The sequence below is a fragment of the Acinonyx jubatus genome, chromosome E3 (genome assembly GCF_027475565.1).
Source record: "Acinonyx jubatus isolate Ajub_Pintada_27869175 chromosome E3, VMU_Ajub_asm_v1.0, whole genome shotgun sequence".
Taxonomy (NCBI): Eukaryota; Metazoa; Chordata; class Mammalia; order Carnivora; family Felidae; genus Acinonyx; species Acinonyx jubatus.
In genome coordinates this window covers 33,562,081-33,634,169 of record NC_069398.1, presented here as the reverse complement: position 1 = coordinate 33,634,169, position 72,089 = coordinate 33,562,081, and positions in this window count along the sequence as shown.

The window sequence follows — 72,089 nt, the reverse complement described above, 5'->3', positions numbered from 1 at the left end:
TTTAGGGGACAGGTGGAATAGATTTAGCATAATTCCCAAGGGCCCTCAGATTTTCAGAATGGTCAATGTGCATTGGCTTCAACTTACAGTTACTAGCTGTAGCAGCCCCTAACAAGAGAGTCAGCCTGTCCTTTGAAACTTAAACCAGGTGTTGGCCTCTCTGTAGCTAGCCTTCTGATAGGCTATTTCATCTACACTGAAAATGTGTTGTTTGGTGTCGCCACCTTCCTTAATGATCTTAGCTAGATCTTCCGGATAATTTGCTGCTGCTTCTATATCAGTATTTACGGCTTCATCTTGTACTTTTATGTTCTGGAGATGGCTTCTTTCCTTAAACCTCATGAACCAGCCTCTTGTAGTTTCAAACTTAGGATCTTCATTTTCCTCACCTCTCTCAGCCTTCATGGAATTGAGAGTTAGGGTCTTTCTCTGGATTAGGCTTTGACTTAAGGGAACATTAGGGCTAGTTTGATTTTCTGTCCTGACCACTAAAGCTTTCTCCATATCAGCAATAAGGCTGTTTGGCTTTTTTATCATTGATGTATTCATTGGAGTAGCATTTGTATTTAAAATGTTTATTTACTTATTTTGAGAGAGAGGAATGGGCAGAGAGAGAGGGAGAGAGAGAATCCTAAGTAGAGGCTCTGCGCTGTCAGCACGGAGCCCAGCGCGGGGCTCCATCTCACAAATCCTGAGGCCATGACCTGAGCCCAGATCAAGAGTCAGAAGCTTAACCAACTGAGCCACCCAGGTGCCCCTGGAGTAGCACTTTTGATTTCCTTCAAGAACTTTTTCTTTTGCATCCACTACTTGGCTGTTTGGTGCCAGAGGCCTAGCTTTTGGCCTATCTCAGCTCTTGACATGCCTTCTCCACTGAGCATAATTATTTGTAACTTTAGATTTAAAGTGAGAGATGTGATACTCTTACTTTGACACTTAAAGGCTATTATAGAATTATTAGCCTAATTTAAATATTGTTGTGTCTCTGGGAATAGGGAGGCCCAGAGAGGGGCGGGGGAGATGGGGGAATGGTTGGTCAGTGGGGTAGTCAGAACACAAAACATTTATTAAGTGCACTGTCTTAAATGGAGGTGGTTTGTGGTGTCCCACCAAATGACAATATTACTATCAAATATCACTGACCACAGATCACCATAGTAAATATAATAATAGTGAAAAGGTTAGAAATATTGTGGTAATTACCAAGATGTGACACAGAGACACAAAGTGAGCAAATGCTATTAGAAAAATGGTGCCAATAGACTTCCTCAGTGTAGGGTTACCACAGACCTTCAGTTTGTAAAAAAAAATATATATATATATATATGTGTATATATATATATATATATATACACACATATATATATGTGTATATATATATAGTATCTTCAACACGTAGTCAAGGTATGCTTGTATTTGTGACCTGTGAAGAAAATTTTAGAAAGTGAACAGAAATGAAGGTAGACTTCCCTTTACACATAATGAACTTATGATGAAGTTGTAAATTATTAAATCATTGGAATAGTGGCCCAGAAATAGACAGGGGAATGAAATAAAGTCTGGAAGTAATCCCAAGCATATATGGAGATTTAGTATATGTCCAATATTTTTTATTTTAAATTAGTGGAAAAAAGATAGGTGGTAACCAGCCTTTAAGATGGCCTCCAATGATCCTGGCCTCCTAGTTCACCCTTTTTGGACCTTTCTCACAGTTGGATAGGACTGATTTGTGTAACCTAAAGGATGTTTTGAAAATGTTGGTGTGCATCTAACACAGGTTGTAAAAGACATTGTGACCTCCGTCTTGTGCTCCCTTGGATCATTTGGTCTGGGGGAAGCCAGCTACTATGTCTTGAGGACACTCAAACATCCCTATGGAGTGGTTCATGTCAGGAGGAATTGAGGCCTTAGTCAACAGCCAACATCAACTTAGCAGCCATGAGAGTGTGCCCTGTTGGAAGTAGGTCCCTCAGCCCCAGTCAAGCCTTCAGATAATTGCAGCTGTGGGTGACATCTTGCTTTGAACTTCAAGAGGATCACCAAACCAGAACCATAGAGTTGAGCTGCTTCCAAATTCCTGACCTAGAGAAACTGTGTGAGATGTTTATTGTTATCTTAAGCCACTACGTTTTGGGGTAATTTGTTATATAGCAGTAGGTAACTGATCAAATGGGTTGTTAAGTAAATGGTGTTGGGATAACTAGCCATTATTGGGGGGAAAAGTAAGTTGGATTCTTACTATGCCCCTTTTATCAAGGAAATTCCATATGGGTCAAAGATTTGAATACAAAATGGAAGCATTAATGTATTTAGGAGAAAGTAAAGCTGAACATTTTCATACTTTTGGGGTAGCAAAGGACTTCCTAATTATGAATGTGAAATCTCCATACCATAAAGTAAAATTCAGAACTTCTTTATGACCAGGAAATGGTATGAGCAAGGATGAAAGAAAAGACACCAATGGGGAAAACATGTTAGCAGCCTGTATTTTAAAAGGCAGTATGTCTTCAAGAACTCTTTATAAATGGAATGGCCAAGGACATGAGGAGGCAATTCATAACAGAAATGCAGATAAAAGAATGAACAGTAGTTATCCAACAAATATGATGAAGAACAATCAAAGATCAGATTGTACCTGTCAGATTGGCAAAGGTGAAAATGGCTGATGAGGTAAAAAAAGATGGCTTGATCTGGAGGAAGGTTAGAAAATGTGGGTGGGGATGTAGATGGGTCTCCCTTTTCTGGAAGGCCATCTGACAACATTTGCAGGTACAAAGTGAGTGCTCACTGTGATTTAGCTGTTCTACTTGTATAAATTTATTCTGTGGTACTGGTAGATGTATATATTATTATGAACCCCCCAAAATGGGATTCTTTGGGCTAGTCAGATTTCCTCTGCTTCCCCTTCCCCCCCTCCATTTTCCGCTTCTGTTATTTCTTTTTTTCCGTTCAGAAATTCCTGTTGGATCCTCCTGGATCTCTTCTTTACTTACCAACATTTTGATCTTACTATTCAATCTTTGTTTCTTCTGTATATCCTATATAAGTAATATCCTTAACTTCCATTTCCGTGTTGCCTACTGTCCCTTGTTTTGTGTCTAGTCTAACATTTAACTCCACTTCAAAAAGTTTGTTTTGCCAGTTAATCGCAGCTTCTAAAAATACCTTATTGTTTCTGATAAATTCTTTTCCAGGAATCTGTTGCGTAATGTGTATAATAGCTCTTGAATCTTTCTGATTAGAATTTTTTTTTTTTTTAACTTCACATTCCTTGATTGTGACTTTCTTCCAGGGTTAACTGTTAATGTCATTTTATCTTCTTCCCTCTCATTCTGTTAGATTGTCTCCAAGGCCTGATGATCCTTGGCTAACTGTTGATAGTTTTGAATCAGGGCCTGGGTTAATGAGTGGTGGTAGCTGTCACGGGTTTGGTCTCCAGGCGTACAGGTCCATTTCTGCAGCCTGGAGTTGGGAGGGTTGACCGAAGGCTCCAGGTAGTGTGTGGAGCGGGTTGCTTGGCAGGCTTCCCTGTTGGGTGCTGCCGGGATGGGAAATGGGCCAGCAAGTTGGGTTGAGAAGGAGATTTTGTCCTGGAGTGCTTCAGTGTCTAGTGTTCCCAGGCAGAGTTGCTGCTTCCTCTTGCTCCCTTCACTCCTACGATTTTTTGTGTCCCAGTGTTCTTCAGCTTTACTTAAATACAGTTCACAAGGTCTTCGGTGGGAGGGGAGGTCTATAGATACTTGTGTTCGGATGACCTGTTCTTATTTTGTGCGGGTGTTATCTCTATGAATTTTTGAGTGTATTCATTTCAGAGTTTTCCTCTGCTTACTGTATTACCTGTTTCCTCAGGGGTTAGGCGTGTGCACATTACCCTGTTTTATACCTGAGGAAATGCTGAAATCATGGTCAGGATTCAGACTCTAAAAGCCCATCCTTGTATCCCCTAACTCCTTTGCCGTCTTTTCTGGGTGGATGGTGTCTCTCTTTCATGCTATTTTCTTTACCTCAAAGTTTGGTGTTTCTTGTATTTCGGTTCACATCTGTACATAAGGATCTATGATTAGATTTTCTTAGCTCAGTGGGGAGTTTCTCCTCACCTGTTGGCAAATGCAAGTTCAAATACAGGAGCTTGACCTCACGTAACTTTTTAGGGGAAGGCAGGGGGCAGATTGTAGGACAGAGTATTCCCTTAGCTGGCCTGCTGGGTGAGACAGCTCTGCTCCACTTACTTTGTCCCTTTGTGGGCTCACCTGTCCTCTCTTCTAGGACTCTTCTATCAGACATCTGTGCTCCTGGCCACCCACCCCTTTTCTGGAGCAAATTTCCAAGTCAGGCATTTGAAGTAGGGGGACTAACTCAGCTCTGTGCCCTTTAGTTAATTACTTGGCCAGTTATCTGTGGTCAGCTCCCTTTTCTAGCCGGCACTGCACCGATAATGGGATTATTTGGAGGTTCTGTTAGGGAAACTTTTCATCTGTCACAGGTTCTTTGTATTTAGATTTGCCATCATTGTGTCTTGTCCGTTTTAGATTTTTTCCCCCAGAAATTCACTCACCTGTGTCACAAATGTTAGCGTGATGGGTGTTAGGAAATAAGGGTAAACAAGAGGAGAAACAGCCTGTTGTGCTGGACTTGTATAGTCTCATGGGGAAGAGGCGTTAAATGACTGACTCACGAGTGCACATTCTTGGAGGAGAAGCTGCGGAGGCATATGTAAGGGCTGACGTACTGGGAGAGGGATTGCCCTGGAGTTCTGCCTGGAGTAAGTGACAGTTGACCTTCGATAAGAAGGAAGAGAAGAACGTAGATGATGAAGAATGAGGACAGGAGTGTTCCCGGCAGAGGGCACAGGGTGTGAAAAGACATGTAGATGAAGGGGAACGTGGTCCACTGCTGTCAGTCCTGAATATTTACTATTGCTATGGATTTATTTTCATCGTATATTTCCTTTCTCATTCTTGCCATTGGGAAAGATGAAAAAGTTACGTAAATTGTCTTGAACTAGGAAGCCTCAAAGAATAATGTGGGAAAATTATATTAGCAAAAAACAAAAAAGCATAAACTTAAGTATCATGAATCAGAAAGCAATAAATATGCTAGTATCAAAAATGTTATCCTTGGGAGATGGATATGACCTTTTTTATGCTTGTATATTTGATTTTCAAGTTTTCTATGAATGTGGATTGCTTTTATAATAAAAAAAAGGTTCTGAAAAGAAACTGACATTTATTTTATGGTTTGGCTTATAATGATACAGAAAAAATGCAGTGTGTTAATAGGTGAAGGGAGTATTCATTACAGTTTTATGAAGATGTTAATATGTACTTGATGGAAATGGCATACCATTGTAGCTAAACCAACCCATGCACTAGAAGAAAATTACTTTATACTTAAGAATTCTCACTAGCATCTCATGATATAATTGTTTTAAAGCTGTTAAGTGGTTCATAATCTTGAAAGACTTCAAATCTTCGTATCTTGCAAATAGTATTTTAAGAGTTACAGGAAAATGGGAGTTTTGGATACTTTGACACCGAAGTGTCTGCAGAATAGCTTGTAGCTTCAGGCCTAGCCTGTGTGTTTGAGGAGTTGGGGATTTAATTTAGCCAACTTTGGTGTTGTATCATTTAGGCTTGTAACAGATAGGCTGCAAGTAACGAAAACCCAGGGAAACAATTGTGTAAATAATTTAAAGAGAGCAATCTTTAAATTTAATTGTAACTTTTTAAAGTTAGGACATGCATGGTAGTTGAACGTGCCATAAGGGATCCATTCTCTGTCTCGCTGATTGATCATCCTTCTATGGCTTTTGACTTCATGATAACAAGGTGGCTGCTGCATCTCTAGAAATTACAATTGTGATCCAGGCAGGCAAAAGGAGGAAGGATGTTCCAGTTAGGTTTGTCCCCTTTTATCCAAAATAATAGCATTCATAGAAACCTCACCCGTTCATTTTCTGTTTACGTGTCTGTGGCCAGAATTGTATCCCAGAACCATCTTTAATGATAAGGAAACCTGAGAAATCCAGCTTCTGCTTTTTGTTTTCAAAAGGGAGCACATTGCTCTTTAAAGCAAAAGCAGACTTCTATTAATAAAGGAGAGAGTGGACATTGGTTAGGCAACTTGCTGTGTCAGCCACAGGACTTACTTGCTAATGGGGTAATTGAAGTCAGGAGTGATTAAAATTATTCAGAGGAGTATGCAGAATAAGGAGAGAATCAGTAAAAGAACTTCACTGAGGAACGTTGTGTTGAAGGAACTGAGGAATATATATTCTCAAAGGGCACTAAGGAGTAGCCACGAGCGAATGGTGGGAGGGCGAGTCCCTGGATGGTGTGGTGTGTCACAAGCCCACGGAGAGGCAGAGTTTACATTGTCCTATGTGCTGGTTGGGCACTGAGGTATGAACTTGAGGTTTATTTAGCAAAGGAAAGTCATTGGTGACCCTAGAGAAAGGTTATTTTCCAGAGCCCAAGGGGAAGGATAAGGTGGGAGAAAGGAAGGACATACGGATACAGAGGGACTTTTGTAGCTTGGCGACAGGCAGGGAATATGAGAGGTGACCTTTGTCTTCCCTAGGAAATGAGAAGAGGCATCATCCTCTGTGTTAGGACAGAGATGGGAGACCTGGAGTCTGGAGAGGATGGACAAGATCAGTGGTAACATTGTAAAGAATTTGGGAGATTGAAACGTGGGTCCTGGCTCTGTGTTAAGAGCCCAGTCCATCGTTCAAGAAACTGCATTGCATAAAGTGCCATCCTGCCAGTCTGCTCATGCCATTAGCTTACATGGAAAGGATTTAAAAAATTATAGTTGACATTTTTGAATGATACTTAGGAGAGCTTTAGAAATACTGAACAATAAATTTGTACAAAAAGCAGTTAAAACATGTTTTATAGTTTTCTTTGTCTCTAAAAGAATTTATATCAATGACTAACATTTGCTGAGGACCTGCCCTGACCCAGACAAAAAGCTAAACACCTTCTCTGCGTCATCTTTGCTGTCTTTATGAGAAAGACCTGTGAGGCGGGTGTTACTATTGTCTCCACTTTATTTTTTTTTTTTTATTATTTTTTTTAACGTTTATTTATTTTTGAGACCGAGAGACAGAGCATGAACAGGGGAGGGTCAGAGAGAGGGAGACACAGAATCTGAAACAGGCTCCAGGCTCTGAGCTGTCAGCACAGAGCCCGACGCGGGGCTTGAACTCACGGTCTGCGAAATCATGACCTGAGCCAAAGTCGGCCGCTTAACCGACTGAGCCACCCAGGCGCCCCTATTGTCTCCACTTTAAAGATGACAGATACTGGGCTCAGAAAATTGAAATAGCATGTTCTAGGTCACAGGGCTGCTAGGTGGTAACACCAGGATTTGAACTGCATCTTTGGACTCCGGAGTGGTTGTTAACTACTCTTGTGTGTATTTTGAGTCATACAAAATCGCCTGTGAGAAGAGACTGGCAATGTGGTAGTTCATCCTAACATACTTCCCAAAATATTTGCTAAGGTCAGTGGACTCTTTCGTGCCAGGCATTGCCCTAGGTACTTTAATTGCCATAATCTGTTGTAACAGTTTAAAATATTTATAGTCACAATTATTCTGATTTTTAAAATCATCACATTAATGCTAATTTTTGAATCACATACTTAGTTTACCTTAAATTTGAGTATATTTTTATAGTGATGTTACGTTTTCCTGCCTATACTGACAAATCAGAACGGGCATGGGTTGCTGCTGGGAATATTGGCAAAAATATAGAAGAAAGCAAACATAACAAATCTACTTTCTCATAACATGAATAAAACATAAAAACAAACTAAACTGTGGTAGTTGTAAGCCTGCTTATTTAGTATTCATTTTCTTACCTATGTCTGTGTAATCATTATAAGCCAAAGTATAAGATAAACATGAGTTTCTTCAGGAACATTTGTTTCTGATTATAAAAGCAATCTATTATCATAGAAAAGTTGAAAATCAAGTGTGTGTATATATATGTATATATACTTGAATTATTTGGATTCTTCACAACATCTGATTCAGTGAATGGTAACCACTTAAGAAACGTAGACTTATGGGTTCCTGGGTGGTTGAGTTGGTTAAGCGTCTGACTTTAGCTCAGGGTGTGATCTCGTGGTTGATGTGTTCGAGGCCCATGTTGGGCTCTATGTGGACAGCTCAGAGCCTGCAGCCTGCTTCAGGTTCTGTGTCTCCTGCTTTCTCTGACTCTCCCCACCCCCGAACATAAAAATAAACATTAAAAAAACGTAGATTCATTTTTAATGCAGTAGGTTTTTGGCTTATTATGCATTTGTTGACTCATAATCAACCTGATGCTCTGTCATTTCTGAAGCTTGTTTTGGTGGAAGGAAGGAATTTCTTCTCACTTTATCTCCAGGTTGCGAACACCCACAGGTATCAGTCAACGATATTAATTAAAAGTAAGTCACTCACTCTTTCACTTATAAAATATTAGTTCTTAAATTACATTCTCATACTTCCGTTAAAAACTCCCTTTTAAAATCTGAAGTAAGAAATCAGAATTCCTTTTCTAATTAAAAAGTCTTAAAAGGATAAAAAGCTATGCCTTCAGTAGTGTTAGGTTATTCACAAACCTTGTGGAGGGTACTTGGCCATTTTTTGTTTTTGGCCCCCCTCCCCATAGTCATATGGCGTGTGTATGTGAAATACTTGAAAAGTGTCCAGCTAATAGTACAGTCTATTGAAGACCTGATCTTAAACTGTACAATTACGGTATTTTCATGTAACTTTTAGTTCAGGTACAAGAATTCTTTTCTAAAAAGCACAGACAATTAATTATGTGACTGAGAAAAATAATTTCCCCCGAGTTAATTGCACAAATTACCGTAGCCCTAAAAGGTTAATGACTGTCAAACTTCTTTGATGCATAGAGCCCATTATGCCAGTATCATGTGAATAAATAACTACGACAGTCCTTCTGGGACAAATGGTCTTATCCAGAGGACAACAGTACACAGTGCCCTTTTTTATGTTTGAGAGGGAGGAACATTTTTAAAAATTTTTTTTACATTTATTCATTTATTTGAGACAGAGCACAAGTGGGGGAGGGGCAGAGAGAGAGGGAGACACAGAATCTGAAACAGGCTCCAGGCTCTGAGCTGTCAGCACAGAGCCCGACGTGGAGCTCCAACTCACAGACCATGAGATCATGACCTGAGCCGAAGTCGGACGCTTAACCGACTGAGCCATCCAGGTGCCCTTTCCCATCCTTGTTTAAAAACTTCCAGCCTTGGGGCGCCTGGGTGGCTTAGTCGGTTAAGCGTCCGACTTCGGCTCAGGTCATGATCTCGCGGTCTGTGAGTTCGAGCCCCGTGTCGGGCTCTGTGCTGACAGCTCAGCCTGGAGCCTGTTTCAGATTCTGTATCTCCCTTTCTCTCTGACCCTCCCCTGTTCATGCTCTCTGTCTCAAAAATAAATAAATGTTAAAACAACAACAACAACAAAAAAACCCCCCACAAACTTCCAGCCTTTCTCAAAAGCTTCTGAAAACTAAAAATGCCTGAAGAGTAGATTTTTCTTGCTTTTATCCTCAGAGCCTTTGCACTTGGTCTGTCTGCCTGGAATGTTCTTCCACGCATGGTGGTTTGCCGCTTCTCCTCACTTCCTGATCTCGTAAAAACTGTCCCTATATGTATGTCTCTATATTCCTTGACACTGTTTTACTTTTTATTTATAATTCTTATCACTATCTGACATTTTATTACATATATTGTTTACAAGGTGAAATGAAGGTCATACTCTATGGATCTATTAGTAAAGTATTATAATATTTTGTGATTTTGAATCTCAACAAAATTTCTGGGGAGCAGATTTATATTTGCTTGCGTATAGTTTTTCATACGCTTATTTTAGCCCCTTAGAATGATCAAGCTGTTATTTAGTAATGATTCTTCTGTAAAATTCTCTAACAAAATTTGTATCAAAATTCATGTGCTCTCTCTTCCCTTTCTGCATGGATATCTCTTTCCCCACATGAAGGAAGCTGGGATAAAAATATTACATAATTTCACTAACCATTAATATTAAACAGTGGGAAAATATTTCTCTTATTGAGTAGCTAACAGTAGGAAACACTGGAGCTACTTTAAAACTGATAACTTTCAGGGCACCTGGGTGGCTCTGTGGCTTAAGCATCTGACTTTGTCTCAGGTCATGATATCACGGTTTGTGGGTTCGAGCCCAGTGTTGGGCTCTGTACTGATAGCTTGGAGCCTGGAGCCTGCTTTGGATTATGTATCTCCCTCTCTCTCTGCCCCTCCCCGACTCACGGTCGCTCGTGCTCTCTCTCTCTGTCAAAAATAAATCAACATTAAAAACTAAAAAAACTGATAACTTTCAAAGAATACTCTGCGGTAGAAATAAGACTCCTTTATGCATTAGCAGTCGGCCAAATTTTAATAACAGCATTGTATAATGTAAAGTTAATGATATTTGAAAGTGTGGAACATTGAATTTTCATTTGGATCTGTGAGAAGTGTGTTTTTTGTGGTGATACTTTTGTACGATGCAGATTATAATTTTGACTATCAGGAATTTAATACTTTAGGTAAAAAGAATTCTCCATTTTAAAGGGTTAGGGTTAAGGTTTTGTAAGAACATGATTTAGCTTGATGACATAGGCTTTGCAATAATTCTAAGACAAATGCATTTTTTGAGTTCATACTTTCAGCGTTAAAAGCCATCTGGAAGGAGTGTCTGGTTTTTCTTAGGTCCTTCATGATTCTGTTGAGATCTCTCTCTCTTCCTCCAAAGTGAACTCTCTTGAATGTCTGTCAGTATGTTCCTTCAGGAACTATGCCCAGTCCACCGATTCACCATCTGCAGGGAAACACTGCTTTCCTAATGAAAATCAAACTCAGACGTTCCAGTTGGGTTTCTGTATATAACTGGAGTGGGTGGCTTAGAGTTAATCCCAGGGACTCCATTTTTTTCTGGGCTTTCTGCTAATTACAGCTGCTTACCGCCATGTTTAGCTTTTGGGAGAATGGGTGTTGGTCCCTTTTAACGCTTGGTCCCCAAAGTAGACACCATATGTCATAATGAGACAAGGCTGTGTTTTAAAGACTTTTAAAGACGTGTTTAGTGAAAACTAATGAGTAATGCAGGGATGAGTACCCATAGAGAACTACAAATCATGAATTCAAGCATTCCAACACGAGGGCTGTGGCATATTCTTCAGGTAGGTCACACTGCTGATTGGACATACGTGCTTTCTTGCATTTAAAACAGTTCCCCAGTTGAGCATGTGTTTTCCTCTGGGCTGACCAATAACAAAGTGTTGTCCCTCTTAGGCATGTGCCGCCTTCTCCAGGCTGAACCGGCTACAGCTAGTGTGCATGGCACTAGGGCATGATTTCAGCTGCCACTCATCCTCCCAACCTGGGCACCTTTGTGCAGGACACATGCATATGTTGTGGCTCTGCACTGAGGTCACTTAGCTTTTTCCATCTGTCCTTTTGCCTTCACAAAGCACAGATCACCTTTAACAGCTCCCCCTCCACCAACCAAGGTGGCTTTTAGAGGGCCTTAATCTCCTTATAGCAGGTGTGGGCTGATGCTCTCCTTCCATCTCGGCTCAGGGGTTCACCCCAGTGGTGCTGGTTTCTCCTCTGAAGCCCTGTTTTCCTTGTTGGCAGTTTGCACTAGGAATGAGCTTATCTTTCTGCCAGCACTGTCTCCTAACCAAATTAGAATAGAATCTAGCAAACTACATCATCATGTAAGAGATACTGGTGCCAGTCACAGTGCAGATTTGATCTTTTACCAGGTCTCCATATTTTGAAGGTAAATGTTGGTTTCCATTTTTGTTTGCAAAAGTATGTTAGTTTGGGCAGCCATGACAAAATACCATTGCCTGGGTGTCTTAAGCAACAACATTTATTTCTCATATTTCTGGAGCCTGGAAAGTCCAGGATCAAGTAGCTGGAGGATGAGTGTCTGATTAAGGCCCTCTCCTTGGCTTGCAGACTGCATTCCCGTACGGTAGAGAGAGAGAGAATCTCTTTTGTGTCTCTTCTTATAAGGGCACTAATCACATTCACTAGTGGTTCACCCTCATGAGCTAATTACCTCCCAAAGATCTCACCTCCAAATACCATCACAGTGGGAATTAGAGATTTACCTGTAGTCCATAGCAAAAACTAGATTGCTTAATAAAATAATACCTGATAAAGGTCACACATTTTTACTACCTGCCAGAGACTGGTCTGAGAATTTTGCATATTAGAATTAACTGAATCCTTACAACAAGGCTAGAATTATAATCTTTATTGTTCCAGTAAGGAAATTGTGTCACACTGGAGATGACATAACCTGCCCAGGATTGCCTGGCTGTTGCCTGGCAGAGCTGTATTCAAACCCAAGATATTTGGCTCCGTATTTGATGCTATAAGCCGCTACATTCCTACAAATAAATATTGCCCTAATTTGATTCTCTATTTGTATTTTGAGAGGAGGAGGTCGGGGCTGGGAGCCTGGAGACTCTGGCTGTGTGACTAGGCCACACTTGTGACTCTGGCAGTGTTGCTTCTTGGATCCTCCGTGGTCTCAGCTGTAAAACATGGAGACTGTACAATGTTCATGATTAAATTCCTTTCTCATTCTAAATGCTTTGGTTGTGGTATGTTCTTGTACAGGCTCTAAGGCTCAGTGGTCTCTACCAACTACAGAGTCTCATCTCTCAAATGCTGTGTGACTGAAGTAAGAAAAAATAATGTTAGTAAACTTCATTTAAAAAAGTTGTTTGGGGGGCCCCTGGGTGGCTCAGTCAGTTAAGCGTCTGACTTCGGCTCAGGTCATGATCTCACAGTCCGTGAGTTCGAGCCCTGCGTCGGGCTCTGTGCTGTCAGCTCAGAGCCTGGAGCCTGTTTCAGATTCTGTGTCTGTCTGTCTCTCTCTCTCTCTCTCTCTCTCTCTCTCTCTCTCTGTCCCTCCCCTGCTTATGCTCTGTCTCTCTCTGTCTCAAAAATAAATAAAAACATAAAAAAAAATTTTTTTTAAATTGTTTGGGTTTTACAGCTGTTAAATGTGTACTTTCTCTTTATGATACCCACAACACAGGTAATAGTTGAATGGTAGGGTGTAGTTTCAAACATAAGTTTTTTTAGACTTTAGGTAATGTATTGAAAATTGTTTCTTACTAATTTTTTAAAATTTCAAAGAATTTTATAGCATGCTTGCTATATGTGTGTGTATACCACATAACGTGATACATATCTGTCACATGAATATTTCATGTTAAATCTCATTTTAAAGAGATTCCTATCATATTCATTTGACAGATATTTATTGAATAGCTACCAAGTGTCAGGCACTATGCGTGATGCTGAAGGATAGAGAGGATAAAGAGAAGATAGCTTGCCCAAATGGAGTTGGCATTCCAGTGGTGAAGGCAGCAGATGATCAAGTAAACAAATCAGTGAATAAAATCAACAGAAGGTGTGTTGCCTGCTGGGAAACAAATAGCAGAATGCTGTGATAGGGAGTCATGGTTGTGATAGAGATGGGATCAGCTTTTAGGGCAGTTTGGGAAGGCCTCTTAGAGGAAGTGGCATTTTCGAAGGTGACAGGAACAAGAAGGAGCCAGCTCTGGGAGGATTGTGGGCAGAGGCTAAGGAAGGGGTGGTGGGGGGAGAGGGAAGAATAGTGCTGTAGGTGAGTTTGGAAGGTTGAATAATGGCTCCCAAAGATACACAGGCCCTAATTCCTGGACCCTTCAAACACTGCCTTTCATGTGGTTGGGGATTGTCGTAGACTGTTAGTTTGGAGTTCTCTCTTGTCCAGTCCAGCAAGAGAGCTGACACAGAATTGAATATGAAATAGGCTAATGTCTGGGGGGAGACAAGAGCCCTGAACAGGGGTTCCATCTCCATATTTTTTGAATTCACAAGATCTTACCCACGCGGTGAGCGTGAAGAAAACACTATCTTACACATGTGAACGTTGAGAAAGCAATCAGACAGTAGTGATTAACATGTGTATGTAAGAAGCAAATGGTCCGGGGGCAAGTGGAGTTTGTTATCAAAGTACGATAGTATATTGGCACTAGATGGAAAGTAATTTCCTGCAGCTGATATAACAAATTACTCCTGAGCACGTTACAATTATCTCGTGTTGAAACGGTGAGATTATCCTGGATTACCTGGTTGGTCTGTAACTATAAGTGTCCTTATAAGAGGGAGGTCCTGTAACAGAAACAGAGTTATACAAGATGCTACTCCCCTTGCTTGGAAGGTGGGTGAAGGGGCAGCGAACCAAGGAATGCAAAGGATGTGGATCTAGATGCCGGAAAAGGCAAGCATTCTCCTCTTGAGCTTCCAGAGGGAGTGCAGCTCTGCCAACACTTTGACTTTCCCCCTTTATGCTCGTGTTTTGGACTTCTGGCCTCTAGGACTGTCAGGAGAACAAATTTCTGTTTTAAGCCATGGATTTGCAGTAGTTACGGCAACAACGGAAAAGTCATACAGATTTTGGTACCTGGAAGTGAGGCGCTGCTGTAACATGTAGCTAAAAGTGTGGAAGGGGCTTCAGAAATGGTCGATGAGTAGAGATTGAACTTGGAGGTGCAAGATTGAAGAAACCTAGGCTGCCTTGGGTGGAAATAAGGAGGTTCATGGCTCAGAAGGATATGAGGAACCTGTGTTTGGAAACTGGGTGAAGCAGATTGTTGTTACATTGGCAGAAAGCTTAGCTGAATTATGTGCTGCAGCTTTATGGAAAGCAGAATGTGTAAGCGATGAATATTTAATGGCTGAGGACATTTGTTTCAGGTGTAGAATATAGCAATTCAGCAATTCTGTACCTTTCTCAGTGCTCATCAAGATAAATGTGCTCTTAATCCCCTTTAACTATTTCACCCATCCCTGCCACCTGCCGCCCCTCTGGCAACTACCAGTTTGTTCTCTGGACTTGAGTCTGTTTTTTTTTGTTGTTGTTTATGTTTGTCTTTTTGTTTCTTAAATTGCACATAAGAGTGCAACATGGTATTTGTCTTTCTCTGACCTATTTCACTTAGCATTATATTCTTTTGGTTCATCTGTGTTGTTGCAAATGGCAAGATTTCATTCTTTAATGTGGCTGAGTAATACTCCATTGCGTATCTGTATACCAAATCTTCTTTATCCATTCATCTATAGATGGACACTTGGGCTGCTTCCATATCCTGGCTATTGTAAGTAATGCTACAATAAATATGAGGTGTATATATCTTTTTGAATTAGTGTTTGTGTTTCTTTGGGTAAATACCCAGTAGTGCAACTGCTGGATATTAAGGTAATTCTATTTTTAGTTTTTGAGGAACCTCCATACTGTTTTCCACAGTGGCTACACAAATTTATATTCCCACCAACAGAGCAGGAGGGTTCCTTTTTCTCCACAAACTTGCCAACACTAGCTATTTCTTTTGGTTTTTATTTTAGCCATTCTGAAGGGTATAAAGTTGTATTGCATTGTGGCTTTAATTTGCATTTCTCTGATAATTGGTAATGCTGAACATCTTTTAATGTGTCTGGTCATCTGAATGTCATTTTTGGGAAAATATTTAGGTCCTCTGCCCATTTTTAACTAGATTATTATTTTTTTGAGTTCTTTGTATATTTTAGACATTAACCCTTTATCAGGTATGTCATTTGTACATAGCTTTCATTTAGTAGGTTGTCTTCTTGTTTTGTTGATGGTTTCCTTCACTGTACAAAAGCTTTGTACTTGGATGAAATAGTGAAAATTTTACTTCTTCCTTGCCAATTTAGATGCATTTTATTTCTTTCTGATGTCTGATTGCTGTGGCTAGGACTTCCAGTACTGTGATGAATAAAAGTGGTGAGAGTGGGCATCCTTGTGTTGTTCCTGACTTTAGGGGAAAGCTCTCAGTTTTTCCCTAATGAGTATGATGTTACCTGTGGGTTTTTCATATATGGCCTGTATTATGTTGAGGTATGTTCCTTCTAAATCGACTTTATTGAGGGCTTTTATTGTGAATGGGTGTTGTACTTGGTCAAATCCTTTTTCTGTGTCTATTGAAATGATCCTATGGTTTTTATCCTTTCTCTTAATGATGTGATGTATCACATTGATTGATTTGAGAATATTGAACCACACTTACATCCCAGGAATAAATCCCATTTTATTGTGGTGAATGATTTTTTTAAATGTGTTGTTGGATGTGGTTTGCTAGTATTTTGTTGAAAGCTTTGCATTTATGTTAATCAGAGATATTGACTTGTAGTTTTGTTTTTTTATAGTGTTTTTATCTGGTTTTGGTATCAGGGTAATGCTGGCCTTACAGAATGAACTGGGAAAATGTCTTTTTTTTTTCATATATATATATATTATATAAAATATACAATATAAACATACAAAAATATATATGTATATATATAGCAATAGTTTGAGAAGAATAGGTATTAATCCTGTAAAGTTTGGTAGAATTCACCTGTGAAGCCATCGGACTTGCACTTCTGTTTCTTGTTGCTGCTTATGGGAAAATGCAGGAAGAAATTCTATCTGTGGAGTGCAGCCTCAGTGCATGCCTGAGAGACCAATGTGCCTTTGCTGACAGCACGCCCTACAGAGCGTACTTTGAATAGCAAGATTGTATTTATAGTGTTAAACGCGTGTCATATGTACAAGAGTTTGAGTTTGCTCACCAGCTTTCACATGTTTACCACTGATTTAATTAAACATGTGTAAGCAGTATGGAAGAATTGTGTATTCTCTCATTATTTTAGAAATTTTATTTGGCCTGCCTCCTGTATGGAGTTAAATAGTATTCCTCCAAATTTATGTTTACCTGGAACCTGTGAATGTGACCATATTTGGAAACAGGATCTTTGCAGATGGAATCAAGTTGAGATAAGGTCATACAAGATGAGGCGGTCTGTGATCCAAAGACAGGTATCCTTATGTGATGAGAGGAGTTTGGACACCACGACACACGGGGGGAATGCCATGTGAAGGTGGAAGCAGAAATCGACGTTATGCTGCCACAAGCTAAGGAACGCCAAGTTGGTAGCCACCAGAAGGTAGGAGAGAAGCACGGAACAGATTCTTCTTCCAGGCCCCTAGAAGGAACCAGCCCTACTGCCATCTTGACCTTGGCGTTCGTGTCTCCGGAATTCTGAGAGAACGTATTTCTGCTATTTTAAGCCACCCAATTTGTGGTATTTTGCTATGGCAGCCCTAGGAAATGAATACATCTTCTAACAAGTAAAAGTTATGTAATGGACTCTATTTAGCAAATTAATTTTAAAAAAGATAGAAAATGTCACTTTTTCACAGAGCCAGTGTTTACTATGGTTGTTCTCCAGATTCAGAATTCTGGAAGTTTGTTCGCCACCATAGCTCCTTGAGTAATTCCTAACCTTTTGTACCAGGTGAGATTTAAAGGGGAGTAAAAAGTCCTTGAACACAGAATCAACATTAGTATCAAACTGAGAAGGGACAAGAAAGAACTAGAATGAAGGTTGCATAAAGTGGTGCCAGGTCTTCGGCAATTTGTTTCTTTACTGGTAATTTTTGACCTGGATTGGCCAGGGAAATAATAGATATAGTCTACGGAAGTCAGCTCTTAAAAATGATTTTTCTATCATTGTTTTTCTCTGTCCTGTCAACCCCACATGAACTTCTGTTCCCCTGTGCAGGACTTAGAAATGCACCTTGAATGTAAGCAGTTGCCTATAGCAATGCCAGAAGTAAAAGGATGCCTCATTTTGTGGAATAGAGTTTTCTCTGGAAATTTTGCTTTCAAGTACATTCAGAAGTTATTTTTTCCTTTTAGTTTTTCTAGTGTAGAATAAAAGATTTCTTCCTACCAAAAAATAATAGAACCTGAAATGTATTTAAAAAACTGTTCAAGAGTAGATATATGTATCTTATTCTCAAACAATAGAAATATTTTAAAAATCATACTTAGCATATATTCATGATAGCAGAATATACTGTAGTTAAAAAAATGCAAATCTTTTACAGAGGTATAAAAGGAGACACAGATAAATACATTGATGTTCCATATTTACAAGGCAAAGTATCAATACAATACAGGTGGTGGTTGTCCCCGCATTATTTCACACATTTGGTTCCAGTCAGTAACTGAATACTTCAACATTTTTCATCACAGACATTTTCAAATTTCACAAAAGTAAAGAGACTAGTGTAATGAACTCCATGTGCCCAGCATCCACCTTTGACACTCACTAGCATTTTAGCAGTCTTGTTATAATGCCAGTGATTTGAGGGGGCGAGTGTGTGGTTTTATTTTCTTGGAGTATTTTAAAACAGGTCCAGAGGTTGTCAGGCCATTTTTACCTGTAAGTGCTTCAGGATGCATCTGTAACTAAGTGCTTGTTTTTTAAAAACAACTACTCGTCCATTATCATACCTAGAGAAATGAATACTAATTCCTTAATATCATTTAATTTTCCATCCGTACGCACATTTCTCAGGTTGTCTCCACAAAGGCTTTTTACAGTTATTTTATTTGAATCAGCATGTAAACATGGTCCTTACATTGTATTTGATTTTTATGCCCTTAAGCCTCTTTTATTTTATAATGGCCTCTCTTGTTTTTATTTTATGCAGGGGATTTACTGTGTGTGTGTGTGTGTGTGTGTGTGTGTGTGTGTGTGTGTGTTGCCGGGGGTATGAGCCTGATGCCTGTCTGATACACTTCCATCTGAGGCTTTAGCGTCCACTGATGGTTATTGCCTGAAATCATTAATTCCTTGGGGGTTGAAAAACAGCGCATTTCTAATTATATCATTACTTATGCTTTTATGAGATAGAATTCTTTATAGATCTTATCCCCCATCAGCCATGTAGTTACCCTGAAATAGTTTATACTAGAAAGGCAGGGTAGATGATTGATTTTTTTTTCCTCTTACCAAAAACTCAAGGGGCATAAAACAACTATTGTATTAGGCATCATGATTTGATAGGTCAGACATTTTGGAAGGCTTGGCGGGAAGTTTTATTCTCTGCCAGAAAGGTAGTTAGCTGGTGGATGGGCAGGTCTGGAGGGTCCTGGGTTCACTCACATCTCTGGCACCTTGATGGGGATAGTTAGAAGGGTGAGCTCACCTGGGACTTTTGATCAGAGAGTCTATACATGTCCTCTCAGGCAATGTGATTCCAGAGTAGTTGGACTTTTTCCATGGCAGAATTCCCGGAGAAGTAGAGAGTTTTCAGCCATCTTTAATCTGCCATGATATCCTAGCAAATTTTACTGATGACCAATGATTTTAAAAACTTTAGTATCATTGATCTATGTACTTTTGTATGTTTGGGGTGTTTAATCTATTTTACTCAGTAATTTTATTGATACTCAGATTGTCACATTGTTGGTCACTTGGGGCCCCTTTTAGGTTGGATCTTGTGACCTTCTGACAGAACTTTGTTGTTATTTTAATTGTGGTTAAAAAAGTATATAAAGTAAAATTTGTCATCTGGACCATTTTGAAGTATACGGTGTTGTGCAACCATCACGACTATTTCCAAACTTCATTCCCAACAGAAAGTCTGTAGCCATCAAGCAATAACTCTGCATTCCCTCCTCCACCAACCTCTAATTTAATTTCTGTCTTTATGAATTTGCCTATTCAAGATATTTTATATAAGTAGAATTATACAATATTTGCCCCTTTGTGATTGGCTTATTTTAGCTGGCATGTTTTCAAGGTTCATCCATCTTGTAGAATCTATCAGAATTTCATTCCTTTTTTGGCCGAATATTCCTTCGAATACTACATTTTCTGTATCCACTCCTTTGTGGAAGGACACATGGGTTATTTGTACCTTCTGGCTGTTAGGAGTGATGCTGTGATCTGAGCAGGCCAATGTCCCCTTTTTAAATTTGTGGTATATTCTTAGGAGTGAAATTGCTCAGCCATAGGGTAATTTTATGTTTAATTCTATGACGAATTGCCAAACTGTTCTCCACCGAGGCTGCGCCATTTTATATTCTGTTATCAATATATGAGGGTTCCAGTTTCTCTATATCCTTGCCAACACCTCTTATTTTCCTTTTGTTAAAAAAGAAAAACTATAGTCATTCCAGTAGGTGTGAAGTGATACACAATGTGGTTTTTTTGTTTGTTTTTGAGGGAGAAAGAGCCTGTGCATGTGTGCATGTGCGACAAAGGGAGAGGGTGAGAGAGAATCTTAAGCAGGCCCCATGCTCAGCCTGGAGCCAAACTTGGGGCTCAGTCTCATGAACCATGAGGTCATGACCCGGCCGAAATCAAGAGTCGTATGCTTAACCAACTGAGTCACCCAGGCGTCCCTACAGTGTAGCTCTCATTGGCATTTCCCTAATGACTATGATATTGAGCATCTTTTCATGTGCTTCTCAGCAGTTTGCCTGTCTACTTGGGAGAAATAACTATTCAGGTCCTTTGCTCTTTCTAAAATTGGTCTGTCTTTATTGTTGAGTTTAGGAGTTCTTTAGATACTTCTGGTATTAAACTGTAATCAGATACATTACTTGCAAATATACTCTCCCATTCTCTAGTTGACCTTTTCACTTCCTTGATCATATCCTTCGATGGAGTAAAGTTGAAAACACTTTTTTAAACGTTTCCTTAGCAATACTTTTTCCCCCGTTTTTACTATTTTGACAGAGTGCATTTTGACAAATCCATTTTGATCAAATCCAATTTATATTTTCTTTTCTTTCTCATGCTTTTGTTGTCATATCTAATAATCCATTGCGAAATCCAAAGTCATGAGGACTTACCCTTGTTTTCTTCTCATGATGTAATGGTTTTAGCTCCTATATTCAGATTGTTGAATTTTGAGTTAATTTTTGTATGTTAGATGACAGAATGTTTTAGCTTGATTACCTTGCATACAGAAATCCAGTTGTGCCAGAACTGTTTGTTGAAGACACAATTCTTTCCCCACTGAATGGACACGGCACCCTTGTCAATATTCATTTGGCCATAGATGGATGGGTTTCTTTCTGGACTCTCAGTTCTATTCCATTGGTTGTATGTCTGTCCTCATGCCAGTACTATACTGTTGCATTTGCTGTGGCTTTATAGTAACTTTAAAATTCAGAAGTGAGTGCTCCAACTTTGCTTTTCTTTTTCAAGATTGTTTGGATTATTTGGGACCCCTTGCAATTCCATATTAATTTGAGGATTGGCTTTTCCATTTCTATGAAAACGGCTCTTGTCATTTGCTAGAGATTGCATTGAATCTGCAGATCACTTTCGGTAGTACTGGCATCTTAATAATACTGAGTTTTTTGATCTGTGAACGTAAGCGGTCTTTCCTATTATTTAGGACTTAATTCATTTCTTTCAGTGTTACTTGTAGTTTTCAGTATATGATTCTTTCATCTCCTTGATTAAACTTATACTTAGGTATTATATTTATTTTTATTTTTCATTTTTTCTACTTATCAAAAAATTTTTAAAAATTTTTGAATTATTTTTGAACTTACTTTTTAATTTACATCCAAGTTAGTTAGCATTTAGTGCAATAATGATTTCAGGAGTAGATTGTGGTGATTCATCCACTATGTATAACACCCAATGCTCATCCCAACAAGTATCATACTTAATGCCCCTTACCCATTTAGCCCATGCCCTCACCCACAATCCCTCCAGCACCCATCAGTTCTCTATATTTAAGACTGCCTTATGTTTTGTTCCCCTCCCTGTTTTTATATTATTTTTGCTTCCCTTCCCATATGTTCATCTATTTTGTATCTTAAATTCCACATATGAGTGAAGTCATATGGGTATTCTTTTAGATGCTGTTGTAAATTGTTAATTTCATTGTCAGATTATTTATTGCAGGTGTATGGAAATGCAACTGACTTTTTCACGTTGATTTTGTATTCCGCAGCTTTGCTAAATTCAGTTATTAAGCTCTAATATCTTAGGGATTTGGGGAATTGTTTATCAGTAGGATCATGTCATCTTTGAATTGAGATCTTTTTTTTCCAGTTTGGATACCTTTTATTTGTTTTCCTTGGCGAAGTGCAAAGGCTAGAACTTTCAGGACAACGTTGAACAACAGGTGAAATTGGTCATCCTTGTCTTACTACTGATTGTAAGGGGGAAGCTTTCAGTCTTCCGCCTTTGAGAATGATGTTAGCTGTGGGTTTTTTGTAAAGGCACTTCATCATTTTGTGGAATTTGCTTTCTATTTCTCCTCCTTGTTTGGTATTTTTACCACCAAAGGATATGGGATTTTGCCAGTGCTTTTTCTTGTCAGTTGTGATCATCATGTGGTTTTATTCCTTTGTTCTATTAATGTGGTGTTTACACTGATTTTTTAAAGTTGTTTACTTATTTATATTTTGAGAGAGGGCACAATTGAGCGAGGGGCAGAGAGAGAGAGAGAGAGAGAGAGCCCCATGAGAGGCAGAGAGAGTGAGCGAGAGAATCCTGAAGTGAGGCTTGAGCTCACCTCATGTGGAGCTCAAGCTCACATACCGTAAGATGACCCAAGCCAAAGTCGGATGCTTAACTGACTGAGGTACCCAAACGCCCCATGCGTTGATTTTCTTCTGTGGAAATACTCTTGAGGGTGCCTGGCTAGTTCAGTTCGAAGAGCATGCGACTCTTGATCTCAGGTTCATGAGTTTGAGCCCCATGTTGGGTGTAGAGATTACGTGAATAAAAAAAAAAATAAACTTAAAAAAGAAACACTCTTGCATTCCTGGGTAAATCCAACTTGCTCATGGTAGATGATTTTTAATACTGCTGTGGGTTTGGTTTATTAATATTTTGTTGGGACCTCCATTAGTTTTTGATAGTTTTGTTGTTTTCTGGAATAACAAGTTGTCTTAGTCTCTCCTTGGACATTTCATGACCTCGCCCTGGAATCGGTCGTTTCTGAGAATAGTCCCTGTTCCTTTTAGTGGAGATAGTATTTAGAAATCACAGTGTGGGTTTTGCTTTTTGGTATTTGCAGTGGTCAGAGCTAGGAAGTGCATACAAATGCATACCTATGTGTGAAATCATACACACACACGCATATATATTCACAGTAATAGAGTAATAAATACAGTATACATTTATTTGAAATTAAGTGACAAACTGATGATTTTAATTCAAATGAAAGATTGGTAGGGCTTCTTTGATTTGATATTGGTATCCCTTTTCTCTTGGGCTGAAAGTCTGGCTTCCTTATGATACTACTCACTTGATTCATCCTATGATATGATCATAATAGTTTAAAAATAACAATACCAGTATTTCTATTTACAAAAAGACTGTAGAATGCCATTTAATATTGCTTAGCAGCTCTTTGCCTTCCCCCACCAGCTTAGGCCGTATTCCTCTGGAGAGATGTGCAGTCGAAATTCGTATTTTAAAGTAACTTGAAGTAATGATTTTCTCTATGTGGTCACACTATCAGCTCGATACGCAGTTTACTTCATTTTCTATCTCAGGAATTGCCTTTTCTTTGTTTTTATTTAATTTTTGAAAATTATGTGCTATTACATGCTTTCAATGTCTCCATTAAATAATGTTTTTAATGTTTATTTTAACAGTCCCAGACAGTGCAGACTGGGGCAGGGCAGAGAAAGAGGGAGACAGGATCTGAATTAGGCTCCGTGCTGACAGCAGGGAGCCTGATGTGGGGCTCAAACTCATGAGTGGTGAGATCATGACCTGAGCTGAAGTCGGATGCTTAGCTGACTGAGCCACCCAGGCGCCCCAGGGTCTCCATTTTAAAACGAGGTATATACAAAGAGATGTCCCCTTTCTGTTTGTATTAATTTTAGTTTCTTCTTCTGTATTCCCTCAAAGATTCCTTCTATAAACACTGAGCTGCCTTTTGCATTTTCACTTAACAATAAGCGAAACAACATGTGACCATATGGAGATCTCTACACAGCAGTTTGTGGAGATTGTCCCTCGGCCTTTTCTCACTGTACACAACGAATCCAAGAGGTCTTCTTGACACGTGATTTAACATACTTCCTAAATTCACATAGTAGAGAGCCATGAATGGCCAAGACCTGTAGAAAAAGGAGAATGATGCACCTTACTAGTTACCAACACTGGTAATAAAATTTTATTATTTGACAGCATGTTTTTGGTATAGGGATAGAAAATAGATCAGTGGCAGAAGACAGAGCCAGAAAAAGAACCACATAAATGTGGGACCTGTGTGCATGATAAAGATGGCATCTTTCACTGGGAGGTAGAGCAAACTGTTGAATAAATTATGGCAAGATACTTGGCCATTAATATTAATAAAGATAAAAAAAAATGAGATCCCTACCTTACATTGGGGTAAAAAATAAACACCACATGGTGAAGACGTCAGTATGAAAAGCAAAACTCTAAAATTTCTTGAAGTAAATACAAAAAGATAGGTGTTTTTTGATATCTGGGTAGAGCAAGTTTTCTCAAATAAGTGTAACTCATAAAGGAAAAGAGAAATAATTTTCTACACACAAAAATAAAAACCTTGTGTATGACCAAAACACAGCATAGCTACGTATTTTGAAGGCAGACCACATAGTAGACTGGTAACAGACGTAACTGATAGATTTGTATTTAAGATGGATGATGGGCCACTCATAAATCTTAAGAAAAAGACAAATGATTCACAATCGAAACAGGAAGAGAGTATGACTAGGCTATTTACGTAAAAGAAATACAAATATCCAACACACATATAAAAATAGGTTCAATCTTATTATAAAGGGTGATATGCAGTTTGAAACAACATCTATCAGGCGGCCAAGATGAACTGTCCAGACTAGATGTTGATATAGAAGATGTGGGCAAACGGGAACTTTGGTATATTCCTGGGACAGGTGTCTGTGTAGAGAAACTTAAAAAAATTTTTTTAAATGCTTATTTCTTTTTTTGAGAGAGAGAGGGAGAGTGAGTGAGCACGGAAGGGGCAGGGAGAGAGGGAGACACAAAATCCGAAACAGGCTCCAGGCTCTGAGCTGTTGGTACAGACCCAACGCAGGACTTGAACCCATGAACCGCAAGATCATGACCTGAGCCGAAGTCAGACACTTAACTGACTGAGCCACTCAGGTGTCCCTGCCCTAGAGAAATTTTTGCACTTGATTCCTGGAAGTTCATTCAGAAATTTTTATTGCAGCACAGTTTTAAGAGTAAAAAAATGGGTAAACATTGAAGTTACGCATCATAAAAGAGTAGGTAGATAAACTGGACTTATTCATACAACAGAATACAGCAGTTAAAATGAATGGACTAGATTTACAGCTAGCATCATGGTTTAAGTTTCAAACAGGGTCAGGTGGAGGAGATGTGGGTCCACACAATCTGAGGCACATGGCTAGTAGAAGCGTAAATTGTTCGATCATTTTGGAAAACTGTTGGATATTATATCATAGAATTGAAAATCCATGTACTTCACAGTGTAGCCCTTTCAATGCCAGTTATATATTTAAGAGAAGAGACTCTTGTTCTGTATATCAGGCATACATATGTGATGTTCGTGATAGCTCTGTTTACAATAGCAAAAAGTTTGCAAACAACCCAAATGCTTATTGAGAGGAAAGCAGATGAATAAACTCTGTATATTCATATAGTGGAATACTATATAGCAGTCATTCAACATACAATGATCAGGATAATTTTTTTCTTGTTTAACACCTCCTCGTTTTTTTTTTTTTTTCCAAACAACTTTAGTGAAGTATATCTTAGGTATCCTAAAATTCACCCATTTAAAGTGCACAGATCAGTGACTTTTAGTAACTTTTTTGATTGGTATAGCCATCACCATAAATCTGCTTCAGAACATGTTCCTCCACATCTCTCTCCTGCACTAAGGCCCCGCCTGCCCATTTATAGTTAATCCCTGTCCCCACCTTCTACCATTCCTAGGCAAGCAGAATCTATCTTTTGTCCAAAAATTGGACATTTTATGTAACAAATATATATTTTTATAAGACTATTTTATATATGGTCTTTCATGTTTAACTTATTTCACCTCAAATAACGTTTTTGAGGTTCATCCATGGCATAACCTATGTCTGTAGTCTTTTCCTTTTTATTACTGAATAGTTTTTCATATAGATAAAGCAAATTTGATGCTTTCACCATTTGATGCATAGTTAGGTTGTTTCCAGTTTGGGGCTGTTATGGATAATGCTGCTTTGAACATCTGTGTGCAAATGTTTGGACGTAGGTTTTTGTTTCTCTAGGAGAGGATTTGCTGGATTGGGTAGTAGTTTTATTGTCAAGTTTCTGAGATACTGACAAACTATATTCCAAAGTGGCTGAATATTTTATATTTTCATCAGCAATCTTGAAGGTGGCTTTTTTTTTTCTTCATCCTTACCAACATTATTGTACTCTTGATTGTAGTTTTTCTCATGAGTGTAAAAGTGATATTGCCATTTTACTTTGTGTTTTACTAATCACTAATAATCACTAATGATGATGAGCATCTTTCCATGCACTTAGTAGCCATTCCTATATCTTATTTGGTGAAATGTGTGTTCATATCTTTTGTCTATCTCTTGATTTGGTCATTTTTCTTATTTTTATTGAGTTATAGGAGTTGCTTGTAAATTCTACATACCCATCCTTTATCTAATGTCTACTTTGTAAACATTGTCCTCCAGTCTGTAGCTTGACTTTTCATTTGCCTAATGGTGTCTTTGAAGTGAAAATTTAAAATTTTGATGAGGTTCAATTTATCAGTTTTTTTTTTAAATGAACAATGCTTTTGGTGTCCTATCTAAGATATTTGGCTAAACAAAGTTTTGAAGACTTTATAACTTCTTCTAAAAAGTTATAGAAGCTTGAAGGCTATGATCATTTTGAGTTAATTTTTGTGTGTGGTGTGAGGGAAGTTCTAAGACCATTTCTTTGCATGTGTATAATCCGCTTGTCTTAGTTTCATTTGTTGGGCATACTCTACATTCCCCAATGAATTGCCTTCCCATATTTGTTAGAAATCAATGGACTGTAAATTTAAGGACTTATTTTTGGAGTTCAGTCTTGTTCCACCTACCAACGTCTGTCTTACTGCCAGTAGCACACTACCTTGATAACTTGAGTTTTATGTTGTTTTGAAATTGAGATGTGAAATTGTTCCAAATTTGTTGTTTCGAAAATTGTTTTGGCTATTCTAAATGTTTTGCATTTTTATATAAACTTTGTGATCTTCCTCCCAATTTTTGTGAAAAAGGTTGCTGGAATATTGAAAAGGATTTCATTGAATCTGTAGATCAATTTGAGAATTGCTGGCTTTAATAATAAGTCTTCCAATCCATGAACATTGAATGTCTTTCCATTTTTAAATGATCTTTAATTTTTTCAAAAAAGTTTTGTAATTTCCAAAGTGTAAGTCTTGCACTTATAAAATTTATTCCTAAGTACCTAATTCTTTTTAATCTTATTATGAATGAAATTATGCCCTTAACTTCATTTTCAGATTGTTACTTTTTAATACATATATATACATATATATATATTGGTTTTATATAACCAATATATATAATTGGTTTTATATATTGATGTTATATTGCCTATCCTGCAGCATTGATGTACTTATTTATTAGTTTTAATTTTTTGTGGATTCCTGAGGATTTTCTGTGTATAGGGTCATGCCATCTGCAAAAAGAGAGAGTTTTAATATTTCCTTTACAAACTGGATACCATTTATTTCTTTTGGGTGGGTAGGACTTCCAGTACTATTATTAAATAGAACCGATGAAAGCAGACATCCTTGCCTTGTTCCCCATGTGAGGGGAAAAGAGTTTAGTTTTCCATTATATGTATGGTATTTTCTATAGGTTTTTTTGTGTACTCTTTATCAGGTTGAGGAAATTGTTTTCTACTCCAAGTTTGTTAAGAATTTTTACCATGAATGGATACTGGGCTTTGTCAAATGCACCTACTGCATTGTTCATGTGCTTTTTGCCCTTTATTCTATTAATATGGTGTGTTACATTAATTGATTTTCAGCTGTTCAACCAACCTTGTATTCCTGGGGTATTTCCTATTTTATCCTGGTTTATAATAGGTCTTTTCAAAGTTTATTTATTTTGAGAGGCACAATGCTTGTGTGCCTGAGTTGGGGAGGGCTAAAGAGAGAGGGAGAGAGAATCCCAAGCAGTCTCCTTGCTGTCAGCACAGAGCCCAGTGTGAGGCTTGATCTCACGAACCATGAGATCATGACCTGAGCCAAGATCCAGAGTGAGACAATTAATGGACTGAGCCATCCAGGTGCTCCTATAATAGTTTTTATATGTTGTTGGCTTTGGGTTGCTAATATTTTGTTGAGTTTTTTTCTCATCTCTATTTGTGAGGGATGTTGATTTGTAGTTTTTTGTTTTTGTTTTTCTCTTGTGATGGCTTTGGTGTCAGGGTGATTCTGTCCTCATAGGATGAATTAGGAAGTGTTGCATCCTCTTTTACTTTCTAAAAGAATGTTTTATGGAATATTTTATTCTTTAAATATTTTATAAAATTCACCAGTGAAGTCCTCTAGATCTAGACTTTTTTGGGGGGCAAGATTTTAAATTGCTTATTCACTGCCTATGCTTGTTACAGATCTATACAGATTTTCTCTTTATTCTTTAGTCAATTTTAGCAGTTGGTGACTTTTCTAGGAGTTTGTCCATTTTATCTCATTTGTTGGATTCATTGACACAAAGTTCATAGTATTTCCTCATAATCCTTTTAATATTTGAGGGTCAGAGGTAGTCTCTCCTTCCTGTTTTTGTGGGTTTTTTTTTCCTTCTTTTTTTTCCTGCTAAAGGTTTGTCTACTTAAGGGTTTGTCTATTTTGTTAATATATTTAAAAAAAATTTTTTTAATGTTTATTTATTTTTGAGACAGAGACAGAGCATGAACAGGGGAGAGTCAGACAGAGGGAGACACAGAATCTGAAACAGGCTCCAGGCTCTGAGCTGTCAGCACAGAGCCTGACGCGGGGCTCGAACTCACAGACCGCAAGATCATGACCTAAGCCTAAGTGGGACGCTTAACCGACTGAGCCACCCAGGCACCCCTATTTTGTTAATATTTTAAAAGAACCTACACTTGGTTGTTTAAATTTATCTTATATAATTTATTTATTTCCCTATTGTTTTTCTGTTTTATATTTCTTTAGGTTCCACTCTCCTCTTTATTATTTTTTTCTTAATGATTACGTTCAGTGTGTTTTCCTTTTCTTTTTCTACATTTTTAAAGTGAACATTTAGGTTATTGATTTGAGAGCTTTTTTCACTACTGTGGGCATTTAGTGCTATGACTTACCCTCTATGTCTGCATTAGCTGTGTTCCATACATTCTGACCCTCTCCACACCAATACAATTACACTGTCTTTTTTTTTTTTTTTTTAACTTTTTTTTTTTTTGAGACAGGGAGAGACAGAGCATGAACAGGCGAGGGTCAGAGAGAGGGAGACACAGAATCTGAAACAGGCTCCAGGCTCTGAGCTGTTAGCACAGAGCCTGATGCGGGGCTCAAACCCACGGACCGCGAGATCATGACCTGAGCCGAAGTCGGCCGCTTAACCGACTGAGCCACCCAGGCGCCCCTACACTGTCTTTTATATTTACCAATGTAATTTCCTTCCCTGGTCTTCTTTGATTCCTCATGTGGACTGAGATACCATTTAGTTTCATTTTATTTCAGATTGAAGGAATCCCTTTAGTATTTCTTACAGAGTATGTTTGCTGGTCACACGTTCTTTCAGTTTTTCTTTACCTGTTAAATTATTTACTTTACTTTTTGAAGGATGGTTTTGCTGGATTTATAATTCTTGGTTGATACTTTTTTGTTTGTTTGTTTTAGCACTTGGAAAATACCACCTCACTGTCTTCTAGTCTGCATGGTTTCTAATGAGATCTTACTGAGGATCCCTTGTAGTAGATGAGCCTTTTTTTTTTTTTCCTGCTGCTCTTAAGATTCTCTATCTTTAAGTAGTTTGTAAGAGTTTGTCTAGGTGTAGATCTCTTTGAGTTATCCTCTTTGGTTGGAGTTCATTCAGCTTCTGGATGGTAATTTAATGTTTTTCATCAAACATGAATTTTTGGCCATCTTTCTGTTACAGTGTTTTTGAATTCTGATATTTCATTTTGATTTTTTTTAAATTTAAATCTCTCTGCTTATGTTTCCCATCTATTTCTGCATGTTGTATGCTTTTTCCATTAGAGCCTTTTAGCATATTAATCAGAGTTACTTTAATTTGGTTTGACAATTCCAAAATCTGTGTTGTATATGAATCTGGTTCTGATGCTTACTTTGTTCCTTCAGACTTTGTGTTTTCTTGCCTTTTAGTATGCTTTATAATTTTTGTTGAAAGCTGGACATATTATACTGGGTAATAGGATCTAAGGTAATTAGGTGTTTACAGTGAGGTTTTATGTTTATCTGGCATGGAGTTAGGCTTAGTGTTAGCTCTAACTGCAAGTGTTAGAGGCTTTTGTTTCCTCTTATATTCTTGTTGTTGTTCTTCTTTTTCTTTTTCCTGTTTGTTTGTTATTGTGCTCCCCTAGAAACGTGTTCCTAAATAGGGACTGTATCTTGAAGGTTTTTTTTTTTTTTTTTAGTTGTAATCCACTGTTGCTTTCCTGGAGCCCTGTAGGGTGGTGGTAAGGTATTGTGGGGAAAAAAGCATTCTATAATTTTATGATCAAATCTCAGATTATTATTTATTATTATTTTTTTTAGTGGAGGTAAATATCTGGGATATGATCTTAGGAAGACTTTCTTAGCATTGTTTCCTTCACTTAGGTGAGGCAGGGAGGGATGCTAGAAGGGACCGGATTTTTAATTATTTTTTTTGTAGGTCAGATACTCTTCTGGTAAAATAGTTTTCCCTTGTTATGGGGAACAGAATGCTCTGGGAATATTTCAAAATGCTTCGACTCCCAGTGTGCTTACCTTTGTGTATTTGGCGATGTCCCAGAGGTCTCAGAAGTGCTGTTTATTTTTGTTCACTTTTCCTCTGTTTTTCAAACTGGATAATCCCAGTTGAGGTGTCTTCAAATTTTCTGGTCGTTATTGTGGCCACTTCATCTATGCTGTGGAGCCTTTGTAGTGCATATTTCCTTTCAGTTGTAGTTTTCAACTGCAGAGTGTTTAGTGGGTTCCTTTTCATAAGATGCATATTTTTATTACAGTTCATTATTTTGTGAGACATTGTTTTCAATTTTACTTTAATTTTTTGTGACATGATTTAATTCTTTTTTTTAAGTTTTATTTATTTTGAGAGAGAGAGAGCGTGCGCATGCGCGCACATGAGCAGGGGAAGGGCAGAGAGAGAGAGAAAGTATCCCAAGCAGGCTCTGCACTCATAGTGCAGAGCCTGATGTGGGGCTCGAACTCAGGAACTGTGAAATCATGACCTGAGCTGAAATCAGGAGTTGGATGCTTAAATGAGCCACCCAGGCACCCCTCCTTTAAGTCTTTGAAAATATTTATGATAGATGATTTATAGCCTTAGCTTAGTGAGTCCCAGGGATGGTTTCTATTGATAGCTCTTTTTCTCATGTATGGGCTGTACTGGGCCATACTTTGTTGCTTCATTGCATGTCTTGTAATTTTTTTTATCACAACTGGAAATTTTAATGATGCAATGTGTAAACTTTGGAACTCCGAATTCCTCATCTCCCCAGGACGTCATCTTCTTGTGTTGCTGCTGTTTGTTTGTATTGTGACTTTTCTGGATGAATCCTCTAAAATCTCTTTTCTTTCTTGTCTCTTTCTTCATTGACTAAAGTGTACACTTAGTTTGATTAGTGTTAGCCAATGGTCAGACAAAGATTTCCTTAAATTCATATTACCAGTAATTCTCCTAGCCTTCTGTGAGTGGCCTGGTGTGGTGAATGGCTCTGACACTTTCGGCACGAAGGTACTTTTTTGTGTCTGCCTTCACTCTCTAGTAGTGTAGGGCCTCAGGGTCATCCGGGAGTGAGAGACTTGGGTCCTCTTGAGCTTTTTTTCTGGACATGCACATAGTCCTACCTATGTGTGTGGAGTCCTGTGTCCCCCAGGATTTCTATGATATGTTCAAAACCTTCTGTGGACTTTTTATTCTACAGATCTTCCTTTTATTTTGTTTTATTTATTTATTTAATTTATTTAAAAATATTTATTTTTGGCACAGTGCAAGTAGGGGAGGGGCAGGTAGAGGGGGACAGAGGATCCAAAGCAGACTCTGTGCTGGCAGGCTGACAGCAGCAAGCCTGATGTGGGGCTTGAACTCATGAACTGCGTGAGATCGTGACTTGAGCTGGGGTCGGACACTCAGCTGACTGAGTCACCCGGGTGGATCTTCGTTTTAAGTTTTGGGCTAAAACTCTTGTTTGCCCAACTGGTAGGACAGACTTAGTAGTGGTGATGTTAATCAATTGCAGCTAATTGTTTTTGACAGACACCCTGGAGATAGGGCTTTTCTTGTTTCCTGAGCTCTGAGTCACATCAAATAATGATGATGCTATGTGAATGGGGCCTTTCCAGGGAGCTGAGACAGGTCTAATAGTGTCTGTGTTCTGGAGATGGTGCTTTTCGGGGAGATCCAAACCTGGAAGCTGCAGAACTACAGTTTTTGTCTGTTACTGTGTTTGGGAGGCTGTTGGTTTGTGAGGTTGCTTATTTTTAAGGCTACCATAGAGCTCAGGAGAGGAGGATCCCGTAGATCAGAGTGAAATGTCAGAAATTCAGCTGTTCGAACCAAGGCTCAGCAGTTTTTCTAGGATAATGCTTCTTAGATTTTTATAAGCCTTTGATTAATCTCCAGAATTTTGAAAAGTTGATGTTCACAATTATGCCAGTATTGTCATTGTTTTTATGGGTAAGAGCATTTACAAAGGTTCTTACTTCACTATTCTGGTAGTTCTGTGCCTCTGCCCCCAATATGGATGAGTTTTAATAGCAAGTGAAAAAAGTAAATCCCTGAAGATTACGTATAGCATTTATAAATTTGATAAACTTAGAAACAACTAAAAGAATATATGTAGAAATATGCATATATGTGTGTATATATGTATATGTATATATGAAACATTTTTATTATGCAAAAATACATGAACTTATATCTGTAAAAAGTATAGGATTCCAGATAGTGGTCATCTTAGGTAGGGGCAGATCCAGGAATGGGGCGAGAATACATAGGACGATGTCTGTTATAATTAAGATGCAGTTATGTTTTCAAGTAATGGTTTCAGTTTTTATTCCATCATTGAAAACGTACACACAAGCAAAAAAACATTTCATGGTTGTGGTTGATTTCATGTTAACATGTGAGATGGGGAATCTGTTATGCAATGGAGTTTTTTGTAAAGGAGCTTTGACCTCAACTTTTAAAGCCATTTTTATGGCTACAGGAATTAGTCAGGGGAGGATATGTCTCGAGTCTCACATGGGAGCTGCTTCAGCTAGCCTGACTCTAGTATCAGGACAGGATAGATGATTATGAAAGCGGTGACGGCCGCTAGTGCCACTTTGAGATGAGTAGTTGTCTCATACTGCCCCTGCCTAGGTCCCTTGCAGCCCATATGTTCATAACCTGATCTGGAGGGTGTTAGTAAACGTACAGGAGCTATCACTGAAGTCCAGTAAATACCCAGATAATGCTACCCTTATTGAGTTCCATACTTACAGCATGATGTTCACAACTTCCACAAGTGTTGAAAGGCTTTAAATTTTTTTTGAATCTTCTGTGTAATTTTTGACAGAGAGAGGGAGAGAGAGTGCACATAGGGGAGGGACAGAGAGAGAGGGGGACAGAGGATCTGAAGCAGGCTTCGTGTTGACAGCAGGGAGCCTGATGCGGGGCTTGAACACGAACTATGAGATCATGACCTGAGAGGAAGTCGGATGCTTAACTGAGCTACCCCGGTGCACCGAAAAGCTTTTTAGAATAATCTTGTGAAGGCTTCTGGGTGGCTCAGTCTGTTAAGCGTTTGACTTGAGGTTTTGGCCTAGGTCATGATCTCATGGTTCGTGTGATTGAGCCCTGTGGGATTCTCTTTCTCTTTCTGTCCCCCGCTGCCCCAATAAATAAACAGTCTTTAAAAAATGCAGAATAATCATGTGAAGATTTTGGGGGAATACCTAAAACTGCATTGAAGATGGGTTGAGCATAATATCATGGAAGCAGGATCAGAATGGAAAGGTAACTAAGAAAATGGAAATTTAAAAATTGTAGTTTTCCTGCTTTAACTAATGAGTGTGTTTTTTTAAAAATTCATCGCATTTTATTTTCATTTCAGTATAGTTAATACGGTGTTATATTAGCTTCAGGTGTACAGTGTAGTGATTGAGCAATACAGTGCATCGCCCAGTGCTCATCCTAAGTGTACTCTTCAATCCCTATCACCGATTGAATTCATCCCTCCCCAACTCTTTTCCTCTGGTAACCATCAGTTCTCTATAGTTAAGAGTCTATTTCTTTGTCTCTTTCTCTTTTTTCTTTGCTCGTTTGTTTTGTTTCTTAGATTATACATATAAGTGAAATCATATAGTATTTGTTTTTCTCTGACTTAATTTGCTTAGCATTACACTCTCGAGCTCCATCCGTGTTATTGCAAATGTCAAGATTTCATTCCTTCTAGGGCTGAATAATATTCCATTGTGTGTGTATGTACACGTACACACACACACACACACACTGTTTATCCCTTTATCAGTTGATGGACACTTGGACTGTTTTCATAATTGGGCTCTTGTAAATCATGCTGCAGTAAACATAGCGGTGCATGTATCCTTTGAGTTAGTGTTTTTGTATTTTTTTGGTAAATGCCCAGTAGTGTGGTGACTAGATCATAGGGTAGTTCTATTTTTAACTTTTTGAGGAACCTCCATATGGTTTTCCATAGTGGCTGCTCCAGTTTGCAAGAGGGTTCCCTTTTCTCCACATCCTTCCCAACACTTGTTGTCTCTTGTGTTTTTGATTTTAGCCATTCTAACAGGTGTGAGGTGATAACACCTGGTAGTTTTGATTTGCATTTCCCTGATCAAGAGTGATGTTGAGCATCTTTTCGTGTGTTTGTTGGCTATCTGTGTGTCGTCTTTGGAGAAGTACCTGTTCAGTCTTCTGCCCATTTTTAAATTGAATTATTTTCGAGGTGCTGAGTTGTAGAAGTTCTTTATATATTTTGGATGCTATCCCTGTATCAGATATGTCATTTTCTAATATCTTCTCCCATTCAGATGGTTGCCTTTTAGTTTTGATGATTGTTTTCTTGGCTGTGCAGAAGCTTTTTACTTGATGTAGTCCCAATAGTTTATTTTTGCTTTGGAGACATACCTAGAAGAAAGTTGTGATGGCCAATTTGAGAGACATTGCTGCCTGTGTTCTCTACTAGGATTTTTATGGTTTCAGATCTCGTATCTAGATCTTTAGTCCATTTTGAGCTTATTTTTGTGCATGATGTAAGCAAGTGGTCCCATTTCATTCCTTTGCATGTTGCTGTCCAGTTTTCCCAGCACCATTTGTTGAAGAGACTTTTTTTCTGCTTTGTCAAAGATTAATTGACCATATAATTGTGGGTTTATTTATGGGTTTTCTATTCTGTTCCATTGATCTCTGTATCTGTTAGTGTGCCAGTACCATACTGTTACCAAAAAGAGAGAAATACAGGCCAGTATCTCTGATGAAGAGAGATGTAAAAATCCTCAACAAAATAGTAGCAAATTGAATCCAACAATACATTAAAAAAAAAAAATCATTCACCACAATCAAGTGGGCTTTATTCCTGGGATGCAGGGGTGGTTCAGTATTCGCAAATCAATCTATGTGATACGTCATATTAATAGGAGAAAGGAAAGAAAAACAGATCATTTGAGTAGACACAGAAAAAGTATTTGACAAAGTACAATACCCATTCATGATTAAAGCCATCAACCAAATAAACTTAGAGGGAACGTACCTCAACATAATAAAGGCCATATATGAAAAACCCATAGGGAATATCCTGCTCAGCAGACAAAACTGAGAGCTTTCCCCCTAAGGTCAGGAACAAGAGAAAGATGTTTACTCTCACTTTTATTCAACATAGTACTGGAAGTCTTAGCCGTAGCAATCAGACAACAAAAAGAAAAAGCATACAAATTGGTAAGAAAGAAGTAAAATTTTCACTATTTGCAGATGACATGATACTATATATAGAAAACCCTAAAGATTCCATCAAAAAACTACTAAAACTGATGAATGAATTTAGTAAAGGCATAAGATACAAAATCAATGCATAGAAATCTGTTGAATTTCTACACGTGTGGCTTTTATGTGTGAATCATGAATGATAAAGTGGTGTCATTTACAGAAAATAATGTGCAGGGAATAAATGCAAAAAGACCTTAATGAAGAGAAAACTCCGCGTGGCTTAGTGTCATGCCCTCAGTAGGGCATGCAGGGGAAATGTGTAAGATCTAATTGAGATTCTTAGCAAAAGGTGTTAATGAGGTCTGAAGAACTGGATGATCAGACATACTGGATGGTGAGGTTTGGCTCTTCAAAGGGTAATGGGTTCAATGGTTTTTATTGTGTCTTCCCAAGAAATTCACTTGGAACCACAATTTATATTTCTGAAGAGGCAAAGACTAAGTTTTAGGAAAGAAATTTCTCCTAGATACTATTACATAGTTTGAGTATTTCTATTATGATTTTATTACTTCCCATCTGTGGTAGATGTTTTATTGAAATTATTTGGATGTTATCATCAAGCTGTGACAATGATGCTTTAAAGGTCATACGCAGAACACAATTAAATTTTCCAAGTGAAATAAGAATATGCATTGTGAAAGGCAAATAATTTGAAATGGTTCCTTTTTTTCATGTGGACTGTTTTATGATGACATTTTGAGGTGTTTAAATCATTGTGTTTTTCTTTTTGATTGCAATTTTCCCTTCACTGTTTGTGTAGATTAAAAAAAGAAACCTGTGTGTTTAAACTTGGAGTCTATTAGTTAGTATAAACTTATTGTAAACTCAACAATAGACTCTATTATAACTGTGTGGAAATTTATTAAAATTTTTTAGCTCTTATGTAAATGTGATGGCTCCTGATTGATATTTAATTACGCACACTTCAGTTTATTCTAAATTACATAAACCAACATTTCTGTACCTCTGCTTGTCATTAGTTTACTCATTAGGAGATCTCAACATTTCCTTTAGTCTCAAATTTTGTGATTTTATGTTACTTCTCGCCCCATAAAAGTAATGAATGCTTGCTTCTTTCAGATGTTTGAAATTAATACTGGAAAAATTGTAGTTATTATTGCCCATCTCGGATTGTTTTAATATTGTGACTGTTTGACAGTGTTTTCTGTTTGATTTGTGGTGCTGACTCATAAATGCCACTGAAAAACAGATGTTTTGTTTCTGATTTAAGGAGCCCCTGTTTAGGTAGCAGCATAACGACAGGCAAACAAAAATTTCTTTCCACCTAGGGAGAAAATGACCGATGGTACCTAGCTATGTGAATAAAAGTGAAAAGAGCACAAGAATAATAAGAAAGGGAGACTCAATGCCACATCACATTTTTAATGTAAAGTAGCCCACTGGTAACTACCTGTTAAGGTAGCCTCTTAGTGCTGTCTGTTGCCATACTGGTTGCACTCTGTTGTGCCCTCTCTGAAAGGGTGGGAGCATTGCCATCTCTCAGTATTGGAGTAGCCTGTGTCTCGCGTGGTATTAAACCAATACTGTATATGTGTATCTATACCTGTCGTTCTCGTGTAATGGAGAATTGAGAGCATTAGTACCAGTGCAGGTTGTTGACTTGACTTTGTTTACCTAAACAATGTATTCATTTGCCCTTAGTTTGACATTTGTGTAGGGGTGCAAGAATGCTTACTGGCAAAGTAGTTTGAGATGTTTAGAATTATGATATCCCTCTGCACTGGGTTTGAAAGCTTCTCTGGGCTGAAAGCCAGTTGATGCTGGTCAGTGTTTTTACATGACTGAGGTCGATTACTTCAGAGGTTGAACAGCTGCAGCCTTGGTAAGTGGTTCACTTCTGTCCAGTGGTACAATATAGGATCCTTTTAAATGCTGCTGTAATTGGTATTGTAATAAATGTGTTTGGATTGGACAAGAATGTGGAAGCCATTTTGGAGTATTTTCAAAGGCCTGAAGTTTAAAATACTGTACCTTGTTAATTTTGTGTTCTGTAATGTATGTAATAAGGTTGAGGTTTCAATGTTTGTATTAGGTAAAAAAAAATATTCAGATGAACCTCTTCTATTCGAAAAGTTGCCCAATGTAGAAAGATTCTGAGCAGAAACATTTGGATTTAAAAATTAACTAGTTGCCAGAGGGCCTGGGCTCTGATGATGGCCTGCCTACGAGCAACATTTGTGACTCTGTCAAGTCTTTCTTCATTTCTTTCCTTTCCCTCCCCTCTTCCCTCTTTGTCTCTTGCTCTCTCAAAAACAAATATGTTTAAAAAATGCATGGATACGGTGTATATACATATATACAATAGGTGTAAATACATCGTATATAAAATCTGTGAGAACGCTTTACAGATATCCCAGATGATATAAATAATCCCAGATTTGCACCTAAGTGGTAAATGTGTTTCTCATTTTTCTCTCTGTGGAATTATCAGTTGTGTCTGATACCTTGATGTATTATTGTCAAGGTCATATACTCTGGGATCAGATCTTCTTGTTCACATCTTGCCTCTCACTCTTCGACTTTGGGCCAATTCATTAATCCACCTTAGTTTTGGCTTCTCACTCCATGGATCATTTTGGGGATTGAATGAAACCTCGTAACCAAAAGCATTTACCTTTACCATGCAGACAAGGGTACTAAACAAGGAAAGGCCAGTCTCTTGGCTTTTGGGTATGTTTCAGAGGGGATATTTAACAGGAAATAGGAATCTCTGATCATTCATTAAAGACTTTGTGTCCACAGTAAGTGCACACAGACGTACATAAGGACAGTTTTATTTGTGCATGTATACAGACAGTGATAGACACACAAAATGAATATAGAAAGTCAGTTGATGGAATTGATGAAGAAGTTTTCATTTTGTAAGATCAGCATGTACAGTACATTTATAATGTTAGCAGTCCACTTTTATACTAAAATGGAAAAGCAGAAGATGTCTACAAAGAGGCAAAAATTAGAATAGATAAGTTTGAGTAAATTGCAGAGTGGTTGAGTGGTTGAGACTTGATTGATTACCAGTGGGATCAACAACCCTAGAGGAGAGGGCAGAGATTATTTTTTCCAACCAAAATTGCTCTGTTTCTCTATAATGGGTAGGGAAAAACCAGCCACCCAAGCACACAGCAAACGGAGACAGGGAATACCAGTCTGTGCTAATGATGGTTGGGGTCAAAGAAGACTCTGCAAGGTGGCTTCTCCTGCCCCCTGAGTTGACAACCCGCTCAGAATTCAGTGGGCTTCCTGGAACATTATATTAAAATTTTGATAGATCACAGCAGGGATTTTTAAACAACATAATCTTTGCTGATAGCCCTTACGAAACATTTGTTCTTGCAATGTCGGATAGAAAACAAAGCTTCTCTGAGGCTTCTTGCACAGCGTCAGGCTTCACAGATTTTGCATCATGTGAAATGGTATTTTTTTGTGGCCAGTGCATGGTTGACTGGCCTCAGCTATGTGCTTAAATATCTGCAATTAAAAGATAGTAATGAAAGAACAAATAAATGAAGGAAAAATATGGATAGCGACATTATCCTTACATTCCGAAATACGTTGATCTTCGTGTGTGATGTTGGGCAGCCGGTCCTCTGATCTAATAAATGAGATTTTCCAGAAATCAGCTTTAAGTGAGTGACACAATAGTGCATTAGAAAATCGCAAGCTGTGTGACGTAAGTTGGAAATAAAGATTGTTCATTTAGTAAACATAAGTTGGGTGCATATTCTGTGTCAGGCACTGTTGTAGGTGTTTGGTATACAAGGATAAGTAAGAATTGGTCCGTCCTTCCAGGAAGTTCCTACTTTTGTGGCAGAGACATATGTGTAAGCAAGTCCTTGAATGCCTGCTTACTGCCCGACTGCCATGTGCCGGGCCTGGTACGAGGCTCTGGAGGCAGAGGCGGATGCAGTCTTGCTCTCAGCAGGCGCCACGTCTGTTGTGAGGAAGGTAGAGACAGCACGTGTCCCTCTGGGAGCAGGTTCCTTGGGGAAGCACCACGGGAACCTGAGAATCAGAGACCCCCTGAACTGTTAAGACCTGGAGAATGCCATAGCGTACTGTTTTCTTCCCGCTCACATAATTCCCTTCATGACTAAAATGTTGCTTTTCCTCTATATTATCACTTAACAAACCTCTTTGTAGTCTTTAACTGTGAGCTGTGGCTTTATTGTTTGCTTGTTTTTTTTTTTTTTTTAATTTACACTCTGGTTATTCTTTGTAAAGGAGTTGTGAACAAATTCCATACAGCATCCCATTTGATAAATTACGGAAAACATAAGATTTAAGTACTGTATTTGAGTATCTCTTTCATTTTGTTACTGAAGGAGGTTTTGGCCAGTTAATCTTTGCTTTTCCTATGGTGAATTGATCCTTCTTTTTAAGCACCTGTGTATATAAACTTACTGATTTGCCCTGTACTTGAATTAACTGTTTACAATTGATATGTTGGATAATACCATGGGTTACTCTATATAAGTTGTTTTGTATTAATACAAATTTTAAATTCTGCCTTTAGAACTTTATTTGCTTTTGCATACTCAACTATATTCACTAATGTTTGATGATAATAATAATGCATTATAGAACGGCAGTGCCATTTATTTACCAAAGGCTTTGCAATATTTATTTAGCAGTTTCCAGTTTTGCAATAATTAAGCGATGCTGATGTACAGTTCCCATTGCATTTTAAAGGCCTAGCTAGTTAATTAGCTTAAGTGGTTCCGTCAGCCCTATTGACAGTTGGAGGCACGTAGTGCTGGCTTGTCCCGCCAATAAAATGAAACATCTAAAAATGGCCTTGCTGTGGTTCCCTTCTTTCCCTCCCCACCCTTGAAAGAGGAGTTTGCTTTCTTTTTCATGACATGAAAACAAAACCAAATAATGTAAACTGGCAGTTGTGCTTCCGATTAACGTGGCTTTTAATTCCGTGTGTCTTAGTGTTTTTTCGTCCTTCTTGCTCACCTTTCACCATCTTGGTAACCTTGCATCCCACCTCTTCCTCACGGTGGTCTCTCCTAAGATTTTATTACATTTTTGTTTGGGTTGCTGTCAAGGTCATTTGGTGACTCAGAGCAGATTCCAGTCTGATCACTTATTTGCTCCTGTGTCTGTCGTCTGGTTGCCTGCCCCATCAGGGGTCTTGTTCTCCTCGTCCCTCTGCTGCCTTTCAGACGCCCCTTACGCATGACCTTTGAGGTGTTGCTGCTTCTTGTTTGCGTCAAACTTTAAGCTACGGAATACTTCGGAAGCATGTGTCTGGTGTAGTTTGTTTGGCTCTGGAATCCAGCTGTCTGGCAGGACAGAGGTAGAGAAGGAAGATGTGGAGAAAAGAGGAGGAGGAACAGGTAGGAAGATGCCCACGCTGGGGCTGGACAGAAGACGGGGGGCGGGAGAGAGCAGCGGCGGGACGCCTGCAGGTTAAACCCAAGGTGATGGTTGTACCCCAGGAAGGTTGAGAGCTGTGTGTTGTGTGTGGGTAGGGTGGGCACAGGGGAATGGGATGTGGGCCTTGAGTTTTAACATTCTTACATTCACGTTGGTGAGACATGGTGTGGAAATCCCCCGGCAGAGTTGGAGTGAATGAAGATCTATATTGTATGTTGTGTATGTTGGAGAGTCACAGCAGAGAGGTGTTCCTGAGAGCGGCCTTGATGGGTTGAGTGCCTGTTAGCTGCTGTGAAAGGGCTTTATGGGTACACTCTCTCTGCCTTAGTTTGCTCATCTGTAACATGGCATGATAGGATTCTTGTGAAGATTAAGTGAGTTAATACGTGTAGAGTGCTTAACAGTATCTGGCACAGATATTTAAACGCCATCATCATCATCACAATTGAATCCAAAACCCCTTTGGACAGAGGCAGTATTATACACACTTGATACAAGAGGCACTTCCAGCAACCTAACTGCTCTGCCAGAGGTCACCTAACTAGTAAGTGACAGCGTCAGAATTGGACCTACCCTCTTCTCTCTCCTTTGTTGGCTACCACAGGCTCTTGAGCAGAGGCTGTGCGATGTGAGGGAAGGTGGAAGCTGGAGTGCCCGACACAGAATGAGGTTTTGAATGTTAAATGGACAGTGTCCTTTCAAAGCACCGTAAGAAGAGCTTTCTAGTAACAATTATTATAACAGAAAATCTTACGGAAGGGGGAGGATGAGGCTTGGCGTTAGGGAAGAGCACAGGAGAGAAGGGGGAAGATCAATGCAGACAGAAGGAGAGGGCGGAACGAAGGTGGTGCAGCGGCCACACTTGGGGATGAGAGAACTTCATGAAGCACCTGTCGGTCGGCATGGTCAAGTGCCGTGTGGAGGTCACGCGGAACGAGGCCTGAGGACGGGTGTCTGCGTCCCTCTTTGGTGTTCACAGAGTAGATGACATTTATTTCCCTGTGGAGCTAAAAACAACTGGCTGTCTGCACAGAAGAAACAGAAACGTATGATCCAGTGATAAATTGGGAGCTAACATTTAGATCCCCCCCCCCCCCCGCAGTTCATACATTTAGTAGAACATTCTAGTTTGTCATTTGTCAGCTTAATTAGAGATCCATTCAGCTATCTCGTGCATCTGTGATGCTTCTCGGCGCATTAGAAATGCAGTAGATACACCACCACGAAACGAACAGTATGCTGATGTTAACCTGGAGAAGCTCCCTTTCACTGCAGTGATTTCTGGTACTGAGACTAATTCTTCTCATTTTTTCCTGTACATCTTGTGTCTGCTCTCTCCACAATTAAAACAGTCTGAGTTGCCTGGACTAGAACTTGAGAGCAACATCCTGTGAGTCCTGGAGTTTAATGTGTTTAATGTCTGTGAAGGCTTGACAGGAGCTGGAACTCGGTTCACTAGGTATGAACCTATCGCCTTGGATAATAAGTCCTTATTAAATGTACTTTAAATGAGGAATGAAGGAACTCTCCATAGAACTTCATATTGAACTATAAATAATTTATCCGACAGTGTAATGTACGTAATTATTGTATTGTTTCAAAGTTAATGAAAAGCAGAAAACAGACTAGGTAACCTGCCATTAAATATGATTTCTTTTCTATAATACAGTCAAATTTTATGTAGTTCATGTGGTCCATACGTGTATGGATGGTAGGTGGGAGGATTATGGAGCTAAGCTCAAGACCCTGGACGGAAATTCTAGACCCCTCCCCACCAACCTGTGACTCAGCCTGCTTGAGCTGCCTGAGATGCCTTGTTTGCAGGTTTTCAGGCCCTCTTCATCAAGTGCTAGAAGATGGCACACTGTGAATGCCTGTAACCCAGGAACCCACTAAACTTATGCTTTGATGGCCTCCACCCTCTTGAATAAGAATTCTCTTTCATCTTACTAAAAGCAAAGAATAGGTATGAATTGGGATAGTCGAGGAGTGAAGTTTCCAGTGAATCTGGAGTGATGAGATTCTTGGTGTCCCTAACACTGATGTAGCAGATACACAACTTGAGAACCTACCACGCACAAGATAGTTCGTGGGGTGCAGAGATGAATACGGCACAGTTTCTATCTGGGAAAATTTACAGCTTAGAAAATTTTTTTGAGATAAACTTCACATACCGTGAAATTCCCCATTTTCAGGTACACAGGTTAGTGGTTTTTAGTGCTCTCACAAGGTTGTGCAGACATGACCACTATCTAATTCAGAACACTTGGATCACTACAGAGGGAAATCTCATACTGATTAGAAAGGGCTCCCCTTTCTCCACTCCCCTGCAGGCCGCAGCAACCACTGTCTTTACCTTCTGTCTTATGAATGTATCTATTCTGGTTCTTTCCTATAAGTGGAATCATAAATATGTGGCTTTTTGTGACTGGCTTTCCCCCCCCCTTTTTTCTCTTACCCCATAATGTTTCCACGATTCATCAATGTAGTCAGTGTCAGTACTCTGTCCCTTTTCACTGTCGCCTAACATTCCATTGTATGGATGTGTCACCTTTTATGTATTTGTCTAGTGATGGACATTTGATTTGTGTCTGCTTTTTGGCTATTAGAAATGATACTGTAGTACTGCTGGGATCATACACATACAAGTTTTTGTGTGAATGTGTTTTTGTTTCTCTGGATATATATCTAGGAGAGGAATCGCTGAGTCATATAGTAATCTGTGTTTACCTGTTTTTTTTTTTTAATGCTTATTTATTTATTTTGAGAGAGAGAACAAGCATGAGCTGGGAGGGGCGGAAAGAGTGGTAGAGAGGGAATCCTAAGCAGGCTCTGTGATGCCAGCACAGAGCCCAAGGTGGGCCTTGATCCCATAAACGATGAGATCATGACCTGAGCTGAAAGCAAGAGTCAGTCCGTATGCTTAACAGACTGAGCCTCCCAAGAACCCCCATGTTTACCTTTTCAAGGTTGTATGGAACTTGACTATTTAGAAAGTGCTTCATAACCTTTATATTATTTATTCATCATAGTAGCTAAGAAAGAAAACTGAAGATCTGAAAGGTTAGATGGCCTAGAGGAAAACTTGCATGTGTGACAAACATGTATTTAAAATGACATTCGTTGATATATCACTTAAGGTAGGGAGAACTGTGGCCTCACTATATATTGGTAAATGTGTGCTATTCATGTAGTGGAAGGCTGTATTGCAGGTGTGTCTGTGGGTGCGTAGCAGCTTTGTATGTATATAAACAGGGACGTGCTTGAAACTACGTAACATGAGGCGAGTGAAAAAACTGAATTGCAGAGTGATTATCATCTATGGAAGTTAAGAAAACCATAAAGTAATACTGTATATTGCCATGCACATGGAGAGGTATAAAACCAGATGTGAAGGACATTCACCAGTCTATGTAGTGGTTGCCCTGCATCCCCGCTCCTGAGCTGTAAAATCTCTGCCATGTCTCCTTACTGTATATTTAGCAAAATTATTTCTATCACAAGCCTGTCAGTTTCTTCAGAAGACCATATTTTCTCTACTGCTTTATCTCCATTGTCTGGTACAATTTGCCTAGCATGTAAGTGTGAAAACCTATTTTTGAATGGCTAAGCAAATGAATACTAGGCTGCTTAAAATACCCTGGGAACAAGGTAGGGCAAGACTAAACAAATTAGCCGTTGTCTCCCTTTCTGCGTGTTGTCTCTTCCATACCTTCGTATCCTGCTAGTGTTATCATAATGTGAGGCTCGCAATTGCAAGAGCAGTTCTATGTGACATGACGTGCTAATAAAGCAGATGGTGTGTGCAAATAAGCAAAATCAAAGATACCTTTGCTGCACGAGTCACTGCTGTCTCCTTTAAAGTATGGAGTATTTTATGATGGTAGATTTTATCTTCGTTGTCAAGGTAATGATTATGGGTCCTATAAATCTTTATGGCTTTGTTGTATCAAGTGTCAAATTACATGGCTTAGTCAGGTAGTTGTAGAAAGAAAGATATCCATGATCAGGTTTGGAAGTAGTTATTACTAAATTTTTTGCCTTTCAGAAAGGTGCTGGTCTCACTTCTTTGTGTTTACATAGAGGAGACGAACTCTGTTTCCACTTGGAGTCTCTCCCTCCTTTCTCTTTATTAGCTTTTCCCCATGGGGGAAACAGTGGCAAATTGTGAACTTCAGAACCTGGCAGTGACATGGGTGAAAGTGCTGTGTCTGCAACACAGCCTCTGTTCTGCTTCTCACTCAGGGCTTCCTGGGTAGACGGACGGGGCTCTCCTCCACTTCTTGCCTCTGCCTTCAGGCAAGAGCTAGAACAGGGGACATGGGGTCCTGGCAGCACCAGCCTCATCTATTGCTGTTTCTAGTTCTGGGTTTCAGCCTTCCTGTGGGTGAGTGACTCAGTTAAGTCCGGCTCTCTGGTCCTGGACATCCTCAGGTCAGGAGGCTGGACATAGGAACCCCATTTGGACTTTAGGCCTAAGCTACATCCTTTAACGGGGTTGACCAGAAGCCCTGGGGGTGTTGTAGGCTACCAGTTCTCTACTGAAGCCCATGTTCTGGGGCCCCGTCTGTTTTCATCCTCATTATTTGTGGTTATGCTCTCTTGTTGAGAGCTGAGGGAGGTGCTAGAAGAAAGCCCTGCATTTCCCATGCACTCTTTTTTCTCCCCTGGTGGTGGTGATATTCCTGATTTTTACCATTCTCGACAATTGTCGAAACTTGTTTCTTTATAATTATGTCCTGCAGAATCTTCAGCCAGCGTCTTGGCAGTGTAGGAATTTACTCGGCTTTTTAGAAGAAATTTGACCTATCTGAACCCATAAAAGCAGTTACAATCCTAAGGGATTCTGTCAGAGCACATAGTTAATAGTTGTTTTTATAGGTGGGGAAGCCTTTTATTTTCACCTATGAAAGTATACCACAGCAGTCTGCCTTCCTTGAAACAAATACTTACTCAGTGTGGGAGCGTTTTACTTAAAAAAGAATCGGGATATTAGACTTAATTGAATCTTTGATGTCACTAATGAAGAAGATACACTGTTGTTTTATGTCTCATTAAAACACAATGCTGCAAATGAATTATAAGAAGTCAACCCATTTTGCAGATGTTAGACTATGAAAGGAAAAAGAGCTACCAAACAAGGGAGTCGTTGCTGAGTGGTTGTTCATTTGTGGAACAAGTCAACAGAGGCAGGTTGGTGTGTGTGAAGAAGCACAGGACGGGGAACCTGCCATTTGGAGACTGAGGCTCTGGTTGTGGATGTGGGGTCAAATGTATACCGTTGCCTTTTAAAACTACAACTGATAGAGTTTGGAACACCTTCTGGTCCTTGTCCACATCTCCAGCATTCTGACACTTTATCTTCTTTCTGCTTCCTGAGTCTGACCTCCTTTTGTTTCTCCAGCTCAGCAAGCTTCCTTCAGCCCTGGGTCCATTGCATGTGCTGTTTTCTCTCCCTCAGTCCCATCTTCTTTCTTTGCTCAAGTCCTACTGACTCTTCAAGCTTATACTTAATTTTTTTTTTAATGTTTATTTATTTATTATTGAAAGACAGAGACAGAGCATGAGTCAGGGAGAGGCAGAGAGAGAGGGAGACACAGAATCCAAAGCAGGCTCCAGGCTCTGAGCTGTCAGCACAGAGCCCGATTCAGGGCTCAAACTCACAAACCGCGAGATCATGACCTGAGCTGAAGTCGGGCGCTCAACAAACTGAGCCACCTAGGCACCCCAAGCTTATACTTAAATATGACTTTCTCTGACCCTCTAGGTCAGGTTTGATTGCTTTAGTGCACTAAGGGCAATATACTGTAAGTATATGCACTCACTGCTCCCTTCATTTCTCTTCAGTAACGTTTGTCACAAGTGTAATTAAATATTTACTTGTGCAGTTACTTGTCTGTCACCTTTCTGCCTCCCATGACAGTCTCTTTCACGCTGTATCCACTGTGTCTAGTACGGTGCCTCGTGCATGTTCCATGCTGAAGAGAAATTTGTTAAGTGAATGAAATCGTGTCACAGTGACATGTGCTGCTGAGATATGACAAGTCCATGTCCGAAAAGCATCAGTGGTATTTGGCAAGCAGAAGTTCTTGGATATTTTAGAAGGTATAGTTTTAGTAGAGTGGTAGGGAGGGAAGTGAGATTGCAAAATACTTCAGAATGAAAAGACCTCATCACTCGCCGTAAAACACTAGAACACTTGCAAATGATTTCTCTAATGATAGCACCTTTCCTTGAGTTTTACTAATTTGGTAGATGCTGTCAGACTCCTCCAAATTACAACAGGATAAAAAAATAAATCCCAAGGTATACCGTGGTTTCTTTTTTCAGTGGTTGTGATGGAATGGAGTATTCACTTGAGTACAAAAAATCACAGGCAGGCAGGTCAGTGCATTCTGCTCCAGAAAGAGCAAAGAGTCACCCAGACGTTCCTGATCCCCTCTGCTTATCACTGAACCAAAACCACAGTCATTAAAAAAATTACCAGTGTATCAGAAAATATGTATGCTTTCATCTCTGTGCTCAACAGGTTGAAATAGAACCTTAATACAATCAACTCTCCACATGAGGATAAAACAATTTGAAAGTACTTAACGTAAAGAAATTGGCTTTCTGAAGACATTTATTGTGAAAACCTTCCAGGGTGTATTCTGGGAGTTGTTACGGGCAGTGCTATGCATTGTCTTGATTTGTTCTACTCACGAAGATTAACAATAGTAACAAGTACGCACAATACTTTAGCAAAGTGAACTGTTATAAGCACTTTATGTATATAAACTCATTTCATCCTCACGACAAATCCTGTGAGGAAGCTGCCCTATTCCTTTTTTACTGATCAGGAAACTGATGAGGCCACAGAGCCTAAGTAGCTTGCCCAGGGTGGCAGAATTGGCATTCAGAGGCAGGCACTTGGGCTTCAGAATCCACATTCTTACCTATGTAGCATGCCACGTCTCTGTGGACACTTGATTACAAAGTCGGTACTTAGGGCAGGCTGCCATGTCTCTTCTGCCTTGATCCTCCTGCCCATTTTGTCACCCCTGAAGCTAGGGCACCTGTTCCCTCTTCTCTAGGGTGGACGTCTAGAGAAACAACAGTGCAGAGGCTTCCCTTGGCTCCCACCAGCGCAGCCTGCAGGGAAGTCGTTGTGTCGGAACACCTTCCTCAGCCCTGTAGGATTTCTTTGTAATAGGAGCTTCATGGTTGATTCAATTTTTGAAGGCTGGTCAGGAATCCTCCTCACCCTTCACAACACTGGTCACATGGGGAAATACGTTCCTAGTTCCGGCAACCGATTTACGTGTCCACTTTTGGAACATAATCTGTTTTCAAGTTGATAACTACCTGTGTAAGCATTAAGTACTGAAGTTCCCAGTGTTCAAGAAATACACTATGCTATTCAAAGAGAATTAACAGCTTTCTCTAAAGAACAAAACTAAGCTCAATGTGGCCTGATATTAATCCCTGCCTAGAAGTTCCACAATCAAAAGGGTGAAATGTGGAACAGCAAAGATAAATAAGTAAAACTGGAAAATATGCAAAGCCATTAGAGTTGTACCAGAGACTCAGAAGTAGGCGATACAGGGAAATGCGCCCAACCCCTGTGGTCGTGAGCGTGCCACCAAAGCATGGGCTTTTGAAGTGTTTCTCTGGTGCTCAAACCTCTTTGCCAGTGGCAAACTGGAGTGCCTTCCATAGTTACTGTGAGGAAAAGAATGCCCTAGAGTGAAAACAAAATGCTATTTATTATTCAATTTGATATCCTTTAAATTTAAAAGTGTTAGTAATAATATTATAGCAGGATTAACAGGATTGTCCTATCAGCATTGAAATTTTCCTGTGATTTTTTTTTTTTCTTGGTGAATTTGGAAGTATTGTTTAACCTAAAAGATTTTAAAAGGTTAGATGAGATAGCATTTATAGTGCAGGTTTGATGGATGGCAGCGGTGGGGAGACTTTATAGCTCAGATGGTTTCAATACCCGTCTGATCTTCTTTTTGCATTTTTCTTTTCTCGTTAAATTTTCTTCCAGAGCAGGCATCAAATCATTTTACCGTATGTAAAACTGTACCGTATGAGCATCTGAGGAGATGCTCGAGTAGTTCGGTGTTAATCAACTTTTCCTGCACATTTTACATGTCTGTGTATCTTCTTCATCTTAGCTCTTAATACTCTGAACAGTCTTTGGGGAGAGATGAGGGGGAGGTTTTGCTTAATTTGGGGACATAGGTTGTGTTCTGTAGAGCTTGGTATGTGGCTCAACACCAAGTAGGATTATAATAAGTTGTTGTTTTAGAGAAACAATGTTTTCTCATTGTACTGATTTTAGCCAAGAGAATCTTTATGGAAGAATTTGCCACATCTCAGAACAGTTATTTTTAAAGCATAATACTTGGATTGTTTTATTTATTGCATTGTTACCTAAGTGGTAGTCCAAAGGAGAAAGGGCAACTTAAAACCTTTTACCAGTGATTTTTTTTAATAACACATTTCCTTGTCTATACACCCTCCTCTAATTATTTCAGTGTTAAATTTAGTGTGTCACTAAATAATTGTCATGTTCACAATTACTAAATCTTTTACAACTGCACTTCATATTTTTTCTTTCTGATAAACACCTTTTGACCTAAATATTTTATGAATATGTTAAAAATGTCATATTATTGATACTAGTCTAGATGTGTAAAGTTGAGTTAATTTTAATTACTGAGTACCATATATACACTGGTTGTATTGTGAGATGAAATCAGTAGAAAATGGCTATTTTCTACATCGTATAGGTGTTTGAGACTGAAGAACACATCTAGAGCAGCAAGGCGGCTTTTTGTTCTTGGTTGGGATGATACTCCTGTGGACTTGGCTGGCGGTGGTTGTTCTACAAGAGTGTGCTTTCCTTCTCTAATTTAAAGATGACATTTAGAGTAGTGCGGGTTTTTGAGAACCTGCTCTTAACCTCAAATAATAGAACTTGTCCAGCGGATGTGTCTTTTCTTTTTGATTTCTGGGTGCTCGAGGTTCTTTTGGGAAGTGGGCAAAAGTTCTTCTAAGATGAGCGATCGTTTCCATCAACCTAAGGTCTCAAGTGGCTGAGCCTCTCCTACGGAATCTAAGTGCTACTTCTTCCTTCAGCAGAGCTTCCCTAGTTCTTTGTGACTCTGTCTGAATAACAGCCAGACAGCCTGGGTTTTCGTTTGGGCCCACACTGGATGCCTCACCAATGACATTTAGGTTGAGACCTGGTAAGTTTTTGATGAAATTTGCCTTGTGTTGAATCCATAAAATAAGAGACTGATATCAAAAAGAAACACTTGACATTGGGAAAGAATTCTTGGAGATGCAAAGCATTGTTGTCAAATAGGGGAATTAAATACACTGGATGGTGCTTGAAATTAAATAGTCATTTGGGAAGCAGAAGGCCTGATTAATAACAGCAATAACAGTAGGCATATAATGAAATAATTATCTATATATAGATATACAGATAGATATATTGATATATCTGTAAGGAGATTCCTGAATTTCAAAAAAAAAAAAATCCTCAAGTTTCAGAATAAAACATGATACCTTCAAGTGGAAGAAGCTCAGACAGACCCTAGAATTCTGTAGCCAGCTAAACTATATACTGTTTAGGTGGGTCAAGGATCAATATTTGCACATGTGGTATGTTCTAACTATGAATCCTTTGAGAAGAAATTAAGAAAATACTGTGGGTAATGGCAAAATCAGGGGTGAAAAACCCACACACCGTAATATAAGAGAACTAACAGCTTGTATGCAACCAATGGAACTTGAATTGAATCTAAATAATTGTTAATAGATTGTGAAGCTAAGTGGATTCATTGCACGAAATATACCGTAGAACACGAACAATGTTTCTTTCCTTAATGACACCTTTACAAAACTCAAAGAAATTACTTCTTTCTGGAGCTCTGAGTTCACATGCATTTCTAATTAATTTGATTGAAAAATCTACTCGCAAAACCTGGGGCCCAGGGATGAGAAGTAGAGAGAGAAAGTGGGGATATCTAGTGTATGGAAAGTGGTACAGATATGGTAGATGAGCCATTCTAGGGAAAAATACAAGAAATAGTTGATCTGATTTTCAAAAGTAATCATAAATACGGACTGCATTTATTAAATATTGTAGGGTTCTGTACCAAGTATTTTTTGTTATCTCCTTTTATCCTGCATATTATCAGAGTTTAATGGGCAGGCCAATTTTATATACCTGCAGAAGTGTAATGAGCATTCTTTAATATTATAGATACTAATGTATAGATACATTAATTGCCAAGTGTTTTTTTTTTTTTTTTGGCTTCTTCCCTTTTAATTGCAAAGTCTAGGGAGTGATCATAATAAGTAGTCAGAGGAAACTATTTTCCTTTGTAAGCATGTAAAGACAAAAGAGGAACTTGGTGGAAGCTGCCATCCTTTTCCCAAGAAAATTGAAGCACAGATGATTCCAATAATTTACATTTTTTATTATGGCCAGTATAGTTGGCGTGGTTTCTATCAGATGGTAGACAAGAGTAAAATTCTTATTGAGGGTTCAGGAAGGACCTGAGTTTGCTTTCTTTGAAAGAGGAGAATATGTAGTTAATTTTCATGATTCCTATCAAAAGAACAATGAACTTTTGAGCAGAATGTCTGCTAAGAAAAAGGAGTAGAGGGCAGAACTAACTGAATCTTCCACAGGGACAATTTCTTGAGATAAGCAGGTTTCTATGATTTCCTAAGATGGATTTTTTGAGGCAGTGAGAACATAACAATAAATTCAGGAATGAAAAGTCAATCGATACAGACCCAGAATTGTGTCTTAATCATGGAGTAAATTCCTTTTTATTTTTTGTTTTTACTTCCCATACAGCGAATTCTAAAAATAAAGGAAGTACGTTTCTAGGTAGTACTGGATTATAGGACTCAGTAAATTAAACTGGGTTTAGTTTTGCTTTTGATATCTGAAGGGATTAGGAAAATTCCTTTTGGACAACCAGGGACCAGAAGATCAGACAGACACCATATCACTTATTTGGTATGAAAATGATAATTCAGCCTTATAAAAGTGTTCTAATGTTATATTCTCTGTAAATGATAGAGTAGGTAAAACCATTATACTTTCTGAAAAAATAAATGGTTCTTGGCAAATACATGTTAATTTAATTTTAGGAATGTTATTTTGTAGTTCATTGTGAAAAAAATTGTAAAAAGATGAATTATTTTATGCTGAAATGTTTTGAGGTAGCTTACTGTACCTGTTTGGTGTCTTTTTGGAATACCTTTGTTTAGATAAATCTTTTCTCTGGGATTGTGCCCTTAAATATTTAAACCTCTTTATGCTGCCGTCACGTATAAGGGATTTGAGAACTTAGACTTATGTGGGATACTTCAGGAAATCTCTTCATGCTGATGCAAACAGGAGACTATAGTATTATAATGGAAAGAAAAAAAATGTGAGATTTGTGAGGAAATATCTTTTATGCTTCTTACTGTATCAAAATTTAATGATTTTCTTTTCTTTTCCGTCCAGCCAGTGTGAAGTTTAGTTTACTTTTCTAAGAACTTGCCCTCAAAAACAAAATACATTTACATTTAACCCATTTACTCTTAGCAGAAAAAAAAATTTAAGATGGACACCAAAATGTTTTTAATTTTTTGACAGTAGCCATTTCTAGCTAAATCAAGTATTTATTAATGTAGTTATCACATCTTCTATATGGAAAAAGTATGCAAACCTTGAGGTCTTTGTTTTTCCATTCTTGACTGTCATAAAATTGTAAGCTCTTTTGCAAGTGACAGGAAAGTTGTAGGAACTACTGAACTAAAAATTATCTCTTTTTCCCCATAAGCTAGCTGCTCAACATCTGAGTGATCTCAGGGAGGCAAGCCTGTGTGATCCTCCTGTGGCAATGATTTACATTTGACAGAGAGCAAATTTATGGCCCTTATCTGTTGAAGACTTTTATGAATGACTGATATAAATCAAGAACTGAATGACTGTTTTTCCCTTTGAGCATAAATCTATGATGGGGAGATTGATTTCTGAGAAACTCTTCGGTACCCCATTTAAATTATCATCTTCTACCAATTTTCTACATTTTGGCATAAACTGAATCACTAAAATATAGCTTAATCCTGGTGTGATAGATTTTTCTTCTGTTAGATCTGGAATTTACTTGGACCTCTCATATAACTCAATAAATTACTCGGTTACTCTAATAGAGTAGAAAACAAATGTATATAGTGGGAAACCCATTGATGGGAATAACTAAGGCAACTGTATCTACCTTTTAGGGAAGAGAGGGAAAATAGAAGTTTAATTTCAAAGATACTTGGGATAAAATGTGCCATTAGTTGGTGGGGGTGGGGTGGGGGATAAATAGGTAGAAAAAGCCAGTTATATCTAGGACATTTGCAGACTAACTCGGGAGTCCTAGAAAAGTATAAAAACATGTTAGCCCAGGATATTTTGAATACACTTTCTTGAGAGGCTTTCTTTCATGAAGAGAGGTCTCTCTAAAACAAGATGGGAGACATAGGAGCCCACCTAAGATGGAAAGCTAGGTTCAAGTGGTTTAAAAAATAGTTTAATAGGCAGTGCTTTTCTTCCTCTCACAAAAATTTTTATCTACGGATGACAACTTATGGGTGAAGGGTTGCAAGACACATGAAATTATATTATTTTCTTCTCAGATAAGTGGTCCTTTCCATGTTTTCCTCTTGTTCTGTGCAATTGTACAGCTTAGAGTGGAAGAAAAGAGCGGTTAGGAGATCAGGAGTTGATCCCGGCCAGTGTGATATGGAACTTTTAAAAGGACAGTGCTGGTCACATGGTGCCAGTATGTATTTGCATAAGGGCAGAAAGAAGGCAAGCAGCCTGCTATGGAGGCGTGACGACACAAGGGTCTCTGTGTGCAGTGACGGGGTGCAGACATGAAGAGAGGGTGGCCCCTGGTGAGCGGCAAGAGAGTGGGATCCGACTGTGGCTCTGGACCTAGACACCCTGGTCCGCATCCCAGCACCACACTGCTTCTTGCCTGTGTGATCCGGGGCAGGTTCCTCACCTTCCCTGCGCTGCCTCACTCTCCTTACCTCCAAGTGACAATGGTAAGAGAGCCTCCCTCCTAAATGTGTTAGGATTTGCTGAGTTAATATGTAGGTGTAAAGCCCTTAGGACAGTAGCTGGTACACGGCTTTCAACAAATGTCAGCAGGTACCACCCTGGCCAGACAGCCACGGCCATTCTCAGCACCTGTCTCTAGTTAGTCACCACCTTTGGTCAGTTCTACGTTTAAATTTTTCTTTCTTTCTTTCTTTTTTTTAATATGAAATTTATTGTCAAATTGGTTTCCATACAACACTCAGTGCTTATCCCAACAGGTGCCCTCCTCAATACCCATCAGCCACTCTCCCCGGCCTCCCACCGCCCCCCCCCCCCCCATCAACCCTCAGTTTGTTCTCAGTTTTTAAGGGTCTCTTATGTTTTGGCTCCCTCCCTCTCTAACCTTTTTTTCTTTGTTGCCTTCCCCTCCCTCATGGTCTTCGGTTAAATTTCTAAGGATCCACGTATGAGTGAAAACATACGGTATGTGTCTTTCTCTGTATGACTTATTTCACTTAGCATAACACTCTCCAGTTTCATCCACGTTGCTACGAAAGGCCATATTTCATTCTTTCTCTTTGCCACGTAGTATTCCATTGTGTATATAAACCACAATTTCTTTATCCATTCATCAGTTGATGGACATTTCGGCTCTTTCCATAATTTGGCTATTGTTGAAAGCGCTGCTATAAACATTGGGGTACAAGTGCCCCTGTGCCTCAGCACTCCTGTATGCCTTGGATAAATTCCTAGCAGTGCTATTGCTGGGTCATAGGGTAGATCTATTTTTAATTTTTTGAGGAACCTCCACACTGTCTTCCAGAGTGGCTACACCAGTTTGCATTCCCACCAGCAGTACAAGAGGGTTCCTGTTTCTCCACATCCTTGCCAGCATCTGTAGTCTCCGGATTAGTTCATTTGGTGTAAGGTGGTATCTGAGTGTGGTTTTGATTTGTATTTCCCTGATGAGGAGCGATGTTGAGCATCTTTTCATGTGCCTGTTGGTCATCTGGATGTTTTCTTTAGAGAAGTGTCTATTCATGTCTTCTGCCCATTTCTTCACTGGTTTATTTGTTTTTTGGATGTGGAGTTTGGTGAGCTCTTTATAGATTTTGGATACTAGCCCTTTGTCCAATATGTCATTTGCAAATATCTTTTCCCATTCCGTTGGTTGCCTTTTAGTTTGGTTGTTCCCTTTGCAGTGCAGAAGCTTTTTATCTTCGTGAGGTCCCAATAGTTCATTTTTGCTTTTAATTCTCTTGCCTTTGGGGATGTGTCAAGTAAGAAATTGCTATGGCTGAGGTCAGAGAGGTCTTTTCCTGCTTTCTCCTCTAGGGTTTTGATGGTTTCCTGTCCCACATTCGGGTCCTTTATCCATTTTGAGTTTATTTTTGTGGATGGTGTAAGAAAGTGGTCTAGTTTCATCCTTCTGCGTGTTGCTGTCCAGTTCTCCCAGCACCATTTGTTAAAGAGACTGTCTTTTTTCCACTGGATATTCTTTCCTGCTTTGTCAAAGATTAGCTGGCCATACTTTTGTGGGTCTAATTCTGGGGTTTCTATTCTATTCCATTGATCTGTGTGTCTGTTTTTGTGCAAATACCATGCTGTCTTGATGATTACAGCTTTATAGTAGAGGCTAAAGTCTGGGATTGTGATGCCTCCTGCTTTGGTCATCTTCTTCAAAATTACTTTGGCTATTCAGGGCCTTTTGTGGTTCCATACAAATTGTAGGATTGCTTGTTCTAGCTTCGAGAAGAATGCTGGTGCAATTTTGATTGCGATTGCATTGAATGTGTAGATTGCTTTGGGTAGTATTGACATTTTAACAATATTCTTCCAATCCATGAGCACGGAATGTTTTTCCATTTCTTTATATCTTCTTCAGTTTCCTTTATAAGCTTTCTATAGTTTTCAGCATACAGATCTTGTACATCTTTGGTTAGGTTTATTCCTAGGTATTTTATGCTTCTTGGTGCAATTGTGAATGGGATCAGTTTCTTTATTTGTCTTTTTGTTGCTTCATTAGTAGTGTATAAGAATGCAACTGGTTTCTGTACATTAATTTTGTATCCTGCGACTTTGCTAAATTCACGTATCAGTTCTAATAGACTTTTGGTGGAGTCTGTCGGGTTTTTCACATATAATATCATGTCATCTGCAAAAAGTGAAAGCTTGACATCATCTTTGCCAATTTTGATGCCTTTGATTTCCTTTTGTTGTCTGATTGCTGATGCTAGAACTTCCAACACTATGTTAAACACCAGTGGTGAGAATGGACATCCCTGTTGTGTTCCTGATCTCAGGGGGAAAGCTCTCAGTTTTTCCCCATTGAGGATGATACTAGCTGTGGGCTTTTCATAAATGGCTTTTCATAAATGATGTTTAAGTATGTTCCTTCTATCCCGACTTTCTGGAGGGTTTTTATTAAGAAAGGATGCTGAATTTTGTCAAATGCTTTTTCTGCATTGATTGACAGGATCATATGGTTCTTATCTTTTCTTTTATTAATGTGATGTATCACATTGATTGATTTGTGAATGTTGAACCAGCCCTGCATCCCAGGAATGAATCCCACTTGATCATGGTGAATAATTCTTTATATATGCTGTTGAATTCGATTTGCTAGTATCCTGTTGAGAATTTTTGCATCCATATTCATCAGGGATATTGGCCTGTAGTTGTCTTTTTTTTGCTAGGTCTCTGGTTTAGGAATCAAAGTAATGCTGGTTGCATAGAATGAGTCTGGAAGTTTTCCTTCCCTTTGTATTTTTTGGAACAGCTTGAGAAAGATGGGTATTACCTCTGCTTTAAATGTCTGGTAGAATTCCCCTGGGAAGCCATCTGGTCCTGGACTCCTATTTGTTGGGAGATTTTTGATAACTGATTCAATTTCTTCTCTGGTTATGGGTCTGTTCAAGTTTTCTATTTCTTCCTGTTTGAGTTTTGGAAGTGTGTGGGTGCTTAGGAATTTGTCCATTTCTTGGTTATCCAGTTTGTTGTCCAAACTGGTTGTCCAGTTTGTTGGCATATAATTTTTCATAGTATTCCTTGATAATTGTTTGTATTTCTCAGGGATTGGTTGTAATTCCATTTTCATTCATGATTTTATCTATTTGGATCACCTTCCTTTTCTTTTTGAGAAGCCTGGCTAGAGGTTTATCAATTTTATTTTTTCAAAAAACCAACTCTTGGTTTCGTTGATCTGCTCTACAGTTTTTTAAGATTCTATATTGTTTATTTCTGCTCTGATCTTTATTGTTTCTCTTTTTCTCTTGGGTTTGGGTGTCTTTGCTGTTTGGCTTCTATTTCCTTTAGGTGTGCTGGAAGATTTTGTATTTGGGATTTTTCTTGTTTCTTGAGATAGGCCTGGATTGCAATGTATTTCCCTCTCAGGACTGCCTTCGCTGCATCCCAAAGCGTTTGGATTGTTGTATTTTCATTTTTCATTTGTTCCCATTTTTTAAAAATTTCTTCTTTAATTGCCTGGTTGACCCATTCATTCTTTAGTAGGGTGTTCTTTAACCTCCATGCTTTTGGAGGTTTTCCAGACTTTTTCCTGTCTTTGATTTCAAGCTTCATAGCATTGTGGTCTGAAAGTGTGCATGGTATGATCTCAATTCTTTTATACTTATGAAGGGCTGTTTTGTGACCCAGTATGTGATCTCTGTTGGAGAATGTTGCATGTGCACTCAAGAAGAAAGTATATTCTGTTGCTTTGGATGCAGAGTTCTAAATGTATCTGTCAAGTCCATCTGATCCAGTGTATCATTCAGGGCCCTTGTTACTTTATTGATCCTGTGTCTAGATGATCTATCCATTGTTGTGAGTGGGGTTTTAAAGTCCCCTGCAATTCCCACATTCTTATCAATAAGGTTGCTTATGTTTGTGATTAATTGTTTTATATATTTGGGGGCTCCCATATTCGGTGCATAGACATTTATAATTGTTAGCTCTTCCTGATGGATAGACCCTTTAATTATTATATAATGTCCTTCTTAATCTCTTGTTACAGCCTTTAATTTAGACTAGTTTGTCTGATACAAGTATGGCTACTCCAGCTTTCTTTTGACTTCCAGTAGCATGATAGATAGTTCTCCATCCCCTCGCTTTCAATCTGAAGGTGTCCTCAGGTCTAAAACGAGTCTCTTGTAGACAGCAAATAGATGAGTCTTGTTTTTTTTTTTTTTTATCCATTCTGATACCCTATGTCTTTTGGTTGGAACATTTAGTCCATTTACATTCAGTGTTACTATAGAAAGATAGGGGTTTAGAGTCATTGTGATGTCTGCAGGTTTTGTGCTTTTCGTGATGTCTCTGGTACCTTGTGGTCCTTGCAACCTTTCGCTCACAGAATCCCCCTTAGGATCTCTTGTAGGGCTGGTTTAGTGGTGATGAATTCCTTGAGTTTTTGTTTGTTTGGGAAGACCTTTATCTCTCCTTCTATTCTAAATGACAGACGTGCTGGATAAAGGATTCTCGGCTGCACATTTTTTCTGTTCATCACATTGAAGATTTCCTGCCATTCCTTTCTGGCCTGCCAAGTTTCAGTAGATAGGTCTGTCACTAGTCTTATGGGTCTCCCTTTATATGTTAAAGCGTGTTTATCCCTAGCTGCTTTCAGAATTTTCTCTTTATCCTTGTATTTTGCCAGTTTCACTATGATATGTCGTGCAGAAGATCGATTCAGGTTACCTCTGAAGGGAGTTCTCTGTGCCTCTTGGATTTCAATGCCTTTTTCCTTCCCCAGATCAGGGAAGTTCTCAGCTATGATTTCTTCAAGTACACCTTCAGCACCTTTCTCTCTCTTCCTCCTCTGGAATTCCAATTTTGTGTACATTATTTCGTTTAATTATGTCACTTAGTTCTCTAAGTCTCCCCTCACACTCCTGGATTTTTTTTATCTCTGTTTTTCTCAGCTTCTTCTTTTTCCATAATTTTATATTCTAATTCACCTATTCTCTCCTCTGCCCCTTCAATCTGAGCTGTGGTTGCCTCCATTGTATTTTGCACCTCATTTAGAGCATTTTTAGCTCCTCCTGACTATTTCTTAGTCCCTTGATCTCTGTAGCAATAGATTCTCTGCTGTCCTCTATACTTTTTTCAAGACCAGCGATTAATTTTATGACTATTATTCTAAATTCTTGTTCCGTTACATTGCTTAAATCGTTTTTGATCAATTCATTAGCTGTCGCTACTTCCTGGAGTTTCTTTTGAGGAGAATTCTTCTGTTTCATCATTTTGCATAGTCCGTGGGGTGGCGTGGAACGGCAGGGCACTTCCCCTGTGCTGTCTGGAGTAACTTGTGTTGGTGGGCAGGGCTGCAGTCAGACTGATGTCTGTCCCCAGCCCACCGCTGGGGCCAGTCACACTGGTGTGTACCTTATCTTCCCCTCTCCCAGTGGCAGGACTTACTGTGGAGTGGTGTGGCCCCTGTCTGGGCTCCTTGGCACACTTCCAGGCTTGTGGTGCTGCTTTGATGGGATCTGGTGTATTAGCCAGGGTGGATCTGCAAGTTGCACAGTGGCGGGAGGGCAGGCTCAGCTTGCTTTGCTGTCGGCGGTCCTTTGCGGGAGGGGCCCTGCAGCATGGGAGGGAGGCAGGCAGATCCGTCGGAGGGGTGGATCCACAGAAGCAAAGCGTTGGGTGTTTGCGCGGTGCAAGCAAGTTCGGTGACAGAAACTGGTTCCCCTTGGGATTTCGGCTGGGGGATGGGAGAGGAAGATGGTGCTGGCCAGCGCCTTTGTTCCCCACTGAGCTGAGCTCTGTCCTCCGGGGCTCAACACCTCTCCCTCCTGGTGTTCTCTTGCCCTCCTGCTCTCTGAGCAGAGCTGTTGACTTGTAACATTCCAGATGTTAAGTCCCGCTGGCTGTCAGAACTCACGCAGTCTGGCCCCTCAGCTTTTGCGAGCCAGACTCTGGGGCTCTGCCTTGCCTCCCGCCAGTCCGTGGAGCGCGCACCGCCTCTCCGCCCTTCCTACCCTCTTCCCTGGGCCTCTTGTCTACTCTTGGCTCCGGAGAGTCCGTTCTGCTAGTCTTCTGCGGTTTTCTGGGTTATTTAGGCAGATGTGGGTGGAATCTAAGCGATCGGCAGGACGAGGTGAGCCCAGTGTCCTCCTACGCTGCCATCTTCTCCTCTTAAATATTTCTTAAAAATGGTTTCTCTATGCTGAAGGCTACAGCTGTAGTTCAGAGAACGCTAATCTTAATTCACTTGGTTCTTGGAGTAAAATCTTCCTAAAGTTCAAACTGCTCAGTATGACCTATTATCTTTCCAAAATGCACGCCTTGCCCTTCCACTCTCCTTAAATCCCTTCAGTGGCTCCTCGCCATCATTAAGTAATTTGTAATTAATCTTCATTGTTAAGGGCATTTGGGGTTCTTGAGGATTGAGCCTATGCTTGCAGTCCAGCCTCAACTCCCAACAGATGCTTTATGAACCTCCTATCGCTTAATCCTTACTACAGCCTTCCAAAGCACGTGCAGGCGGTCCTTGCTTTGCCGGGCAGTGCAGGACCCGACCAGGCCTGGTGCAGCCTAGACTGTGCCCTGTGATCTCAATAACCCGTGGGAAAAATTTAACTAGTTCCAGACCTTTAAAAATGATTGAGAAAATGCTAAAAACTCCTTTGCTGTTGTTATACATGTAGGTAAATGAAAAAATAGTAAAACTAATACTGATTTAGTACATTGTACCATAAAACATTAGAAACGTTGGCAATTAAAAACTTACCAAGAGCATTGTGAACAATTTGTCCCTTCTTCATCTTGTGTGACATAGAACCTGGAGCCACCTCTTCTGTACACCTGTCTGAGTTTGGCTCAGCTTCCAGCATTTTATCCTGTTTGCTTTCAGTGTTTTGAAATAACTCCTGGAGTTCCTTTATTGTGATTTTTTTTTTTTTTTGGTTGGCATCACTTGCTCTGGACCTCTTGATTCTTTTGCTCATGAATGTTGATACATGTGTTGGCTTCACAAGGTCCTGTGGCTGTGCATCCAGTCTGTCAAACAGTGATGGTGTCAGCTGTTGCTTCTGTAAACCACTTTTCTGCTGGATCCACATTTCACTTCCAGTTTTACTACTGTGTGTTTCCTTGCTGCACTTTCATCTGTGTTGTGACCAAGAGTCTCTTTGGGTTACCCTTTTTTCAAAGATGTCAAGTGGATTTATCCCTGGGAGACCATGTAGCATCAAACTACATGCTTTGCTGTCTGTGCGTGAACCAGCACACGCATAAGGACCAGTCGCTGACAGGCTTTGAAAGGAGTGATGTGATTGGTCTTGGATCGTGATACCCATGTGTAACTTAGGTAGTGATTTGTGGATTGAAGAGCTGGTGGTGAAGTTTGTCTATTTATGTAATTATTCACGGTTATACACCACAGTAACTGACATTTGAACCTAGTTATGGGGAGAATGGTGTTATTTAACTAAACTGTGGTGACTGAAATGTGCACATCTCAGAATTGTGAAAAGCAAGGACTCCCTACGTGTTAGAACCATTTTATGAACAAAGAAACTGAGTCTCAGGAAGATTAAGTAACTTCCTAAGGTCACTTAGCTAAAAAGTGTCAGAGACCCATTAACATAACTTTTTGAAAGTCTCCGGCCTTGAATGTCGTATGGAGGTGCAACCTGTCTCTGGATGCTCTTGTCAAAATATTGATGGCATTTGAATCACTAATGGATTGTTTTCAAAAAAACCATTAGCGTGTCTAATCCAGTCTATAGGCCTGTAGGGACTCTGTCTCTATGTAACTGGACTGTGTAATATTGCCAGGGCTTACATGAAAAATGAATTATTGTACAAAGCTTCTGTAAGCTGCGTACACACCTGACTTTAGGAGTTTCTTGGAATCAGCCTCGAAATGAAGGAGGTACTGATGCAAGGTATCAGAAGTCCTTGAGAAGGACAGGAACATCCTAGCAGTCAAATGGAAAAAAGTGGGCTAAATGGTTAGCAGTGGAGATACTGGTTAGGAAGACAGATAAGCAGAGTAGGTTAAGTGATAGGACTCTCAGCTTCCAGGATTCAGAGATGGCTTCCACAGCCTCTGCTGCATTCATTGGCTGGCAGGCAATAGTGCAGGTCAAGTAGTTAAATCTGAATTTGGATGAGTCTGATTCTGACATGCAGTCTAGCTTCTAAAACTGAGGAGGCCCAATCTGGAGCATCTAAAGGTGTCCAGGGTAGAGTAGAGCTGTGATACGGAGGTAGAATGAAAGGGTTACACTAAGCCCTGGAAAGATGAAGGCTGAGAAGAAGTGTGATTAAAGAAAAAGAGGCATTATTTAGTGTCTCTCAAATGCCAGTCCTCGTGCCTGGCTTGTACTGATTGAGTATGCAATTCTCGTAAAAATCTTGTTAGCGGTTGTTCCAGTGAGATTCAGAAAAGTTAAGTAACTTTTCTAAGGTCACAGAGAATGTGGTAAAGCTGAAAGTTTGTTTTTACACCGAGACCCCTCCCCCGCTTTTTAAAAAGTTTATTTATTTATTTTGAGAGAGAGGGAGTTGGGTGAGCAAGGGAGGGGCAGAGCGAGAGGGAGAGAGGGAATCCCCAGGAGGCTCCACACTATCAGCGAGGAACCCGATGTGGACCTCGAACCCATGAACCGTAAGTTCATGACCTGAGCCAAAATTAAGAGTGAGTCACTTAATGTATGGAGCCACCCAGGTGCTCACCACCCCACCCGACCCCTTTTAATACATCACATAGCTCTTAAGGAAAAGATACCAGACTAAACGTTATTAAAAGAAAAGTAAGATATTTATGGAGTGATGGAGTGCATCTCTGATCTTTGGTCTTGAGCTAAGCCTATTGTATGGACCTCAGACTGCACTTTGCTGTAGAAATATGTTTGAAAATGTAATTTACTACCGGGGCCATACTGTAAAATCCTATTTTTTACGCATACCTATATGTATCTGTGTCTCTGTATCTCTTCATATATATCTTTCTGTGCTACTTAAAATGCACATCGTTACTGTATGAAATACTACATTTTGAGTCCCAACTTGAGTATCCTGGTAATTGCTCCTCACCTTAAGGGCAGCCCTTCCTCTCAGCCACACTACAGATGAATTAGAGCTCTGCTAAGTTATTGAAAGTTTACGTCTGTGCAGGAACGGCCATCTGCCTTCATTTGTACTCGATAGTTATTTGATACTCTACATCCCATTTCTCAGACTCTATACATGTTCTTAATGAATTTTGTGTATTGCCTCTGTGTCTTAATCATTAAAGTTCTTTTGATAGCGAGTAACAGAAACAGACTGTACCTACTGAAAGACACCAGCTCTAAGGCTATGGCGGGTGTATCACAGGTGGAATTGCCAGGCCCCCCAGGGATCAGGGACTGAGCTCTGTGACATACTCAGGAGCTTCTCTCTCTGTCTGGAGTTTGGCCCCTTCTCTGTCACTATGTTTGCTTCTCTGGCTTTGAGGTCACTTGAAGCAAGCTTTTCTTTGCTTGTCTGCTTCATTCTTCTCTCTCCATTGACTGGCTTTCTCTAGACGTCTTAGCATATGTCTCACATGATGGCCTCCTGGCTCATGGTTTTGTATCTCATCGGTGTCAGTGATGAGCAGATTCTAACAAGAGTCTCTGAGATTGGGTTCCAGAACTCAGAAGACAGACTGACTTCAGTTAGGTAGGTCTGCATCCCTGGTTAGGTCTCCATTACGGATAGATCTCTATCCCTGGTTAGGCCACCGTCACAGTTAGGTCCCCGTCACTGGTTAGGCCTCTGTCACTAGTGCAGTTGTCTGCAACCTGAGGAGCTGACTCCTGTCCTCCCTACATGCTCCTCTTGGAACAAGAGCAGAGGAAGAATATGAACTGACTGCTCGGATCTATTATCACTACTTGTATTTGGCTTTTTTTTTTTTTTTTTGCTTCTGGCATTTTGTCTGTTTTATTACTTTAAAACTAAGGAGATAGTATAACCACACATTCTATGTTTTCTTTTTTTTTTTAATTAAAAAATTTTTTAATGGGAGCGCCTGGGTGGCTCAGTCAGTTGACTGTCTGACTTGGTTTTGGCTTAGGTCATGATCTCACGGTTTGTGAGTTCAAGCCCACATCGGGCTCTGTGCTGATGGTGCAGAGCCTGCTTGGGATTCTCTCTCTCCATCTTTCTCTGCCCCTCCCATACATAAATTTAAAAAAAAAGTTTTTTAATGTTTATTTTTGAGAGAGAGACAGACGTAATGTGATTGGGGGAGGGGCAGAGAGAGAGGGAGACACAGAATCCAAAGCAGGCTCCAGGCTCCAAGCTGTCAGCACAGAGCCTGATGTGGGGCTCAAACTCATGAGCCATGAGGTCATGACTTGAGCTGAAGTCATACGCTCAACTGACTGAGCCACCCAGGTGCCCCTCCCATTCTGTGTTTTCTATTAAAATTTCACATGTAAAGTATTCCTGATAATGAAGGGATCCCAAAATCTGTGAAACAAAGGAGGACCAGGAAAAGACTTCCTCTGGAAACTATGGAAGATACTTCAAAATAAGTATACCTGTTTTACTTAACCAGAAAGAATCCTAACAGCCCGCTGACTCTTTAGGTGAGGAATCTGAAAAGGCAGACGTTGGTACAGCCGATGAGTAGGACCGTGCCTTTTACTCACATTCTCTGCTGCTTCAGTGCAATGAAAAATACCAAAGGTGAATGCAAGTCACTTTTTCAGTATTGTACTTGTAAAGGCAGTCCATGAAGGGGAGAATGGAAGATTCAAACTTGTATGGTTATCTTTTATTGTAACCTATTTCTGGTTAGAGAAGCAGTGTGGCCCATTGGACTAAGGGGAGGATAGGGAATTTGGAGCTCTGAGAGAAAATCTCTTGCAACTGACTGGCTTCGTGACCTTGAGAAAGCACATTAACCTCTGTCTACTTCCTCATTTGTAAAATGGGATCTACCTGATAGAAATAGAAATCAAATACCTTCTGATTTGAGCAAACTGAGTAAGAAAGATTTTATACAAATCAGGAGTGATTCTCTTCCTCTTCCTCTTCCTCTTCCTCTTCCTCTTCCTCTTCCTCTTCCTCTTCCTCTTCCTCTTCCACCAGGAGCCTGGGGTTTATAAAAAGATTCTGTGTGGAATTCCTTTAAGACTCAACCTCTTCCCAACCTTTGAAGCTGTGATTAATTGACGGAAGTTAAGTTTATACATACCAGTTTAAAAAATACACCCACTGGATAGAATGAGAAAAAGAATAGTCTCATGGAATTATGACAAGAGCTCAGTAAATTTATGTGAAATACTCCAAAAACAGTGTTTTACAGGCTGTGATAAAGAACATCTCCAGACCTTAGATTTTAGGGTGAATTTTTCCTAGTATGAGAATGACATTAGTGCCAATTTTGCCGTATATTTGCTACCTTGTTGACATTGATATCATCATATTGGTCTTGGCGTCTTGACGCTGGTGCTGAGTTGACATTGACCCTGGCACCATGTCATCCTGACCCAGCCGGCAGTGACTGTATGCTGTTGCATTTTCTGCGGCTGCTAGAATTTTGATGTAGCAGTTTTGCAGGTTTGGTCTGTACTCTGGAAATCTTAGGCCTACTTGTAAATTAATTCTCCAGAGGATGGAATATCCTAACAGCTAAACTGTAAACAAGCTCAAAGGGTTAAAGTAGTAGGAAGCAGTAGTACTTGTCATATATTTTTGTTGAATTTGCATAACGTTGTTATCTAGAAGCATGTCACTGTAGGAAAGAAGCACGTTCTGCTGGATTTCACAGAGAGAAACTCTTGAAGCACAGAGATCAAGTAGCTAGAGACACAGACAAGTACCTGAGTCTTCAGAAGAAGACTGGTCATGTCGACTGCACCCTGAGCTGTCATGGAGCGGTGTTGGTGGACTGAGTTGTGCAACAGCCCGATAGCTACATTTGAGTTGCTTTTGAAGGACTCCGTTTCCCTCCACAAATAGGGCAACAAAATTTGCTTGTAATCACAAATACAATTGTTTTTCTCCATTAAAAAGGAAGTCTTCCCATCCAGTCTGAAGATGAGTATTGCTGTGTCACATTTTCCAGAAAGAATTTCGTGACCGACCCTCATTAATACATTAATACACAGGTTCATAGCTTGTTATTAGTAACTTGTAAATACTCATGTACGGAAAAGAGTGACTAGAGTCTTTAAGAGTTCTTTTCTATTGGTGTTTAGCTTTCTTTTCAAGTTAAGCTAGTTTTCATTCATTTTCCCAGAAGGTTTTCCTAAAGTTTCATCTTGACTGCTAAAACATATCCCCAGAGATTCCACTTAGTATAATTCATGCGGACCAGCTGATTCCAAGTGTGAGGGCGCGGTATTCCACAAGTCCAAGCGAATCAGGCAGAGGCCAGAGAACAGACCTGCTTTTGCCTAAATTATCTGGTTAACTACTTGAGACCTGTTTCAACTGGTCTTGACTGAATCTTAAACCGGGGATCCATTTTGTAGCCTTTTGGAGTACTATAAATGTTTCGACATTGCAATTACTAGTTGATACAGTCACACTTCAAAAGGTGCGTGCAAACTGATGTTTGGTTTAGTCATTTTAGTACTTGAGTGGAGGGGTAGGTTGGATTAGAATTGTGTTTTCTTTGAGGATGATAGGGCAGGTTCTCAGTATTTAGTTAATAAGTTCCCTTCTCCTTCCTCCTCTTCTTGCCTCCCCCTCTGTCTTCCTCTCTTCCTTCCTCCCCTCCATTCTCCTCCCCTCCCTCCCCCTTCCCCCTCTCCTCTTCTACTGCTCCCTCCTTCTACTCTTCCTTCCCTCCCTTCTTCTACTCTTCCTCCTCCTCTCCCTTTCTCCTCCCTCCCCCTCTCCTGCCTCCCCCTCTCCTCCCTCCCCCTTTCTTCCTCCTCTCCCTCCTCTCTCCCCCCTCTCCCTCCCCTTCTTCTCCTCCCTGCTCCTCTCCTCATCCTCTCCTCTCCCGCTCTCTTCTTCGTCCTCCTCCCTCCCCCTCCTCCATCCTCCTCCTCCCTCCTTCTCCTTCTCCTTCTTCTCCACCTGCATCTCCATCTGTATCTTCAAACTTTCTCTCTCTTCCCCTCTTATTTCCTCCCCCTCTTCTTTAGCTTTATATCACATAGAAAAAAAAAACATTCCAGCCCAATGCCTGAGTGAATTGCAACATTAAAGACTGCTTGGCCAAGAAAGACTGCTTGCTATTAATCTTGGTATGGCAGCCTTTAGGGACCAGCATCAAATGCAAACATGTTAGAAGTATTTTGGCCATTCCAGCTGAATTGACGCAGAAAGTTTTTAGGAGCAATAGTCAGTGCTTAGTAGAAAAGAACCAGACTTTTGTAAATTTGGGGAACTCTCATTTGTGACATGGGTCTTGTGTGTCAGCAGCTTGACACCCTTACAGATGGGTACTTCCTGCAGCTGACTTCAGAAATTTGGGTTTTAAACACAATTTTACATCAAAGTTTCCTGTGAACTTAGTGATTTATTAATAAGTTTAGCTTGTGTCGAATAGTCAGGTTACTTTTCATATAAACACTACATTAGAGTAAGGAAGCATTGGGAGGAATCGTTACCGCACGTATCTGGTGCTGGAAAGCACCAGAGTAGAGCGTCTAAGCAGTCCGTTGAAGGGAGTTCAGTGCAAGATTAATAATAGAAAAGAGGCAAAAACCTTAGATACGGGTCTGTCTTATAACCTGTTTTTGCTGGCAGTTTGGACCCATTTTGTGATGGGTGTTTTTTCTTTCTCTTGGAAGACAGTGTTAGAATGTCTGGTGCCTGTGCTACTCCCTTTTCTTGGTCCTAGAGTCAAAGTGCTGGGGAGATAAGGAAGCTGTGTTTTCAAAGACTCATTTAACGCAGATGAATATGTTAATTTGACTTTTCTTAAATTAGGGACCTGTGAGAGAATTTCCGCTTTGTTCCCCTTGATTTTGGTGTGTGAGGTGGGATTTTAAGTCCTTTCTTAGTTTACTTGGTTGAGGTCAAATATGCTAGCTATGTCAGCTTGCACTTAGCTGAAAAGATATGTTTAGTCGCAAGTGCCACCCATTTTCTTGGAGAAGATGGAATGCAATGACTGTAGCTGTCGTTTATCTAGGATTGCCTGTGTTTCTTCATTTTAATCCTCACAACTCCATAAATATCCTTTCCATTTCACCTATGAGGACAGCTGTGGCTCAGAGATGTTGAGAAGCTCATTCAGGGTCATTTTTCCAGGTAAGTGACCACGCTGGGATTCTAGCCCAAGTCAACTGGACCCAACACAGATAATCCTAACTACTTCTCTAGACTGCTGCCCCATGAGCTGTGAGTTGCTGCCATCACCTACTCAGACCTCTTTGCCTTTGGAGTTCTGAAGCGCAGAAATTCTGCACATCCTGGAGGAGCCTTCCATTGACCCACAGTAAACTTAGACACAGATTACAATTGACTCATTTCATAGTGATGTTTATTTTACGTTTTGCAGGGATTTTACTGGAGGAGAGATGGGCTAAAATTCTAGATCAGTTAAAAATTTTTTAGTTTATTTTGAGAGAGAGCATTCAAGCATGAGTGGAGGAGGGACAGAGAGAGGGGGAGAGAATCCCAAACAGGTTCCTCACTGTCTGTGAAGAGCCCAATGTGGGGCTCGATCTCCTGAACTGTGAGATCATGACATGAACCTAAATATTATAATTCTTATTCTGATCAGTTAACTGCAGTCTGTTCAGCTTCAAATGAATTAAAGATTGCTAACTTACAGTCCGTTGATTTTTGTGATTTGTAATACTTTTACAAATGCTTCTTTATATTATTATTGACATAAATCTTTTTCTCACTGTGTTATAGAAGATCATGACTGACAAAAAGCAAATTATTATTAAGCATAAAAACATTACATTAGAAATCTTTTTCAGTGTTATTTCAAAACCCACATGTTTAGACACATATCTTAGTAAGGGGGCTACTGTTTAAAGAGGGACTAGAGGAGAACTAATCTCTATGCTGTTTGACATGTGCCTTCCCTAGCCCCACCTTGACCCACCTTCTTGGGGCATCTTCTGACTTGTCTCCCCTTTTCCAACCCCTCTGTCTGTGTCTACTCTCTGGGGACCTCATCCTTTCTTATGGATTTATAGTGATGCTTGTAATCTTCTATTTCTGGCCCTGCTCTTTCCCTTATGATCACTTGTTAGCCACAAGATTGTATAAATGGAACCAACAAAGAGTTTTCTTTTGTCCACTGAAAATATTAAAAAAGGCAGGACTGTTGCTCTTGACTAAATCTTAGCTTTGCAAATTAAGTCTAAATTATGTTTAAGGTTGTGAATGAGCTTAGCATCATATGCTTACATAGTAAGTCATTTTAAAAAGAGTTTAGTTCCATAATGGTTTCAGATAATTATGTCATTTTGTTTTCCACATAATAGGGATTTTAATTGTAATACTAATGAGCACTGAGGACACATTTTTACATTCAGTCGTATAAAGTTATTTGATGAAGTAAGGTGACATTTGATGGATTTACTGGAAGTTTGGATCCAATTTGCATTTCAGTGGTATTTTATGGCTGACTTTAGAAAACTTTTTAGATGGGATTTCTTGGTAAATTAAAGGATTTAGGGAGATGATTATGAAGTAATTGATTAAAAAGTGTGTAATATTAGTTTTCATTGAACTGAAGCTTGTATGAGTTCAATTTAAAACCTAATTCAATACATTTTAGATTTTATATTTCCCTGAACCTCTTTTGGAGTATTAATTTTGTCATGCTTGTCATTCTAATCTAATGATGATTTAATGTTTGCAAACCTGAATAAATTTGTATGCAAGGGGTTCTGCTGTGTTTTCAATCAGTGAAGATTGAAATTTGGCAACTGAGATGATAAAAAAATGAAAAATTTTAAATAGAAAATGAAAATAATGATTAAACTTTAGAAAGTACTTTTGTTAATGTTCTTGGCTATGAACCATGTAATAAATTTCTCTTCTTTTTATCGTGTAACATTTAGAAGGTGATTGAACCTTAAAAGAAGTAATTACTACTAAATTGTGACGAATATTTAAATTAGAACAGAACCTTTGTGCTCACTTTCTCCCCCTTTGCCTGAAACCTGTGATCTAGGGTTATAAAACAAAAGCCAGAAAGATGCTAGCCTACTTGTAAAAAACTCATGGACCTTCTCCAGAAAGCTGCACAGACCATAGAATGTTCTCTAATGAAAGTATATCCTTACTTCATTATCATTTATTGAATAAAAATGTAGAAATTAGAATGTTTAATAAATTGGTCACATCAGAAAAAAAAATCTGGGTTTAGGAATCTAGGGGTCAGCAGCCCCTCCTTCCTCATTCCAGGAGAGCCCTGTGTGGTTTCACATTGCTTATCTTTTACAAAGGTCTCATGACACTAAAAGACAATTGATACAATCCTGAGAAATCGATACAGGACATTATATTATAGTCCTTCACCTTTATCGCTCAATGCTCTTCAAGGGTGAAAGGAGATATTTCAATGCAAAAACTAGGTCTGAAAACCTAACCAAGTAATAAGTAATAAATGATTTAAAAAAAAACAAACTACCTTAGGTTGTTATTTCCCAGAATTTAGGGGTGGAATTTGAGGTGGAATAAAGATGAATGTGATTATTTTCAAGGCTGAAATTTGACTCATTAAAAAGAGTGATTTAGTGTGGTAACACAAGTGTTTTATAGTATGTGGAAAGTTAGGAAACCTGTAATCCACTATTAGGTGTTAGCATTTAAAATTAGATACGATTCAGGAAAACAAAAATTATTCAGAGAGCTTTGTAGAAGCTTTGGCTAAATGGAAGGTTCAACTTATTTATAGTATTGGAAATTACTAGTGAAGAAACCGCACAGTGACATCCCCGAAAGAGATGATGTGATGACAGTGAGATTCTGTGTACATGTGTGAGAGATGGCATGGTCACTTTCACCTCCTCTCATTTGATCCTCTCAACCCTGAGACCTTGTGAGGGCAGGCGTGGTTATTCTACCTACGTGTTACAGCTGACAGAGTGGACTTGGGACAACTCAGTTGTTCAAGGCTGCACATTTATATGGGCAACTGACCTCCCCTCCGGGGCTGTTTATCCTCTTCCCCCCTCCAGTCTTATTAAAAGGCTGCATTGTGTAGTCTCTTGATGATCTTTTGATTTTATGCATCAAATTTAACACTAAGCCAAAATTTGCTACTGAGACCTATGTAGCATTACCAGTTCATATTCCCAATGAATATGACTTGTGCAAAAAAACACGTAACAAGGGTTATCCTTTTATAGTTAGGGCATCTTTCTTCCGGCTAAATTCTACACCTTCATTTAAAGACATAAAAGATACTAGCCCTCTATAAAACAAAAATAAAAATAAATAAACATTTAAAAAAGGGGTGCCTGGGTGGGTCAGCTGGTTGAGGGTCTGGGACTCTTGATTTTGGCCCATGTCATGATCCCAGGGTTGTGAGATTGGTCCCTGCGTCGGGCTCTATGCTGAGTTTGG